Below are 70,990 nucleotides of genomic sequence, written 5' to 3'. Positions count from 1 at the left end.
GGGCCTCAAGAGAGTGGCAGCTATTCAGACACAGCTCGTCCCTGGGCTGCAGCCTGATTGTCACTGAAAGAAAAGGCTTTAGCCTCACAAAGTTAATAAGCCTGTAACTAGGTTAAAAGGTAAACAGTGGTGATGAGCATGGCTGGGAGTCCCGCCAGGACAGGTGACAAGTCCGTGACCGGATGGAAAGGTCCACCTGCACGATGGTTTCAGCAGAAACAGAGCAAGTTAGTTAGTGCAAAATAGAAAGAGTGCAGTTATTAGATGACAACTTTAACGTTAGTTAGGGAGTCCCTGGTCACTTCATATGACATTTCTTTTTAATTGCTTAACGTTACAAATGTACAAACTGTTGAACATTTGTTTAAGTATTTTTCTCTATTTAATGCTATCTCTATACATCAAGACAGCTGGAATTCTGAACTGGCTAGAACTCATCTCAGAAATACAAATAGTCTTGGGGCTTCCCTGGTGGCCCAGTGGTTGAGAGTCCGCCTGCCGATGCAGGGGACATGGGTTCGTGCCCCGGTTCGGGAAGATCCCACATGCCGCGGAGCGGCTGGGCCCGTGAGCCATGGCCGCTGAGCCTGCACGTCCGGAGTCTGTGCTCCACAACGGGAGAGGCCACAACGGTGAGAGGCCCGCGTACCACAAAAAACAAAAAAACAAAAAAAAACAAATAGTCTTGAAGTGAACTGAATTGAATTTCTAGTGCAACAAAATCTAAGCTTCTTGGTGGTGACTTTTAAAGGCCTACTTAAAAGTTACCACAGAACGCTAACGACAATTTTTTTAAGTGACAGTAAATGTCACTTGTGACCAGAAGTGGCCACAGTCCCAATATCAGAGAGTAAAGCCTGAATAGTGGACAATTTACCAAGTGACTAAGATGTGTGTGTTGAAGACTCGCACCATTAAAGTTCTACACATTGTTTCTAGTCCTGTTAAATCAGTCCATAACCATCGACAGTTGGTTCAAGAGGCAGATTTGCTTGAAAATAAAAGATTCTGAGGTAGAGATGTCAGAAACATCTCAGAATCTTATCCTAGGATTTAGGTCCACCTAAAGCTATGTGGATTTGCATCTTCCTTTTTTTTAATTAATTTTTATTGTGTATGTATAACTGATTTGCATCTTCTTTTGAAAAACAGGATCCAGGACCTGATGGAATTCAATGAGGCCCAGGGGCGTGAGGCCGGGAGAAGGTTCCGTCTCGCCGTATCACCCAAACAAACAAAGCGACGGCTCCCGGCACCCGCGTAGCACCTTGGGGATTCGACATGAGTCTCAAGCCATGACTAATATCTTCTGTAGATGACGGGACAGCCCTTTCCTTTAGCAGCGACCCTGGAATGTTACCATCTATGAAAGTGAGGCATGTTTTCCTAGACACAGACATTTCAGGTGGCTGGTACCTCCAAGGAGCCTTCAATTACCTGTGATCCCAGCCCCCAAGACCGTCACACCCAGAGTTTGTTCTCTAATTAGAGAATAAGTTGAGTAATCATACAATAAGGATGAAAATAATAATGAGGGGAAACAATATAATGAGGGGCATAATATTAAATTTTTAGCTGTCACGTCAAAATGGATACAGTTCCTCACTTGAAAAGCACAAAAAGATTGAGATTTTTAAAATTAATTTTTATTGGAGTATAGTTGCTTTACAATCTTGTGTTAGTTTCTGCTGTACAGCAAAGTGAGTCAGCTCTGCATATACATATATCCCCTCTTTTTTAGATTTCCTTCCCATTTAGGTCACCACAGAGCACTGCGTAGGGTTCCCTGCACTATATAGTAGGTTCTCATTAGTTATCTATTTTATACATAGAAATGTATATATGTCAGTCCCAAAGATTGAGATATTATTGGGATGTTGAATTATAGCTGGCAAGGCTATTTAAGCAGTATTAAGAAATTCCTGCGAAGGAGGAGACATTTGGCCAGGACTTAAGTTCTCCCTTGGAACGTGGTTCAAGGACAGTAAGAACAAATTCCCTTTATTTTCATAGCAAAAATGATGCAGAAAATTGGCCCCAGGTGGGTGAATGGGGTGAACGCACAGTTTGGCAGGGGGGGTCCAAAATCTACAATTGAGAAATATTCAAATTCAAGCATTCAGAGTGGCTTTTTATGGTAAGCCTGCAGGGTTGGCTCATTAGTGCTCGTCAAATGATAATATTTAATATTTATATGCTAGGGGCTGGCTATACACTTTATATGAATCTTACTCTATTCTCATAACAGCTCTGTGAGCTTGGGTTTTCTACCCTATTTTGCAGATGGAGGAACTAAGACTGGGGAGTTATCTTGTCCAAGGTCATATGAACATAGGTCTGAGCCAAGGTCCAGCAAACGAGTGAGGATGGGTGCTCTGATTCCAGCAAGTCCCAGGTCATTCAGAAGCAAAGACACACCTAGTAACCAGGTGTGCGATATTCACTTTGGCTTGTGAAGGGCTCTCACACATATTATCTTGTTTAATCAAGCAGCCCTGTGCCTTATGATTTGTATTCAGTAAATTTTTTTTGGTTTCAACAAAAACGTTTTCCAACAAACTGATGTACAAGAAGGTTGTTTGGAAAGAACATTGGTGCAGCTCGTGGAATCCAAGAACTGGAAACTCAAGCCTTGGGAAGAGAGAGAACCAGCTGCCCAAACCCTCCTAGTGGGAGATTAGGAAAATGGCTCCTAGCACAGCCCTGTTCCAGTGACCCTCCCTGGCTGAGTCACTGGTTTCAAATTCCTGGGAGAGACCATAGGGTGGGCGCAGCCTGTGCCAGAGATACTGCAGGTTAGTCGGCCATGGCCAGAGGGGCAGGACCACAGAACACAGATGGGACCACAGGGCCACCTCCAGGATCAGGACCTTCCAGAGCACAGATGGCCCGGGTATGCTTTACAACCCAAGCATCTTCACTCCCTGGACTTTTTAGGCAGAAAATAAAGGGACCTTCCGTCCCCAAAGCCTCCGCCTCCTAGCGGCTGCTTGCAGTTTGCTAATGTTTTTTCTCTCCCCAAGCTTACATCCATCTGAGTTTTAATAAATCCTTCAGCACTAAGTGCCGGGCTTTACAGATAAAGAAACAAAGCTCAGGGAGGCTGATTGCCCAAGGGACGCACCTCGTTAGTCCAGGGCTGGACCCGTATCCATGTCTCGAGACCACAGCCCTGGGCCGCCTGCACTGGAGGGTTGAGTGGTGTCCAGGACACTAACCTTCTGTCCATGAGTTGATCCATCCCATACGGGCAGTGCCATCAGAACAGAGAACAACAAACAAAGCTTTCAGCCTTAAGCCACAGAATGAGCCACGAATTGGAGCCCTTCTGGCAAGATGCCAGGCCTGCCGCAAATGCTCAGCAAATATTTGTGTAACGCGGGCATGACTTCATGAGTGACTGAGGGAATTTATCAAGGAAGCAACGAGGAGGAGGTTGTTTGGGGACAGGAGACATTCTTGGTGTGTGGTCACCTTCCTCCCCCACTTAGGTTTCTTGGTGGAGACTGGAAAGACTGGACATGACCCTTCCTCTGGGTCGCACTCACCAGGAATGTGAAACCAAAGACTTGGCCCAGACCACAGGCATTTTCAAGAAGGGTTTTCTCTCTGCCTGAAGCCTGCCTGTGGCCTGATGGGTTGACCGTGGTGCTGAAGCCTCAAGCCCCCGCCTCACACTGGCCCCTTCCAAGGCCCTGGGAAGGGCTCCAGCAGGGTGTTCAGAAACTCACATGTTCCTGTGAAATTTGCCAAGTACGGTATTTTATTTTGTTTATTTTTTTTCAAACTTATGATGCCTTTATTAGATATTAAGATGATAAAATTATAAACTCAACCTGAGACAAAACTTACAGTAAAAATAAACTGCTTAAGGTATGTCAAGCATATCAATAAGCAAAAAGAAAGAAAAGAAAAGAAATCTGTATGTTTAACTTCTCCAAGGACGTTATTGTAACTGCCGTCAGTTAAGGCCGCTGCCTCTTTCCATCCCAATTGCTCCCCCACCCGCTCCTGCGGGGCGGGCGGGATGCTGCGGCATTGGTGGGAGTCTCTGAGGGAAGCTAAGTTGGGATATGTTTAGTTCGGACTTAGCATAATACATTAGCAAGGCCGGCAGCCGCTTCTGTGTATGGTTAAGATGTTGCTAGCCGCCCAAACGCAGAGTAATGGCTTCCAGAAAGAAATACAGAGCATTCAATTTAGAGCAAGATCTTAAAAGATTTAAACACTAAAATATAAAGTTACCTTGAAAAGCCTACGTGATCATCTAGATGTTAGCAATGACCAATCATACTTTCTCAAGGCCTCTGTTCTCCCGCCTCACCCTGCCCTGGAGAGATCTTCTGAGTCACTTGCTCTGGCTTTCCCGGAAGGAACGTGCTTCTCTCCTCTCCTTCCTCCTTTATTGTTCTTTCCACCCCCCACGTGACCTCTTTGGGGTGGTGGGACTTTCTTTTTACAGCTTTATGTTTATTCTCTTTACAGTGTGCCTCTTATTACTTAGCCATACAAAACAATGAACTCATGCCATTTGCAGCAACACGGATGGACCTGGAGATGACCAGACTGACGGAAGTAAGTCAGACAGAGAAAGACAAGTATCATATGATGTCGCTTCTATGTGGAATCTAGAAAAAAGGGTACAAATGAACCTATTTGCAAAACAGAAATAGAGTCACAGACGTAGAAAACAAACTTATGGTTACCAAGGGGGAAAGCTGGGGGTTGGGAGGCATAAACTGGGAGACTGGGATTGACACACACACACTACTATATACAAAATAGATAACTAATAAGGACCCACTGTAGAGCACAGGGATCTCTAACCAGCACTCTGTAATGACCTACACGGGAAAAGAATCTTAAAAAGTCTGGATATAGGTATACGTATAACTGAGTCACTTTGCTGCACAGCAGAAAAGTAACACGACATTGTAAATCAACTATATGCTAATAAAAATTAATTTTAAAAATGTGCCTCTAAGTTTATGGGCTTAAAAAACTTGAATACTATATTTTTATTTTTGACCACATAAGAATGTTCATGTTCGATTATTGTACTAAAAGCTTCTGTTTTCGTTGGTAATAAAAGTATGACGGAGCTGAAGAGCGGGCTAACCTTAGCTGAGCAGATCACGTGAAGGCTGGAGGCCTTTGTCTGAATATGAAAAGGCCCTCAATTCTGTTCTGGAAAGAGGGTGCAGTAAACCGGGAGCCCATCTCCACAGCATGACGTCATCAGGCTCCACTGCACCGTTTGCTATTTTCATCAACAGACATCAATATGTTCCTTATATACTTATATATTTTCAGTGCAACTCCAAGTTTGGCTTGGCTGTCAGCAGGAGATGCTGGAAGCCCGTGACCTGAGCCTCCATCAGTCCTCCTTGGAGAACCTGCATCCCTCCCTGCAGTCTCTCCTCCCCCCTCCTCATGGCCAGTGACGCTCAGCAGGTGCCAGGCTCGACCTGCGACTCCCCACGTGGGGCCCCGGCACTTTCCCCCTTCCTCCTTCTCTACTTCTAATTTTCCTTCTTGTTTTTTTTGGGTTTTTTATTACCACTTCTCAGGCTGTGAAACATCAGAGAGACATATTCTCTACTTTTAATTTTCCTTCTTTTTTTAAATTTTATTACCACTTCTCAGGCTGTGAAACATGAGAGAGACATATCTTACCACCTTTTGTATTTTGGGCTCTTTTCCCCGACTTAGAGCTAAGTCACGCCCCTCACTGCAATGAAGCCTTGAGTCACCGGTCCCTCCCAGCCCTCCCCCCAACCAAGACTTCATAGGACCCTGTTGCAAAGGGGCTTCCGTGGAGCAGGACCCCTGGTGACTTTACAAACCTTCCTGGCGCTGTTTTCCCAGCGGTTACTGAAATGAAGTGTGAGAAAGGCTGGAAATATTTGGGCCACGGACCACAGGAGGCCTGCAATCTGGTCCCATAGTGTCTCATTCCCCACTGCTCACGTGCTTTGTAACCATCTAGCGAGCAGATCTGGGGGCCAGGCATCGACCTCGGGCTAAGGTTACGGATCTGAACAGGAACAACCAGATCCCTGCCTGCACAGAGCTTACCGTCTAATGGGAGGAACAAACAGGAAACACTGAATTGCATCAATAATCAATTTCAGTCATGGAAAGCGCTACAAAAGCAGTGATATAATGAAAACTATACTCAGTCTGTCCCAGGTTCCGACTGAGTTTTAAAACCCTTTCGAATTTCCTTTAGTGAGGGGAGGGGTTCTGTTATGCTAATGAGGTGGCCCTGGAGGGCCCCTAGAGAGCTTCAGGTTAGGATCTGGTCACCAAAAAGACCAACCATGTGGTTAGGGGGCTGGAACATTCCACAGCCCAAGCTGGCTGGGATGGCCCGCGCTCCTGGGGGATGCTGTCCCCACCCGAGCACCAGGCTCTCCCGGGAAGGGACGGAGCCCAGGGCCTGCTGTCCTGTCTTCAGGGACTGTCCTGCCAGGGGTCACAGCACGAGGGCAGTGAGGACTCCCAGGTCTGCCAGACGTAAACCCCGCGTGGAGTCAGATAAGCTCTTCCCATCCCGGTCCTCCAGCTGCAGTGAGAGCTCCCTCTAGCGCCAGGTCATTTTTCTGAATTACAAACAACAAAACCACAACAACAAAACACACACACACAGATGTCCAGGCGCTGAGCGTCTGTGTGAGTGTCCATGTCCGTCCGTGTGTGTTGGAAGAATGAGCAGGGACAGAAATCACCTACTTGGACACACTCCCCTCCAGCTGTCCCTGAAGTCCCCACCTCTGGAGACCCCAGGCACTAACACACCCGTGTTGGGGGTGACTTGACAACCGGGGCAAGCCCTGCAGCCTGGGGTTAATCCACCCTTCAGAGGGGGGGCTCTCCTTTCACCCATGTAGTTCTGGAAACTGACCCCCAAGTAACTTCCCCTTTGCTGCTCCCCTGTACCCCTGGAGGGCCAAAGCCCCGGGCAGCCAGCCGTTCAGATCAAGAGAAGTGAGTCTGGAAGCACTGGGTTAAAAACCTGATTTGATTCAGGTATAATAATCCACAGATACCCAGCAAAGAAAATTCTGCTCTACTGAGGGCTTTCAAGGCCAGAATGGACCCTGGTGCCCACTCCCACCCCCTGCCCTTGGCCTCGTGATGGACTCCTGCCGTGATTGAAGGGGGTGTCCACCCATTATGAGCCAGTTTGTGGACGCAGAGGCCTGGCTGGGGCTGAGCTCAAACCCTGACATCTGGTGGACCGGGGCTGGCAGCTGGTAGGTGGCAGTGGGGATGGAGGTGAGAGGTAATTTGGAGGTGGGATTTCACAATGGCACGAATGGGGGGGTACGAGGGGGTCAGGGGAGTGTCAAGAACGGTTCCTGAGTTTCTGGATGGAGATCGCTGGGAAAGAGTGGGTTTGGAGAAGGAGGGAGAAGGCTGCTTTGGGCACGCGAAGCCAGAGGAGGATATGTGGGGGGTAGGGGGGCAGCCTGGACAGGCACGGGGGCCGGGACGGGAGGCTCCGGCCATCCCAGTGGGGTGGCTCAGAAGATCCCCGCCACCTCGCCGGCCGAGGGGTCCACATTCATCTGGGGCCTGAGCTGTGTGGCTTTTCAGTCTCACGCCCTCCACGCTGGGACAAGGATTCGTGCCAAAGATCTGTTTCACGACTGCTCACGAAGACATTCCACAACGAATGATGGAGAACGCAGACACGTAAGAAGTCTTGGCAGAGCTACGGCCAACCTGAGATCAGATACAAGCCGGTGGCGGGAGCCAGGCCTAGGGACAGGGTCTAGCCACACTGCCACCCCCGGACCTGTCTGGGGGGTGCCTGTGGGGTCACTGATCTCTCCAGCAAGAGCCCTGAAGCCAGGGCAAGACACGGATGCCGTCAGCAGGGGCCGGCGGGGCCTGTCTCTCCTGCTCGACGCTGCTCAGGCCTCTTGTTTACTAGCAAACCTGCACCGCACTCGCCAGTCCATCGTCCTGAATAATTGATCCAGCACGCATGAATAATTCAGGCTCAGCTGGGACCTGCGGCGAAGAAATCCTATAGTCCTTCGACTTTCTCACCCTGTGTGACAAAGCAGGGACAGAGCAGGAACCACCCCCAGGGAGCCGGCCCTGCAGGGACCAGGTGAGGCTGTCCCTGCCCCTGCTGCCTGCCCCCGGCTGAAGGACAGCATTTCCCCCTTCTGTCAAAGGCCAGTCCTGGGGTGGGTGGCCCCTCCTGCTGTGCGGGGCTTCTGGCTTCCTGGATCCCTGTTGCTGCCAAAACTTCTAAGTTCCAGAACATTCCCTCTTTGTGAGGGGAGCAAGATTTTGTGGGGCTTTCATAAGATGGGCATCCTTGGCCTTGGCAAGGGGCGAACCTGCCCTGTGCCAGCATGGTGAGGTCTCACTGTCTCCTTTCCCTCATTGCTCTTGGACAATTTGGGGGAGAAGCTGGTCAACCGAAGTGCCCAGTCGCTCAAGGCCAATATCCTTCTGCTCAAGGTCTTTGCACTGCTGTTCCCTCTCCTGGGCTGCTGTTCCCTGCGCCCCCTCCCTCCAGACCCCCGGGCATGGTACTGGGTGGCTGACCCAACGCATGCAGCTCTGAGGATTTCAACCCACATCTGTCAGGCTCCAAAGCCCAAACACTTTCCTTCAAACTGCAGCAGAAGGAAAGGAGGGGAAGACGGAGGACTTTTGAGGTTGTGACCACAGCTAATACTGATGGCTTTATATAAAACCAAATCTTACTGTCCTAAAACTTCCCAGAGCTGTGAGCTGGGGATGAAGCAGAGTGAGGGCTCTCCTAGCCCACTTGCCCCCATCTCATGGGCCCTGAGGCAGAGCCTGGCGCCCCATCACAGCTTTGCTGAGAGCAGTCAGGGTCAGCACTCAACACTCCAATTCAGGGCAGCTTCTGGGTGTTATCCTGACACTAAGCCCCGTCCTTCTCCCGCCCACAGCTGAGCTCTGGAATTTGACCATTAGAGCCCCTTCCCTGGGGTTGAGATTTTGATCCCTGGTAACATTTCCAGTACCCAGGGAAGGGATGCCTCCTTATACTGTCATGAGGCTTCTGTACCTCGGGGTAAGGAAGCAGTCTGGTGGCAGGTTTCATGAGGCGAAGGGAAGCTGGGAAGGTTTGATGGGAGACTGACTCTGCCCGTGAGAATGTTTGGGGGGGCCTGGGTGTGGGGGGGTCACACAGCAGGTGCACCGCCAGATGGAGAGACGGCGCAACCAACGTTTACCTGCGTGCGGATTTGCAGTTCTGCACCACCCCAAAGGCCGTGCTTCTGTGGGTCTGAATAGTGACGAACAAAGTTGATTAAATCAAGGCAAAATGCCCTTCACCCTTTTCTCACCTTATTTCTCCCTGTCCTGTTCCTTGAGCGTATTCCTCACACGCGTGCTGGGCACCTTCACATGAATTATCCATGAAAACATAAGAAATGCCCACTGGTCAGGCCAGTGATCCGTCCAGCTCACGGCCACCAGCACGGAGCCCGGCGATGCCCTGCGCCTGCTGGTTAAGCTTCCCTCTGAGACCAGCCTCGGACGTGCCAACTGCAAATCGTCCCAACCCTCCTTGTCCCCTTTCAGAACAGAAACTTGTACCTGTGAATATGAACGTGCGCAGCCTGCTTCGTCTTTAAGGAAACAGATCAGTTGTTCGAGACCAAATTCTACGATAACTTGGATGTCCTGTACCAGAATCTATCGCCTATTGACCATATTATTTTCCAGACATTGCTAAGAGTTTCCCATCCCTTCTTTCATTTAATCCTCATAACAGACTGTGAAGGACTTATGATCTCTCCTGTTTCCAGCTGAGTAAACTGAGGGGCAGAGCGGTCCTGTGACTGGCTGAGAGCTACCCATTCCGTGGTGTAGCCGAGATCTGAACCTCCGTCCATCTGGCTCCAAAGACAGTACAGCTACTACAGTCTACACTGCCTAGCGATTTACCACAGCAGCGTTGACCCTCGTCACTAACACACAACTGGAAGAGGAGAATTACAGCCTGAACCATTTCACTCCTCGTGTGATAACGATTATGAACAGTGATTAACAACAGTAATAGCACTTGAACCTACTCCAGGTGGATAATCAGGACAGAGAGTGACAGAAAGAAACCATGAGTGGGCTTGGCTACTTTGTGTATGAGAAGGAAACAGCCAGGCCCCAGAAAGGACAGGTGATCCCCCAGCATCAGGCCGCTTGCAGACCTCCCAAGACCAGCATAATCCTGGCCCTGGTCAGAGTCAATTTTTAAAACTGACCACCGAGAAGATACTAAACTAAATGGTGACGTCTAATCAGGCTCCTTAGATGTTTGGAAAAGATTTGTGAAAAGAGAACTTTCTGGAATGTTCTGTCCAATTCACCCCCGAACTGGTTTTTATCTCCCTGTGCAGAGCCAGCCACGCAGGATGGATTATGTGGGCTCTGAGCCGAGTGTTTGGGGGCTGGGGAGATGCAGGTCTGTAAACAGAACCCAGAGGTAATGAGTCCGCTGGTAACCGGAAGCCCTTCACGGTGATGGTGGAGGACCGGCCGTGTGCCTGGGGCCGGGAGCGGCCGGGGCTCCAGCTGTAGGTGGACGACGGGAGCAGGGCCCTGCCAGAGGAAGGCTCCACACAGAACGGGCGGGATGGAGAAAGGCCTGCCTGCCAGGAGCCTGGGAGCTGCAGCAAGCCCGGACTCAACCCAGGCTCCCCTGTGAGCAAACGTGGCAGGGGCAAAGCCAGAAGCAACGTGGGCACCCCGACGGCAACCCACCTGCCGTGGGGAGGACTCCCCAAAACCCGGCTGCCCCCCACTGAAGAACTGTGATCTTCCGAATCCAAACGTCCCCCTTGCTGCTGGTGACCCAGGAAGCTGAAAGACCCATCCCCAGGGACCCCGACTGTCTTCCTTCGTGCCAAACACAAACCGTCAATTACACTTCCTCATTTTTTTCTTATTTTCTTTCCGGGGAGGGACCGGTACAAGCGTCCCCCGTGACCACACTGCACCTGACCATCCAATGGAGCCAGGTTCCTGGAGAGAGTGAATACTGCCCAGCCTGGGGGTGCTGGGGGAACGGTACTGACCCGTCCAGCCACTGGGGAGACAGAGGCCCCGTGCGGCGTCTTTGTGGGGCTGGGATGACGGGGGTGACCGCGCCATGCCAGGTCTCTGAGCTCATCCGACCAGACCCCAGGGGCCCTGGAGGAACTCCTGGTCCCCACAAACTGCTCAGCTCGTGTCTGGAGGCTGAGCCCAGGCCCGGGGAGTCCAGCTCTGAAGAAAGCAGCTCTAACTCAAGTCCGAGCTGGGACCAGACTGGATGGCAACCTGCCCTCAACACAGGAGTGGACTTAGACTGTCCTGTGAGCTGACTGCCGTGTGAAGCTCCCCAGAGACTGAAGCAGTCAGGCCTCCTGTCCACAGAGTCCCAGAGGACCTTCACACTCGTTTGTTTTGTGTGTTTCCACCGGCTGGCTGACGTCTGCTCAGAACCGAGACCGCCCCGCACACACGCCTGTACACGCATCGCCCCTCGCGGTACCTGGGGCGTCAGGGATGCTCAGCGAGTGTCACTTCTCTTCCTTCTCCCCCTCCTTCTTCCTGTGCCTGGTCTCCAGGCTTGGGCGCTGGTGACACCAGTTCCATCCCAGCAACACTCCTGCCTCAGGGCTGGGAGGTCACGGCAGCTCTGCCTAAATGCTCAGAAGACTAACGTCGTGGATCTTATTGCAGGCTCCTCTCCCCAAAACAGCAGGCTCCTGGGCTGACTCAGTCAAGTCAACTCCACTCATGAAATGAAAAAAAAGAAATACAGTGGGTGGATGATGTGTCGATCAGACTGTTGTCAATGAGTCAACATTTCAAGTCACTGGAGGACTTTTTAGCCCGTCATCCAGCTGTTACAGTTTCTCAAAGCTCAGTTTTGACGTCGTCTGTTTCCATTAAACACATTTGCAGCTGAAATAGGCAAAAATCAAACCCTTCCTGCTGGGTGGGGTGGAACACCAGAGGGATAGCTGGTCATTAAGCTCCCTTAAAGAGAAGGAAAGCAGACTGTTCAGAAAATAAAAATATATTTTCAAAACCACCCAAAGGAGGTGTGTCCTGCATACAGCAGCAGCCCTGTCCCTGGGTCTCAAGGGCCCCATCGCTCTAGCCAGACCTACTTCTCTTCAGAAAAAAATGAACTTTAGTGGAAAGAAGCTTGTATTCTAGACCTGAAACTGTGTGACCAGCTGCTCCAAACCCAACCAGGGGCCTGGAGACCGTAACTCACCTACCCCCAACCTACACTGCACCTGGCTTTACCACCAAGAGGGACTAGAGTGATAAGCCCAGATTCTTAAAGCAGAGACTCAAGATCAGGCCTTTATGGGATGAAGTGAATTGACTGCAATATGGCCCCAACTTGTCGATACCTCCCTGTACCCATTGACTTCCCACACTGACTCCGGGCTTAAGCCTCTGGGAAGGTAACAAATGGGATGGAAACAGACTTGAAAAGCACCTGCACTTTGGGGCGTGGCCTCTGCCCTGGAATGGTGAGTCGCAGTGTGAAAAACCCGAGCTAGCCAACTGGAGGATAGAGGGCAGGGGATGCAGAGATGACGGTCCAGCCCGCCAGGCCCTCCTACACCAGCTCTCCCTCAGTGAGCCCGGCCAGCATCACCAAGCCTGAGCCCCAGTGGCAGAACCACCTGGTTAAGCCCAGTGCACACAGCCGACCCTAGAACTGTTCAGTCACTACGTTTGGAGCTATGTTAGGCTGCAGAAGCTAAGTGACATAAAGGCCAATTTCCTTCATGAAAAGAACTACGTACCTTTCACATCTAAAAGAACTCCCACAAATCAACAGTCACCTTATTCTACAAATTCATTCTCATTCGTGAGGAGTTTTGTGTGTGTTCAGACACGCCCTTTGCTTCTTGTTTTGTGAAATAGTTGAAACGACCTCAACTTCTATCAACAGAAGCCACGGCACAGGCACTGGTGGTGGGTATGACTTCTCTGCAAGACAACTTGGCAATATCTTTCAAATGCAGGGACATAACAAATGGGTCTAGAAGATCATGTTTTTCCAGAAAAAAACATTAAAAAAAAAAAGAAGCCAGAGAACATTCCGATGTGTTTTCTAGGAAAACAAATATCCAAACATCTGAGATCTCGTGGTGCATTGACAGGAAACAGTGAAGCTTCTTGCATGAAAGCTGGGGGGCGGGTCTTGGGGAGCCAAGCTGGGCCGTGAGGGGGTAACACAGCCCCCGTGAGCAGATGAGCTCAGGGGGCTGCCATCACTGTGGCCCCAGAGCTGGGGAGAAGTCCCCTGCAGAATGTGGGTAACGAGGAAAACCCAGGAACCAATGACTGGAACTTGGAAGGCAGTTATAGCTGTGATTGATTCTAACCCCGCCAGGCAAGAGGCCCCACCCTGCACAGGCCTGAACTTTACCCCCAAGAGAAGAAGGCAACTGGTCGACCCCATTGGCCGCCTGACAGCCTGTTTGGAAGCAGGCTGCACTCAACTGAGCACAGCTGGAAGCAGAGGGAGACGCAAAAGCCACGGGAAGCCCATCTGCTGCGCAGCTGGGTTCCAGGAGGCTTCCCAGGGCTGCCAGCGAGGAGCATGGAGAAGGGGGAAACCCTAACTCAAAAGAACACTTTGCTTACTTTGCAGTTTGGATAGATCATTCCCCAGGGTGAGAACAGCACATTTCCTAAAGGACAATGAGACGGGAGTGCCGGGGGCAGCCCGGAGGCGCAGCGTGTGGGGCAGGGGTAACAAGAGCCACATCTTAAACCAATAAAAGTAGAGTAACGTGTTTTATTTAATTAAAATAGATTAAAAAACAGACTGTGTAAAAGAATTAGGATTCTCAATAATTTACTATTATTTACACGAGAAATTCTGGTCGTTAGTTTTCTCTGTGAGGAGATGAACACGCAGAGCCCAGACCCTCCCCGACGGCAGAGGGAGACTCGTTGGGGGCACTCGGTGACCCCCCGATTCCCATCCACTCAGGTTGATACGGCAAATATATCACTGAGATCCTGGTGACCGGCAGGAAGGGTGACCCTCAGCCGCCCAGGGGTCACTGCGCTGTCAGCCCTCGTAGGAGCCCAGGTGGGGACTCCTTCCTCTCGGGAGAATTGCCACCACTCAGAGTTCATCACACGGGCACCAGTCAGTGGTTCCCCTATGCCTGCGGCCAAAACTCCATTCACAACCAACCTTCCGCAAACACTCCCTTGGCTGACGTGAAGCCCACAGTTTCCGGATAGAAGATAAAAAACAGGAATGGAAGCTGCACGTCCTGGTTTCCAGGGAAATCCTGGATGACAGAACACACCTGCCTGTGTTGTCCAGAACTTGGTGACTCACCAAGATGCCACGCAAAATGTTCTGTGCGCTTGTGGAGGGAGGAGACGTGGGGGGAGGAGCTGGTGTCCAGACCCGGCCCGGGACGTCCTGCAGGCACTTGTGGCCCCTCCAGGCGTGGAGGGGGTGTGTCCCGGGGATGCATACACAGGCCAGGAAGACCCCTAGAAGCAGCAGGGGTGCCGGACCCCCGTAACCCGACTCCTGGTTGTCGGAGACTTACGGTCTCCGTGGGCGTGGGCAGCTGGGTAGGACCGGTCCCTGGCATCATGGACTTCAGCGGAGCCACGGTCACCAGCTGGGGAAGGAGGGGCCCCGTGGAGACTCAGTCCAGAATGTCCGTCTCGAAAGGCACCAGGTGGTAATAGGACAGGTTGGTGACATAAGCTGCTGGGTCATCTCCATCCTCCAGCTCGGAGGCAAACTCACCGCCGTTCTCAAACCTGAAACGGGAAAGCAGAGGTGAGGCCAGGGCTGGCTCACTGGCCCCCGGCCCCGCTGCACTGGACAAAGGGCAGACGGTCACTGGCAGGAGGATCTTTGGATCGAACAGCACGGAAGGGCTCTCCACGACACCGGCCCATCCACCACCAGGCTGTGTGTGGAGCGAGTGTGGAAGGAACCGTGATTGCAAATTGATCAGTCACGTGGGCCCGACTCCAAAGCCATCACGGCTTTGGTTTTCACGGCCTTAGAGACTGATTTACTCTCACTGATCGATATTGAGGCAGCCATCCATCCGTCCATCTGTCCATCCGTCCATCCATCCAGCCAGCCAGCCATCCATCCATCCATCCATCCATCCATCCATCCATCCGTCCAGCCATCCATCCATCCACCGATCCATTTATCCAACAATCCATCCAGCCAGCTATCCATCCAACCACCCATCCATCTATCCATCCACCCATCCATCCACCGATCCATTTATCCATCTATCCATCCATCCGTCCATCCATCCATCCGTCCATCCGTCCATCTACCCATCCATCCATCCACCTATCCATCCATCCATCCATCCACCCACTCACACAGTGAGTATTTCTCTCTCCATCTGGGGATTATTCTGGGCCAGACGCTGGGGACACAGAGTGGACCAGGCACAAGGACCTGCCACGTGCTGGGCCTGTGGACAATGGCAAAGACGGGTGAAGAAGGCCGTGTGGTCCCAGCTCCCAGCCTGACTGCTTCCTGGGCCACGTGCACACACGACCAAGGAGGCAGGAGTCAGGGAGGAGCTGGGTGAGGGCAGAGGTTAGCAGAGGGCGGGGTCCTGCATTTGGGTCCTGTATTCAATGTGGGGCATTACGTGGCGGGCACGGGAAGAGCTCAAGGAAGGATTTGTGCCCCAAATGTGAGGTGACCTAAATACCTGCTCAACATGGACTCCCCAGGAATGGAAACCCTTTCCGCGCCCTGCCTGACCCAGCCTCGGCGTAAGCACACTTGCTTAAGCTGGAAAAAAAGGACTGCAAATTTGAAAAGACGCTTCACAGAGAAAACAGTGCACGGAGGACCTTCTCCCCAGGAGGGGAAACAGATGCTGCCTGTACCTTTTCCACTGTTCCCCAGCTAAGAACCAGTCCAAACAAAGGGGAGTGGCAGAGGGGGGCGGATGCAGGCCCTGCTCAGGGCAGCGGAGAGGGCCTGGGGCCACCGAGCACACTGTCCACACTGTCCCTGCTCTGACTCCCGGTGACTGAGACCTCACAGGAGTTCAACTACAGCGGAAAGCCGGGCAGCAACGGGCAGGGCACGAGGCGTCCAAACCACATAGCCGCCAGCCTGGCTACACTGGCTGGGGAGCCAGCCGGGATGGGGGAGGGGGAGGGCGGAGAGGTGCCCGCCCCCCGCCCCGCCCGTATCCAGGGCACGTGGGGTGGACGGAGTCCCAGGGAGGCCTGCTGCCTCTAAGTTGCAAGGGAGAAGCGGAGGAGGTGGCGATGGCAGCTTCGAAATCAGACAGGAAAGGCATGGAGATGGGTTTCCCTCTAAGTCCATGCTGACGGGCGTGTGTGGAGATGCGTGGAGCCCTGCGTCCGTGCAGGCAGTGAGGCCGAGAGGGGGCCCTTAGGTGCAGGGAAAGGCTCCGGGCAGCTGAGGGACGGGCCCGGTGGTGGCCACGACACAGCCCCGCCCAGCAGCTTCCTGCCCCTGCTACCCCTCCTGCCCTCAGACCCCCTGAGAACCGGGGAAGGAAGGGGACCTGGGATGCTCAGCAGAGTCCGGGGTCCCCGTCAGCCCCCGTGCTCCTCGGCAGGCCTGGCGAATCCCCCTGCTTCTAACCAGTGAGGACAGGGTCAGGGCTCGCCCCAGGCCTGGGCAGAATCTCCCGGAGCCTGACAACCCCTGCAGCCAACCAGGGTGGTCACAAGGCAGAGGCCAGCCGTCCCGCTCTCACTCACGTCCCCGCCAGGCACACACACTTGGTCCCTGAGTGCAGGGGGGGTCTCCGGTCCGAGTACTGTAGCTGCTCTCCCCCAGGGACAGTGTGGGGACTGATAGGTCCTAACAGCAGGCCCGGCAGCGTGGATCCACAGCCTTGGGGCCACACAGCTGCTGTCGAGGACCGCTGAGGACAGCTGTGGCCAGGAGAGTGGACAGGAGTCCCCTGGAGTGTTCAGACAGACCCTCCCGAGAGACAGACGGCAGCAGACCATCGCTGCGGGGCTGCCCGAGGTCAGGCACCTGGAGAAATGCCCGGCAAGCCCAAGTTCCCTGGAGATGCTCCGGGGCCGCTCAGAGGCCGACATCTCCTCGTTAAGCTGTCCTGGGATTGCAGAGGTTTCCCCGCGATCTTTCTCTCCCACCAACCCGGCGCTGCAGATTGAGGATGGGTCGCCCTGTCCACGCAGAGCCCCGGGCTGGCTGGAAAAGTTACATTACAGCCCTTGCTCTCTCTCCATGCTTCTCCTCCAAAACGATTCATGGTGGAACTTCCTTCTCAGAGCTGGCCTCATGCCAGGGGCAGAGGGCCTCTCGGGGCCTCTCAGCCACAGAAAGGGTCCCTGGGATGCAGAGCCAGGACCCTGCAGCCCCTGGTGGTCCACCAACCACTCCACCAGGACAAGCCCGGCCAGAAGCTCCTCCCATGAAGCAGGACCTCCTTCCGTCGCCGTGTAATCCACGTCAGCCTCGGACCCACAATGCCAGCTCCAAGTTGGCTCGGGGGACCCTCGGGCTGGGAGCTGTCTGTGCACACACGGTGTGTACGATGTGTGCGGTCCCGGCCGAGCGCGAGGCACGGCAGCAGTTGGGTCGGTCCTGGTCCACTTTCACATGGGGCTGACGGGGTATGGAGGGATCCCCGGACTCTGAGAGGCCCCCTGGTTCCGGGCTTGTGCCGGTCAAGTGCCCGCAGGAGACCCTGAGCTTCCAGAGCTGCCCGGGGGTCCCAGTGTCAGGCATCCACGCTCGTCACCTGAGCCTTCAGGAGACCCTGCGAGAGCACAGCGGTCCCACCCAGAGAGCACAGGAGCCAGGAGACGGGAACGAACTCCCTGAGCTCACACCGCAGGGAGAGCCCCGGGCGTGGCCTTGACAGTCACCAGAGCCAGGTCCTGCCCGATAACGCCGAGACGGCTGGCAGCACCCGGGGTGGCTCTCCTAGAGCCCCCATCGTGGTCCCTGTTCTGTCACCGAGGAAGGAAGCACGGAGGGCAGGGGGCCTTTAGCTGCCTGCCTTCTCTAAGCCGACGCATCCGCCATCGCAGGGCAGGCCCGTGAGCCACAAAGAAGCCCCCTGGGAGGCGACGAGAGGGCAACACGCAGCTGACGCCCCCCCCCCCCCAGGAGACCAGGCCCCCACGAGGAGGCTGGTGGCCCCGGACCCTCCAGGGCCCAGCACAGCCCAGACGTGAAGCCAGGCAACTCCTCCTGAATGTCCCCCCTCCCCTCTGCCAGCCGCATGGTCACACTGTCCCCTTCCTAGAGCCCCGAGTGGGCAGGGAACCTGGCCCGGGCACTGGCTGACGGCTCGGGACCTCGTGTGTAAAATGACACTCGAATCAGTGCACTTACAGGTGCTCCGAGGGGTCCACAGCTGCGTGCTGGTCTTTTCCGTTTGGTATGCTGTGGTCAATAACGATTGTTTCGGTATTTGCTAAGCAAAATCCATTGGACCTCATGATTTCTGAAAGCGAAAGCAGTAAGGGAAATATTCAGAAGGGGACCTGATTTTGAAGTTTTGCAGTCTGGGCTCACACTGATCTCCCCACATCCCCCTTCTACTGCGCTCCCTCCTTCCCCACAGTTTAGAGAGTGCTCCGCCACCCAGACTCAGGGGCCACACCTGCCGACCCTACACCAGGCAAAAGGAGCATCTCTCCCCCGCAGAAAGGCGCTCTGGCAGTCCGAGCGCTCTCGCCATACGCCCGCCCTGTGGGTTTGAAGCTGGAGCAGAACGAGGCTGGGTTTCAGGCTAAGACGACCGCACACGACGTGGGCTCTGCCCAGGTCGCCTGACCTCTCTAAGCTCTCACCTGTCTTAGGTGAGGATAACACGGCCCAGGGTCGCCGTGAGGATCCAGCGCAATCCGTGTGCGTTTTCAACCAAACGGGTGACTCCACCTTTTACTTTATATAATCCTATACATAAACTGACTTCTCACCAACAAGCACAATTTGGACTAATTTTAAAAGGGCAACAAAGAGATCGTCTTTGTGTATCTACATTGGCTGTGCGGTTAGATTCCAAGTGCAAAGTCTGGTGCTCCCTCAGCTCTAGAAGGGGAGCGGGGGATGGGCAAGCCCAAGCATCGGTGGTGGCGGGGTGTGTGTGTGCGTGTGTGTGTGTGTGTATACGCGGAGGCGTGGGCAGCTGAAACAGCACCGGCCTGGGACCTGGGACTCCACGGCGCAGCCCAGCAGGGAACCCCGAGATACCGGACGCAGTGTCCTAACTGGAAATTTCAAAACTGTCCTGGATGCTCTCCAAGAACCCTTCCAACTCTAAGAGCCTATTAGCTCCCAGGCTCCATCACGTCATCTGGTCCATTTAAACATAAGTGCACTTGACTCCCTTCTCCAACCTGGGGAAGCTCTTACTGACGTTTCCCGGGGACTGTGTGTCCTTCCTTTCCCTCAGTGGATCACAGACTCTCCAAGGATAGACCTGGAGGGTCACCAGGGCTCCAGCTGTGTGCATCTCCAACCAACCTCAGCCCCTGGTCATCGAGCTCCACGCTCAGGGCCTCGTTTGTCCCATCAAATCAGGGCCTTCACTAACCTCACCTTAAAAGCGTGCTTCAAACAGACTCTAAACTCCTGCCGGGTCCTCAAATCCAATGATCATCATCTTCCCACTCAGAGCCTGATGCACGGAAACAGCTCAAGATAGCCCTTCCTCTGGCCCTGGCACAGGCCGCAAGGATGTCCAGTGTTACCCCGTCTCGTCGGGCATCTGATGCTATTGTTGTTTGCAGGACTGTTTTATTTCTCACATCTCACCATAATTAAGATTATTTTATCCCCATGTACAGATCTGCTTTTTTTTAATAAGTGAAATTGTAACTTCCTATTTACTTTTAATCTTTCTGGGTATTTGATTCTCAGTTCTATGAATTTATCTCCACATGAAGACACTTAGGGAAACTACACAAAAAAAAAAAAAAAGAAGAAAAAAAGTCGATTTTCTCCTTACCTCTGCCCCCCAGGATAAAATGACTATCCATCAATCGGATTTGCCAAGTAACTGCTAAAATTTCCGATTGACTTTCTGGAGAAGTGACAGCGCTCGTTTCGCTGGCCTTTCGAGGTCGGTCGCACTCCACGTGGCATCAGCACGTGGCTCTTTCCCGACCTCCTCTCCCCGGCTGAGCCCACCCAGAGCCCACCCGCCTCGGACAGCCTGTAAGTCATGAGAAGGAGCTGAAAACCAGCGAAAAGTCAGTGCTTGGAACCTCTGGGGTCAACTACACCACCAGGTGCAAAAAGAGCATGAAGACGTTGACCAAAGCCTGAGAGGACAGACACTGCAGGGGACGACACCCCGACAGGAGAGATTAAGATCCCCCTGCTTCCCAATTTAAAATGCACAACAGCACAGAACCCCTTGCTTTACTGCTTTTATTAACTGACTCAAACCTGTCCCAGGAAGCACGTAAAACCTCAGGGACCTCAGGACAGCCAGCTGACAGCCCCCAGATCCTCTCTCCCACCACCTCCCAAGGGAATTTGGAGGGGAGGACCCTACAAGTGAAAACAAACGTCAGTGCTGCAAAACATTTGTGAATGTCGCCAGGAGTCACCTTGTATAGGAACTTCCTCATCTATCTCAAATGTGAGATTTGGAGCTCTAGAAAGTGGAATCTAGAAAATGGAACCAGCCCCCAAAACAAATTTGTTACAAATCATTCCTTAGTTGTCTGTGCAGAGAAGCCAATTGTCTGCAGGGCCAGCTGGGCCCTCCAGGAAACTCCACTTCCGCCACTTAAGCGTGGGCAGCAGCTTACTCCTTGCTTAGCTTTTTCGTCTGTAAAAGGGGAATAACCGTATCCAGCTACCCTAAGGGGCACAGGTGTGGATTAAATGGGATGGTTTTTATAAAGAATCTAACAAACGCTGGGGCTCACGAATGGTCGTTATTGCTGTCGTTGTTCCAAGCGTCCTCACGTCTGTTGCGTCACCCAAATAAAAAGAACCAAAGGAAACGCGACGCTTACTGAAAAACTTCAGCATCTGAAGCCTGCCTTCAAATATACTGAAAATGGGAATTTCTTAGAAGTCAGCTTAGTACCTTTAATCACATACACGGCCAGTTCCATGAAATAGTTCATTTTCAAGCCAGGTTTTTGCATACAGAATTTTCTTCACATGAAGAAGAGTCCTGCTTTGCCACTTCTTACTTCTTAAAACTTTTTTGGAGCTCATTTTAGAATTACGGGAAAGTCGTAAAAACAGTACAGAGCTTTCACAGATTGCTCAGCAGCTCGTCCTTTGGTTAACATTTTACATAACCATGGTGTGACGAGCAAACCCAGGAAACGAACATCGGCGCAATACTCTAAACTAAAACCTCCTGCACCTGAGTTTCACCCACATGCCTCTGTCTGTTCTGGGCCCGGCCCGGATCCCTCGGGGCAGGAAGATGTGGTGGTTCAGCCTCCTGTGACCCCTGACGACCTCGAGGGCCTGGGTCTTGCCTCATCTCTCCTGTGGCTGCAACACTTGGGGCGTGGACTGGTGAGTCTTTCACTGACTGTGCCTCAACTTGCCTGGTGTTTCCGTGCTTGGACAGAGGTGGACGGTCCGGCAGGGACCTGCAGGGACGCTGCCTTCCCTTGGGCATCAGATCAGGAGTGCGATGCCCACAGGCCTCACTTATTCCTGGGATGTCGTCTGGATTTCTTGGGTCAGGAGGTTTTCTCCAAAATGAGGATACTCCCTCTCTCTTTGTAGTTGAGAACGATCCTGGTGGAGATGCAAGTGCAAATTCTGCTTCTCCTTCAACTTTCACCCGCTAATCTCAGCATCTTCCAGGGATCATTCCTGCAACAATGGCTAGTGTCTGGCTGGTGGTGATTTGCTTTTCTTACTCGCAGCCCTGTTTTCACACGCCCCATATGCCACCATAACTCACTTCATTAATTCATCTATTCTTTTTTTCCTGCGGACAGTCTCAGCCCTGAAAGCATTCACATGCTCTCCGATCCCCTTTCCTATTCTACTGTCAATGTCTCTAGCAACGGAACAAAACCCAAAGCCGTGTCGTTTCATTAGCTGGAGACCAGGACTCTCCCCGTGTGGTGAAAATTAAGTTGAGCCTGTACAGACGCCTGGTTACTAAAAAATGAAATTATATTCCCAGCCTTCCCAAACCTGAGTACCATGATTTTTGAGGCCGACATCAGTTAATCCAAGCAGCCAGAGCGAGGCTGGGGTTCATGCTTTCTTTTAAGCTGCACCAACACAGCCACAGTGCAGAAAACTAAATCTAAGTTTTCCTAGACTCGGTAATAAACTTCTGGATTAACACGGGATGAAGAGTGTTTAAGGCTGCACTGGTCCAAAGCATCACCTAAGAGGCCAGAGCTCTCGCCAGAATCGTGGCCCCGGTGGGGGTGGGGGGTGGGGGGGGGTGCTGGTTCTCACACCATGGGTGCCTGGCGCCACCTAGTGGAGCCTCTGATCCCTAGCCGGTCAACCTAGAGGTCACTGCAGGAGGCCTGAGAGTGGGCCAACGTCAGGGCTGTCCGCCAGGGCACCACCTCCCAGGATGCCACATCAGAGGCTTGAGAAGGTGCTGAGAAGTCTGGGGGAGGGGGTGACAGCGGGCACGGCCGTTTCCATGCACGAGTGGAATTTAGCTGGACAGGAGTGGACGGGGACGGGCAGGGCTTGTGGGGAGGGAGGAGACAGGGCCCAGCCAGCAGGAGGCCCAGGGCCTGGAGCAGAGGGGTCGACGGTGACATGGAAAGCCAGAGTGACCACTGCCTGACATGCCCAGGATGACAGGAAATCCATAAATGATGAGCCAGGAAGTCAGGTCCGGGTGGCCGATGTCGGTACTGAGGACACACCCCAGGGAGAGGCTGGGCTGCTGGAGACTCAGCCCTCAGGGCGCCTGGCTCTCCGGGTCCTGAGGCCCAGCGCCCAGGGACTCCCGAGTCCACGCGCAGCGCAAATACGGGCCCAGACTGAGGAGCAGGGCTTGCCCACACGGCTCTAGGCCCTCTGGGGCTGGCAGCGCTACTGTACCGAACAGTTTTCATTAGAAGTTTTTCTGAATTTGCCACATCCTTGTCTCAGTGGACAACGAAAGCACGTCTCACGTGCCATGGGAACTGCCCCAGCCACGCTCTCAGGCAGAGGAAGGGCCCAGCGAGGTTGGGGGCGAAGATCCCAGGGAGAACCCCTTTGACTGATGAGAGCGGACGAGGAGGACGGACCCCCAGGCATGGGAGACCCTCAGCTCTGGAAGGGGCGACCCCGCCAGCTTCCCGTGCAGGGCGGCCTTCAGGCCGTGGTCTTGGCACAAGGCTTTGGGCTCTCTGCAGCTGACTCGCCATAGCTGTTTACCAAGCCCACTGTCAGGCAGCCCTGTGTCACGAAGTGTTCTGTGCTGCACCGCGGTGGCTACAGTGACTCCCCCCTGTGATGCCCCAGCAGGGAGCACGATGTCCCCAGGACCCGGGCTCCCAGCCTGCACGGGGAGGCCAAGGCCCTGCCTTCCCAGACCTGCGTGCCAGGCCTCCTGAGCTCGTGGGCAGGAGGAACCCCAAACCTCTGTCCTCAGTTCTCGAAACAACACAAGAACGTAGTTAAAACCTCGACGTGGGATCCCAGCGCTACCCCTGTTCAGTCCTGTTTCCTTCGTTTCAGCGCTTTGGGGTAAACTTGGGTCGTGCGTTTATCCGAATCGGCAGTAAAGACAAGGCACTGAGACGGGGGCTGGGGACGCCAGGTTGTCGCCATCAGAAGCACCTGCATGCAGCGCCAACCCGTCCCTCTTACGCCCTGGGGCCTTTGGGTCAACCTGCGCCTGCCACCAACCCCAGACCCTGAAAGGATCCTGCGGCTCTCGGTTCTCCTGTTTGCTCAAAACAGAAAGAATTCAAGCAAAATGGAGATGCCAGGGCCGGGGCTCTTCCGTGCAAGACTGAAGGACAGAGATGCCCACGCTCCAGGTGACAGCACACAGAGCCTGACACACTCTGAAGCCTCTCTGAGCCTTGGACACTGGGGTCCCCGGACATCCGGTCAGGAGGGCTGACCGCCATTTTCACTCTCCTGTAGAGAAGGTTCTGGATGCTAGGCGTTAGCTAAGAAGAGGCCCCCAGCCCCCTGCTCATCTTCCTAAGGACACACACGAAGCTCTCCTGGGAAGACGACAAAAGTGACAGACACGCAAACCCAGGCTGAACCCTGTCCTGCGCACACACGGTCAGAGCGAAAAGTAACTTTTCCGTCCCGGGTTCCCAGAACCTGCCAGCCCTGCCCGCCGCGCCCCAGCACACAATTAAGGACTCTCATCCTTGCCCTGGTACATCACTCAGTAAGGACACTTTTATAACAGTGACGTCAGCCGTCACCCCAATGTGCCCCCTCCGTCTTTCCATCACTGGGACCCAGTTCCTTTTCAGGTGATGGCTCTGGGCTCAGGTCCCCTCACCTGCTGATTCTTCCCCATCACCTCCCTCTGAGCTCCCCTCCTCCGCTCCCTCCTCTTTCCTTCCTTCCACTCAGAACTCAAGTGCTGGACACAGGGACCCTGCCCCGCCCCCCCGCCTCCCCTCGCGTCAAGGTGACCTGTGGGATGTCACCGCTGGCCGAGCTGTATCCCCTCTGCGCCCGGCAAACGCCCACACAACCTCACTCAGGCCAGACAAGTTGCCTGGGGAAGCCTGGTACCTGAGACTTCCAGGACAGACCTCTTTTCCTACAAAATGCCCCTCACAGGCTTTGCCGACAGTACTGCAAAAACAGAGTCTACTGTTGTAGCAACACGCGCGGCCCAGATCTGAGGAAGCTGCCACCGGGCTGAACCCAGGCTTCCCTCGCTCCCCTCTGACCCGCAGGACGGCTGACCATCCCCTCTTAGCGCTGCTGACATTTGTCAGAGGCTCAACCCAGTGTCCACGCTAAGGAGACCTACACCATGTGTCCCCTTCTGTCCCCCCGCCCTAAAGCCAAGAACCAAGTCAGTGTTGCACTAGGTGAACTCTTGTTTTTGCAGGCTGGACGACGCATTCCAGTAATTCACTTCAAAATGCCTCACTGAGGGCTTCCCTGGTGGCGCAGCGGTTGAGGGTCCGCCTTCTGATGCAGGGGACACGGGTTCGTGCCCCGGTCCGGGAAGATCCCACATGCCGCGGAGAGGCTGGGCCCATGAGCCATGGCCGCTGAGCCTGCGCGTCCGGAGCCTGTGCTCCGCAACGGGAGAGGCCACAACAGTGAGAGGCCTGCGTACCACAAAAAAAAAGCCTCGCTGATGCTTTCATCATAGACTATTTAAGTACGTTCCAATTTATACGTCAGATAACTCGCTTTGGAAGTAGGAAGAGTGTAAACTGCAGGTCAGTAGGTAGAAACACAGTGTTTCATAAAAATCGGGAAACGGTCCCTCCCCTGCTGCTTCCACCCTTCTGTTGGGCTGTCTTTCTGGATCCCAAGGTGGGGGAGGTGTGTCCAGCACGTGGACAGTGGGCTGGGAAGGTTTCTGGTGGCCCTGTGGCTCTCACCTGATATTTTCACCGGACTTTGAAAGCTGGGTTGAATTTTATGGACATTGTCATTTTTCAACACCTGATCCAGGGGAGATCTTTCAAAGAAGGTGAGCACGACTTCTGACCTGGAATACTGGGAAGAAACACGTTCATTCCAACACAGTTTCCTCCTGCGAGGCAGCCCGTCTGACGCTGGTGGCCCCGCACTGCTCAGACTGCGGGACTGAGCGTGGACGGGGCCGCTTCCCCACTCACCTGTCAGGTGCTCAGGTAGCTCGAGGCCCAGGGACGGACAGGATGGGGACAGTGGGAACAGTTCGTGCCTGGTCTGCGCCAGCGTTCACGCACGTCCATCTCCCCTCACTTTCCAGTAAACCGCGAGCCCGTCACTTCCGCTGCCTCCCCAGGGAGAAAGCACTGGAGCCCCCAGAGCCCAAGGAGCCTTCCTTCCCTGGGCTTACACCTAACCCCACCTGACACTTCCAGGAAGTGCGCCCCGGCCCCGCCCGTCCGCCTGCACCCACCTTGCGCGCCCACCTTGCACGCCTACCTGCGCGCCCACCTTGCACGCCCACCTTGCGCGTCCACCTTGCGCACCCACCTTGCACGCCTACCTGCGCGCCCACCTTGCACGCCCACCTTGCGCACCCACCTTGCACGCCTACCTGCGCGCCCACCTTGCACGCCTACCTGCGCGCCCACCTTGCGCGTCCACCTTGCGCACCCACCTTGCACGCCTACCTGCGCGCCCACCTTGCGCGCCCACCTTGCACGCCCACCTTGCGCGCCCACCTTGCACGCCCACCTTGCGCGCCCACCTTGCACGCCCACCTTGTGCGCCCACCTTGCACGCCTACCTGCACGCCCACCTTGCACGCCCACCTTGCGCGCCCACCTTGCACGCCCACCTTGCACGCCCACCTTGCGCACCCACCTTGCGCGGCATGCTGATGACGGCCTTGAGCAGCTTCTCTACTTCGTTAAGCCTGGTCTCGATGTCGTGGGCATCCTTTATGGTGACCAGCCCTGGGATTGAGACAGAAATGCCTCCATCAGAAAAACACACCAAGAAGTGAGCTCCCGAATCAACTACAGAACAACACGACGCCTCCCTGGCGTCACCCTCCACGCAAGACACCTGGGAAGTTTACTCGGCCTCACGTGGGTGCAGCCCTGCCCTGAAAGCCTGGCTCTCAACCTCGTTTTAAGTTTCAACGACCCAACGAGTGATTAACGTGTGTGCTGCAGTGGACGCTGTCCGTCTGAAAGCCACAGAGACACCATCAAAGGCCTCTCCGAGTGGGACTCTCCAGCCGCACCCTGGACAAGGCCAGAGCTCAGCCCCCGCCAGACCCCAATGACACAGCTGAGATGACCACAGGTCCTGTGGAAACGGAGCCTGTGTTTAGACAAGTCATTTAGATACCGGCTTTGGAAGGGAAAACATCACATCTTCACCCAGAGAACACCAGCGCGGGCGTGACTCACAGCACTTTCCAGGAATCGGCTCCTACCCTCGTTCTGGTTACCGGAAGTCTCGACTGGCTACTAAAAAGCGCAGTATGCTGTCTCTAAAACACGAGAGCTAGTGGCACGGAGACTCAGGGTGCGTTTCTATCTTCCTTTGAGCAGTGCAGAGCATAGACCTTCCCAGCACAGCTCCTACACATCAGCTTCCCAGGGATGGAGCAGGTCAGATTCCCAAGGACATTTCACGTGACCCAGGATGTTGGTCCCGGTGAGCTACGACCAAACCACAGAGGCTGAAATCCCAGAACTACGTTCAGTCACTGAATCCCAGTTTTCAGAAGTTCTGGTTTTGCTTTACAGGTGAGAAAGGGTTGTTCATTTTGCAGGCAGCTCACCAAGTCCACGTAGTGTTAAATTAACCTCCTAAACTACGTGATTGAAATTACGAGGCCCCAGAACGCGTGGTCCATGGAAACCAGGGGCGCCCCAAACACAGGGCGAGGCGCTTCTGAAGGCCTGGGCTGAGCAGGGGCTCCCTCGCATTCGCTGAGGTCAGGAATGTCCAGTCAAGGCCAGGAATCGGTCCCTGGACCTCCTGGAGCACAGGCCAGGTGCACCTTCACCTGGCCACCCGGGGGTCTGCTTCTCAGTGGGCTATCTGGTCCTGCCCGCCCCACCTCAAGCCACACGGACCCAGGCAGCCAGCCAAAGACCCCAAGCCTCGGTCCACACAGCCCGCGCTGGCAACCTCAGCACGACTCCCCAGCCATCGCCGCAGAAAGGGGCCCGGGCCACCTCCTCCCCTCTCACCTAGGCTGCCTGGCCTACCCACCACCCTGCAGGCTGGGGGCAGCGAGAAGGGAGAAAGAAAACACCAGGGTGCCAGGGTCTCAGCCCTGAGCTTCTTGTTTAGAACTACACACACGCACAAGCACACACGCAGACACACACACACACCCCTCTGTGACCTCTTGCTTGCTACGGACAAGTCTACAGAGGAAAAGAGGGACGCTGAAAACTCCTCTGCAAAGTTGTTTTTAGAGACAGAACAATTCTGTAAATCGTCCCCAGAAAGAGCTTCTTTATTCTAAGACAAGCAAAACCACTGTCACGTTTCAACTTCTGTTACATCGAGCACACTGGTGTTAAATCGCTCGAGTTCATGACACAGTAGTTGTGTTCTGTAGGGACAGTTTATAGGATCAGCCTCTCGTCTGGTCAATGCATACAGCGTATTTATACCCACCTCCCAGGACGTAAAGCACGTGTAGCCCATGGTTGGGTTTACAACCACCCAGGGTACCATTCAGTCAAATAAACACACTCTGCTCTATGCTGATCTTCTTTTAGGGCTGCCAGAATTAGCAAGCAAAAAGCAGGACACCTAGTTCAAGGTGCGTTTCAGATAAACAATGAATAATGCAACAGTATGGATAGACACACTAAAAAATTATTCAGTGTTTATCTGAAACTCAAACTTACTTGGTGTCCTGTACTTTACCTGGCAACACTATCTTCTTGGCGACCTGCTTTCCAGACGAAGCAGAGAAAGGCAAGAAGTATGTGGTCAGGCCTCTGGGAACACGTAAGGGTTTAGGCTCAGTGCACACACCCTGGGGGTCCAAGCCTCGCCAACCTCACCAGCTCCGCTGCTCTGTGACTACCACATCCTCATCCCAACCCCGAGGAACGGGTCCAAGGCACCAGAACATGGCCCCCATGCCCACACAGCACTGCCTCTGGGGGACTCATGCCCACTGGCCTTCCCCCACCTCCAGGCTCGAGTGGGAAAATCCCACCATCCCTTAAAGGCCACGTGGGTTGGGACACGCCTTCTGCTCTGTGAAGCCCCCCACCCACCAGGCGGGACTCGGTCTGCTCTGAGCTCTGGGAGAGCTCCATCTACCCCACCTCTGCAGCACTCACCGCTCTGCAGCAGACCTGCTCCCTCCCCTGTGGCCTCCCCAAGCCCACCTGTGAAGTTGAGTGTAGGAGGTGCCCAGGGTCCCCTCCTGTTGTCAGCCGTCAGCACAGGGCCTGACACTGACACTGACACCCGCAGGGGATTCACTGGTCGTTGGCCGTTTGTTGATGGAATAAAGTTGCACAAGAGAACAGAGTCAAGGACGAGTTATCGCCTGTGTGTGTCCACCAGCCTACGGGTGCCAACCGCGTCTCTTGCTTCTCGGCGCCACTGACCCCAGCCGATCCCGGCCAGCAGGCTCAGGGTCACAGGCCTCGGACGACAGCTGCCCGAGACCGAGGTGGCAACACACCCACTGACTTGTCGGCCACTCTGGTTTGGTTCTATCTGTGGAAGCTGCAACCTTATCGCTGCCTTTCACCTGCCTTTAGGCTTCTGAGGAGAAGCCCAACGGTGCTCTCTGGAAGTGAAAACATGCTTCAGGACAAGAGGGGCTGAAAACATCTCAATGGCGAGAGAACACGCTGGACTCCCTCCTGCAGGAACAGTGACGGGGGTAGTTTCTTAAGCTCTGGCTTTTGGCTGGGGGCCATTCGTCATAATTTATCTCCCCATGGCGTAGTGGCTTCTGGGTGACAACCAAGGCAATTGGGCTCAGCGTTCCCACGGTACGTCCTCCCTTCCCCAAGGAAAGCCGTCCACGTGAATGACTAGGACGCTCACCTCTTCCCTGGGCAGGGAATCAAAGGTGGAGAGATTCATGAAGCTATGGCTTCGGCTGGGCTGACTGGCATCCACCTAGGGGCGGCCCCCAAGTCTACCTGGCCCCCACAGAGCCCCTCCCTCACCCCACATCAGGGCAGGAAGGGGTCACCACTGGCTACGGGGCTTCCAATGGCCTGGCCCCTCTTCCAACGCCAGCACCCACGTTTCCCTCCTCTCCTGGGCCTGGAAATCTCCCTCCTACAGTTGTTTTAAAGGTGTTTCCCATTCAACAGGGAGGTGTACTAAATGTGGAAGGAAAACATTCAAACAAACAAACAAACCCAAAACTGTGCTTTGAGGCCACAGTGCATAAATGAAATAAAGCTTCCTTTAAAATTTCATGTCTCAAACCCACTGAGGTCCGCCCCCACCAGCTTTCTCAAGTTCACAACTGTTGGAAACCGAAACACCAGCTGGAAACACCCAAGATCAGCATCAATTCCCAAAATGACACAGCACCCGGCGCGGGGTGTGAGCAGAGCCCACATCTGGGGCCTGTGTCATTGCCCAGGATGGACGGCAGATGGAGACGCTCAACTACGTACAGGCAGTCGGGGGGCTTTCTGTCCTACCTGCTGTATTCTTCCTTTGTGACCCAAGAGCTTTGGCTTTTGATGACCGGCAGAGCTTTTCCAAATGTCACTTGTTTACAGTAACTATTTTAAACTTCATTTTCAAAAATGTGCTTACGTCCAATAATTTAGGACCATCTAGAACTTTTAGCTTTTGTATTCCAAATATGGTTGATCGAACGAAAACTGTGGGGATCTTGTTTGACTTAGTTTTACTATCTGAGATCGTGATTCTAAAGAATGCAAGCGGATAAAATGGTTGTAAATTTGCAGTTGGACAGAAAAACTCAGAGCCGCCCCCCCCCTTGGTTATGAGGCTGCCGTTCCAGGGCCGGCCAGCAGGAGGCGCCAGCAGTCCACGGAAGGAGCGGGACGCAGTCCAGCGAGGACAGCGGGAAGGGATGCGGTCCACCCGCCACACCCAAGTTCTAAGGAAACTGACTCAGAAGACTTCACAGCCCCAGGAAATTTTCTAATTTCTGATAAAGCATCATCACTAATATAATCTCAATTTTTAGAAATTTCACTCTACACAATTTGTGATGTGAGAAATTTATCCGGATATAGCCCCAAACTTTGAAACTGTAAGATTGATAACACGACTATGTACATTTCAGTATGTCAATTTCACATCCCTTTGGGGGTTGAAATTCAGCCTTGAGCAGCCAGGGTACCCCTTCTGTCTAAACTAGTCTACCCTTGAAAATCGAGAGCTCCAAACGAGCTTCTGTCAGTTCCTGGGTTAGGTCTTTATACAAACACAAACACCTGACTCATTCTCGGAACCCAAACTGAACCCAAACTGTATCAGCACAAAGATCAGGCTGAGGGAGCAGACACAGACCAGTGTCCTAACCTCAGGCACCTGGTCCCACGTCCTACTTCCGTGGGTGGAGGCCTCGGACTGAACATCTCTGGTGACTGTCCCAGCCTCCAGGGACAGACTCAGGGCTGAATCTGCCTGAGCGCCTTCTGCCGCTGTAATTCTGCGAGTGAAGACACATGCTTCTCGGGTCAATTGGGAAGGAGTGTCCGTTACCCAGAGGATGCCAGTCCCTTAAGAGGAGACTCCCATGGCAGACCCCGGGGAAATCTTCTGTGATGTGGACTTTCCAACTGAGTCAAAGAAGGCATAGTTCAAAAGTCCATCCACGCAGAGCCCAGAGAAGCAGGCGGCTCGGGCGAGGTGCGGAGGGCACTGTCACGAGATATATATTCTTTAAAGGCTGAGGATCGTACAAATTTTGGAAATAAAATATTTTAAAATTTCCAGGAAAATTCTCAATGATTACTTCGTAAATACTTGTTCTCTAAATAGGTAGTCAACATAAAACCAGCAGGGACTCACTCAGCGATGAGCTTGAGCTCAACCAAAGTGGTTATTCTCTGCTAAACTCAAGCATCCCCACGCAGCCCTCGCTCCCTGGGAACCCGTGGCGACTCTGACCTCACAGGCTCCATCCATGGGGGTCCCACCCTTTGCCCCCATGCCCACCCTGCTGCACACAAGGCTCGGTCCCCCTCCCCCATCACCCTCCCCTGGCCCAGAGATGCCAAAAGCAACACTGATGGACAGGAACATCTCCTCCCCATCTTTGCAAGGACGAAAAGCAGGGCAGGGAAAGGAGGCGGAGGAGAGAGACGAGCAGAGACAAGAGGTCCGGAGGCCCCGGGAAGGGGCTGCGGGAAGACTTCTGTCCTCCGCTTCTTCCCAGGCCTGTGAGATGCCCGCCTCTCACCACATCCCTCCGCCAGCCCCTCCTTCTCCGGCCGCCTCGCTCTTCTCCCACCACAGGCAGAATTCCTTACTAAGCTTCGGGTTCAACACGGCTAAGGAGTTACTCACTCCACCTTAGTCCGTCTTAAAACTTGGAAGGAATTTAGGGAATCAACACCAGCCGTCTCAGGCTCTCAAAACAGGAAGCACTTGATCCCGAAGCGGGCACCAGGCGACAAGACCTGCCCCTACATGCTGGCCAGGATGACGGACACGAGGCCAAGACTGACCGCAGGGAGGTGTCACCAGGAAAACCCAGCAGGGAACCTGCAGCGCAGGGGTGAGGGCGAGAGCGGGCCGGAAGGGCTGAGACAAGCCTTACACACCCCTGGGGGCCAAGGCGGGCCCGGCTCTCCACCCAGGCTCTGCCCCCGTGGCAGCTCTATTTCTCATAGAAAACACACACTGAGAGCATCTGCCTCGGGAAACTGCCCCCGAGCCTGACCCACGCCAAGCACCAAATCCCAATTTCTGGACCAGCAAAGCCCCAGGCCTGGTCGGTAGGGGGCCCACTGAGGTATCGGGTGCCCCACTCCCCGGGCTCTCAGGCGCCATCGCCGTCCCCACTTCCCTAGGACGGGAGGCTGGTGCCACACCCCCGCCGGGAGGGCTCTGGGTGAGGGACGCTGCCTACCCAGAGCAAAGGGCAGAAGCTCCGCCTCACACGGTGCCTTCCCGTCCAGCATGGCTCTGTCGTGGCTTCAGCGCTCACAGCGGCGGCCATGCAGATGCCACCCCTGCCAGCTTATCAACCCTGCAGCGGTGGCTTGAGCTGAACCACCTGCCTCGAGTCACGTGGGGGGGAGCCAGAAACAGCGCGACACCGCATCCTCGCCCGACACCGCATCCTCACCCGCCTCAAGTCACGTGGGAGGGAGCCGGAAACAGCCCGACACCGCATCCTCACCCGCCTCGAGTCACGTGGCGGGGGAGCCAGAAACAGCCCGACACCGCATCCTCACCCGCCTCAAGTCACGTGGGGGGGAGCCGGAAACAGCCCGACACCGCATCCTCACCTGCCTGGTCCCAAAGCTGCTGCTTGGTGCTTTCGGCCGCTCAGCCCAACCTCCTCCCGCCGTGACCTCGTGTCCCCAGGCGGGTCCGCCAGTCTCGCAGGGCCTGGATTTTCCCCTGCGGCAGGCACCGTGGTAACAGCCTTAATCCCACGTCCGCTCCTTCCCTGACCCCACCTTCGGTCCAAGTGCCGCTCGTTGTGTTTCCTACTGACTGTAAGTCACACACCAGCAGAGGACGACGGAGGTGCCTGTTCTTAAACGTGCGGCACGACCTGCAGTGTAAGCCGGCAGCAGAGCAGCGCGGTCGTGTTCGCCAGCAGGACCCACGTCGGGGCGGAGGGAGCGGGGCCCTGCGGGGCCTGCCTGGAGGACAACGTCGCGGCGCGTGGTCTGTGCTTCTATGTGACACAGGACACGTCTTGTCTGTGCTGCCATGGTTCAAGGGAGCCCAGGCCCGACCAGAAAAGAAAGGCGTCCAGCCCTTCGCCTCAGCCCCCTCCCTGCCCCCGTCACGGGGAGGATTTGGATCCAGGGCCTGGCGGGGGCGGGGAAGCTTATCAGGCCCTTTCAGGGACATGGGGACCATCTTTTCAGTGGTGATGTCACCCGAGGAAGTGAAAGTGAACAAAAACACCAATAAAAACGATTTCAGTGGGACAACGTCAACCCCTGGTAGCGCCGCGCCCTCACTCCCTGTCCCCTATGTACTCTGCTGACGGCCGCTGCCCCTGCAGGACGCCCCGCACCAAGGGTCCGGGGCCTGGGGCGCCCGTGCTCGCCCGTGGGGTCATCGCTCCTGGCCCGCCTCTCCGCGGCCCCGCCCTGCAGCTCCGCACCGAGCCTCACGGAGCGGCCACACCGCCCCGACCCTGCTTCGTACCGCAGAGGCTTTGCTGCCGCCTTCCCCTGCACGCCCATCTTCCCTAGTTCTGACTGCTCCCAACCAGAAACACCTCCTGCCGTTTGGAAAAGTGTTTATAAAAACGCACAGTGGAGGCACACCAGGCCCAGACTTGTTAAAAGAGAGAAAAGGACGGCGGCGTCCCTGGGGGCCAGCCTGAGGGCACCCAGATGCTACCAGCCGGTCCCGGTGCTGAGATGCAGAGCCAAGTTTCCCCTTGGAAATCTGGTGGGAAGTAAGCGAGGCCTAGAAGCTCCAGAACCAACAAGCTCTGTGAGTTTCTGGCCGCTCCTTCTCTGACTGGGAGTTAGCCCGAGTCACCTGGGCCCACGGCACGGCCGGAGCTCTGACGGATGAGACCATGGGACCGCAGAGCACACCGTCACTCACGGAGGAAGGAGAGTCCGGACAGGGAACTCGGAACAAAGCCTGAGCGACAGCAGGGTGTGGGTCTGGGAAAGAAACATAAAACCTTAGGAAGAGAGGAGACAGCCGGCTCCCGGGAGGGATGCCGGCACCGGCCCCGGGGGGACGGCAGAGCCCGGCAGCCCTATATATGGAAGAGATTCGAAATAGGTCTGTGAATCAGAAAGATCACCCAAAATGCCCCAGAGAAGTGAAAACTGCCCCTCTCCCCATTAGAAGGGGCAGGACCCCCTCCAGGGAAGCCATGCATGGGGGCGGGGCTGGGCTGTGAGGCGGGAGGACAGAACCCCAGCCCACTGAAGGGCCCGTCAGGCCGGACAGAGGTGGCCTCTGTCCCCCCCGATCTTCTGCCCCGACCTGTGGGCGGCCTCTGCTCTTTTTTAGCCACTTTCACTAAGAAAGGAAACTCGGGGCTCTGCAGTTCACCCCCAGACCAGACAGCGATCTACCCCTGCTTGTTTCGGGGAAGCACAGAGCTTCTCCCCATCCACGTGAGAGCAGAGCCTGGGAGCAGAGCGCTGTCCCCTAGAGCCGTGGGGAGGCGGGGTGTCCTGGCTGGCGGACCTGCGCCCAGGCCTCTCTGGTCGGTGCCGGACGCCTTCGCTTCTGCCCCTCCATCTCACATCTAACAGAAGGTGTATGAAGACGCAGGCAGATCCACGTCCCCGGTGACAGGGGTGAACAGACGTTACCCCAGCACCACGCACAGGCTCTCAAGGAGGGGCCTTGTTTGGAGAAAACACTAAATACCGTGTTCAAAGCTGGGCCCTCCGTCAGCTCCCCCTGCGGGCTTCCTGCATCGCCCAAGGCTCCCCACACCCACATCTGGTCTCTCCATAGACCCTGCACTCGCTCCCAGACACGTCCGTGTTTGACCCCTTCTCACACCTTCCCCTGTCTCCCCGCTCGCCCCGGTCCTTCTCCAGCCATGCTCAGCACAGCAGCCAGCGTGCCCGTCACATCAGGTCGCTCCCGTTCCGAGCTCTGCATCTCCGACAAGAGCCCCACGCTGAGCGTCATCTGCCCACTCCCTACCTCGATCTCCCATTGCTTCCACCCCCTTCCCTCCCCTCCAACCACAGCGGCCCCCTCAGGACACAGGGCCGCCGGGCACATGCCGGCCTCAAGGCCTTTGCACTTGCTCTGGCCACTGGCTGGAAGCTCTTCCCCAGGCACCCACATCGCTTTCTCCCCACTTCCTCCCGGTCTCTCCTCACAGGTCACTTCCTCTGAGCCCTTCCGGACCAGCCCATCTGAAAGTGAACCCCTCCCTGCCCCTGCAAGTCATAGCTCCTCTCCTTCCTCTCTTTTCTTTTCCTCTGAAGGTGCAGAACCATCTAACATTTTTTTTAACTTATCTTCTTTATTATTGGATTTCCCCCACCCTGAATATAGAGTCATGAGGGCAGGGTTTGTGTGTTTTGGTCACTGCTGCATCCCCAGCGCCTAGAAGATGACGGTGCAGGGGACGCATCTGGTAGATACTTGCTGAGTGAATATAAAACCAAAGTGTTGATTTGACAGTAATCAGGAATCAAAGGTCACCTGACTACTTTGGAAATAGAATCTGTTTCTACAGTGATGACTTCATAAGGCCTGAAACAGGTGTTATTTTTTAAAAAGGATCAAAATAATCCAAGAGCCCCAAACAGTCACTGGGGAAATTCTGCATCCTTGTCTTTTAAAGTGTGAACCTTCCCAGACGAGAGATGGAACAGGCAAGAGACCTTGCCACATCTGGTCAGGAGCCCTGAACCATGTTAAGTATTACGTAAAGGGGATTTAAGTCAAAGACTCGGCCCTACCTGTGTCAGAGTGTGGAAAGAGCAGAAGGGGACACCTTGGTCACCCAGAGATGATATGCACAGAGAGCAGCTACCTCCCTCCCCCAGGCAGGGGCACAAGAAAGGAAGGACGGGTATATCAGATCCAGACGCAGAAGAGCTCACGGTGAGAGGCCAAGAGGCCAAGGAAGAGGACAGAAGAAGCAAGACTAGTCCTGAGGGCAGCCTCGCCCAAACAGAAGACCAGAGAGGTGGGCGAGTGAGCCCCGTGCCGCCACTCCACGCAGGGGTTTAAACATCTCTGCGCACATGTCACCAGGAAACATACACGTTCCACAGACAGCCAGCCAAGGCAGCACCAGTGTGTGTGCAGAATCAAGGAAAAGTACTCTCTGCACAGAAACACTCTCCCACTGCAGTACTCCAGGGACCAAGACAGAGAGCTCAGCATCCCCTTCACTGCACGCAGAATCAAAGATGCAAGTCGGACCCAAGGCGCTCCCACCCCCTGGAGGTGTTCAGTCCTGCATTTACAAGAGCTACCAGCCTGCTGCCAGCACGAGTTCTCAAACCTACGCTTGCAAAGCTTTTTAAAGAGATGAGCGGGCCAATGTAACCCAGCCCAGAAACATGCAATAAATTTAAACTGAGGGAATCTGATGGGGAATTGCACTGAGAAAACCTGGCATCTCTAAAACAGCACACACATCTGGATGCCTTTTGTGTGTACGGTTTGTATGTCCAGACGATCTGTTTATGCAAATAGTAAATCCACCTGGAAATAAGGTGAATGCTTCTTTTGCATTATGGCGATGTATTTTACTTAGCAAACAACTTCCCTGGACTTTCCTTCCTTCTAAGGAAGGAAAAGGCCTTCCCTTGGGTGTACAACAAACTCAGGTAGTGCTGGGGGAGGGGCCAGCTTGCCTCCAGGCAGAGAACCTGGAACCAGACAGAGGGTTCAGGTCGCCTGTCCTGCGACCCCGGGCCTCCACCTCCTCTCCTCCAGGGGTGCTGAGCTGGCCTTGCAGGAGGCCCTCTGGTCAGGACTCCAGCCGAGAAGACATTCCCACAGTCCACCGTGGGCTGTTCGAAAGGCCTTCACACACAACTGGTCCTCACCTGACTGCCGCCCCGCATGTCCCCCACTAAACCTAATACCCATTTCTTGCCGATTTTTCTCCCTTTAGACACTTGAAAGCAGCTATCATACCCCTTCTGCGCCTTGTTTTCTCCCTGGTGGTCACCCTCTTCCTGTCTCCTTGTGGATGGTGCGCTGACACCTCGCAAACCCAGAACCAACCAGACACAACCTGTGCGGAGGGACAGAGCCCAGGGCGTGCGAGTGCACAGCGCACCCTAACCCTTGTGCTCCGGGTAAGGTGGTTTCCTCACCAGATCCCAAGGCGACTGAAGCTCCGCCCTCCTCCCCACCTTCTATGACCCTCACCAGAAGCCGCTGGGGGTGACAACAAAAGCCACCTTTGTGGAGGGCTTACTACTGCTGGACACTGAGGGTGCACTCCAATCCGCACAAGAAAGTGAGTGTCAGGTCCTATGTTACAGGGGCGGAGCCAAGTGGGGAGCCTGGAGTCACAGCTGAGCAGGGTCCTCTGACAGAGTGAGACCTGGAGGGCAGGCGGAGGGCAGAAGGGAGGGCAGGGGGAGGGTATGGGGGAGGGCGGGGGGAGGGTATGGCGGGAGGGCGGGGGGGGGTATGGGGGGAGGGCAGGGGAGGGCGGGGGGAGGGTATGGGGGAGGGTGGGGGAGGGTGGGGGGAGGGCAGGCCCTCCACCAGCTCTCGGGGACTCCTGTTTGTTTATGGCCTGCCTTGTTCCAGCATCCATTTGATAAACAACAACACACACACACACACAGTAGATCAAGGTACACTGCTGCCATGCTTGAAATACCACTAAACTCCCTCCGGAGCAGCACAAAAGCGAGACTCAGGGGAGCAGGGCCTGCACACGTGCTGGCTTTGGGAGCCTTTCCAAGTGACGCGTCTGCCCAAGAATGTGTCATGAGAATGAGCTAATTACCCATATAATTCACACACTGGGGTGGGAGCTGTCCCGGGGAGGGGGGCGTGGGGCGGAGTGGAGATTATCCCAAGACCTCAGGCAGATGGGCAGCTTCAGTAAATGCCCCCTAAAGTGCCCCAGGGATCTGCTTAGAGGAAGGCGCTGGGAAGTGTCACCAGATTCTCAGCGCTGCAGGTGGTCACGCGTGTGTGTGGGAGGGGGCAGGGGGGACCCCAGTCCTCCTGCCTCGGCTTCAGCCTCTCGCTTCCTCTCCGCGGCCTCCAAAGGCCAGCCCGTGGGCCGAGGAGAGGAAACGGGAAGCCACCCAGTCCCTGCGAGCCAGGAAAGTCACAAGGCGCGGGAGGAGGCCTCTGGGCTCATCAAACTCGAATGCGGACCCACCCTGGTGGCGACGGAGGCCGCGTGGCACCGCGCACTCGGGCTGTCGGTCACCGGGGACAAGAGGCGCGGCCTTGCCGGGGGAGGCCTCGGAGGGGGCTGCCAGACACGACGCGACCCCAGCTGGACGCTGTCCTTAACTCCTCCCAAACGTCCCCCGCCTCTCCGGCCGCGGCCTAGGCGGGAGTCGCAGGGGCCGCCCGACACTGGCGCGGGCCGGTGGCTCGGCTTGGGGACGGTCAGGACGCCCGTCTGGCCGGCCTCGGGCCCCGTGCGCCGACTCCTGCGCACCAGCCACTGCACTTCACCGCCCGGGGACGGGCGGAGGTCTGAGGGTCCCTGTCCCGTGCCGGGGGCCGGGATGTCGCGATCCCCGCTTAATAACCGCCCCTGCGCCCCCTCCCTGCACTTCAAAGGAACCCCCCCGACCCCCTGCCCCAGGCCGGGCCCGCGCCCACCTTCGCGCAGAGGCGCGAGCGCCAGCTCGGGCCGGTCCTCGGGGAAGGCGTCGCGGAGGCGCTGCCACAGGCGGCCCAGGTCGGCCAGGCTGCGGTGCAGGTAGAGCACGCTGCGGTCCGACCACTCGGTGCGGATCTCGAAGAACTCCTCCTCGTCGCCGCGCCGGCTGACGATGAGCCGGCGGATGCCGTTCACCCAGCAGCCGCGCACGAACATGTTCACGAGCGACGTGCCCTCAAACACCGCCGAGGCCATGCCGCGGGCCGAGCATGCCCCGGCCGGCAGGGGGCGCGCCCGCCCGGGCCTGGGTCCGCGGGGAGTCCGTCCGGAGCCGGGATCGGTCTGGAGCCGGGGTGTCTGTCTGGGGCCGGGGTCCGTCCGAGGTCTGTCCAGAGTCGGACAGATCCAGGATCTGTCCGGAGCCGGCGCTGGTCGGGAGTCTGTCCGGAGTCGGGGTCTGTCTGGGGTCGGCCCGGCCTCCGCGAGCTCTCCGGGATGGCGCGGCGACGAGCCGCGGGTTCGGCCGAGCGGCGGCTTATAAGGCGCTTCCCTTCGCGGGCGGCGCGGCCGCCGACGTCGAGGCCGCGGTCGCGTCCGCCTTCCCCGCCTCCGGGTGAGAGGACGCGCCAAGCGGAGGAGGGGGGGGCCTGGCCTCAGCGCCCCGCGCCGCCTCCCGAGCCCGCGCTGCTGGGGCCGCGGGGACCCCCGGCTGCCTGGAGGGGCGGAAACCCGGGCGCCGGCCCCGCCTCTGTGCCCCCGCCCCGCCCCCTCCCTCCCTCCCCTCCGGGCCCCGAGCCGCCGGCCGGGATCGGACGAGACTGGGCAGGGAGGGCGGGCCGGCCTGCGCTCGGCGGGCTCCCGGGGAGACTTCTCTCTTTCCGTTTCTCGATCCTCGGAGACTGTCGGGTCGGGGGTCTGCGCGCCCCACCCGACCCGCGGGGGTGGAAGCTGCACGTGTGCCGGGAGGGGGGCGAGGGCGGGGCGCACCCGCTCCGGGGACCCGGCGCCGGTGCTGTCGGCCAGGTTCTCGTCCGCGCGCCGCCCGCCCATCTACCCTGGGCCGGGCCGGAGGCCGAAGCCGCCCGCCCCGCGTCCCCCGCGCATTCCAGTCGCGCCACCGCCCGGCCACGGCGCGGACGCGGCTGGGGAGAGATGGGGACACGGTGGGACAGACGACGCGGCAGGCCCGGGCCAGCCAGCCACAGGGTCCCCCCAAAAGGAGAGTGGACGCCCTGCTAAGAAGTGGGACGGGCCGGCGGTGGGAAAGGGTCCCCTCGGAAAGAGCGTCCCCGCGTGAGCTGGGGCCCTTGGTGAGCCGGAGAGATTTCGAAGTGGACCCGGGGAAGCTGCCCCCGTGGAGAACCGGGATTCACGGCCGCCTGCCCCTCAGGCTGCTCCTAATTGGGAGGTAATTTCGAGCGATAGTTAAGGAATCCGGTTAGTTCAAGTATTGGAAGTTGTTTCTAGAGGGTCTCGGGTGACCTCACATCGCCCCAGGCTGGGGAGGCAGAGCCAGGGCGAGGCCCGTAAGCGCTCTGCGCTCCTGGAAAGTATCGAAAGCCCAGCTAGGGCGCAGAAACGATGGGGACCGAGGGCAGGTTGTCGGTCACGTGACTCGATCCAGACCCGGGGGTCGTCGGTCACGTGACTCGGTCCGGCTTGAGGGCAGGTTGTCGGTCACGTGACTCGATCCAGCCCGAGAGGTGTGTCTCACTGCTACACGCGCGCACACGCACACGCACACGCACACGCATCACCGCCTCCAGGCTTTACTCAGACTGCTCCAGTGACTTGCCCATATCAGACCTTCCAAGTTCATCCAAGTTTATCTTTACCTCCCGTTTGCCTTGTGAACTGGGAAGAGAAGGTGTTTTCCACAACCTGGAGACTCCCCAACCTGGCGACAGTCAGTAAATGCTGGTAACTGATGGACTCACCACCTAGTCCGCAGGAGGGACCTGAGGGTAGAGGCTGAGGAAGCGGGCAGAGCTGCGTTCTGCCGTCCCCCACGAAGCCCCACTGAGGTCTCCCCCCATCGTATCCTCCCTGGGTACACACCCCCTCTCCCACTGCCGCTGGGCTGAGCAGAACCCCTCCGACCACAGTGAAGGTGTTTTTATGCATCCAAAAAATCTATCCTAGGAGCAATCAGGTCTCCTTTTCCCTGTTGCCTAGGAGACCTAACTTCGTGAGGCTGCTCTTCAGTTGTGCCAGGCACTCTGGTCACTAAAGAGAAGGAAGCTATTTCCTGTCCGCAATATTTGTTTGTTAAAGAGACCTGGAACTAGAGAGTAAAAATAACAACGGCCCAAAATCACTAATCATTACAGACATTCCGAGCAAAACACAATGAACTGCCACTTTTTAATCCATTGCACTGATACAGATTTTTAAAAATCTATTAAGAGAAATTATCCAAAATCTGAAAATAAGACCAAAAGGATGGCGCTCCTTTCAACCTCGTTTTGAAACGTTGTTTAAAAGCTCAAGGATTACTTACTTTTCTAGGAGAAGTTTCTGTTGTTTGATGTTGCTGTTTACTATTAATGAAAAGCTGAGTCTCTATAAGGTTATGTACCAACTTGTAGATTTGTGCCTGGTAGAGATGCAAATAATCTTTGCCCCAAAGAAAAGGTAACTTCAAAGGTTATAATTATTTCCCTGTAGGACATTAACCATGTTTATATCTAGCCTAGCAATCTTATTTTAATATAGGTTAAGGACTCTGTAAACCCATTTCCCCAAATGGTCTTTGAATCAGCTTTTTCATCTTACAAACGTCCTCATTAGTTAATGAGGTGAGTAAACTTTTGGCCCATGTGCATGCCATATTTGTAGAAAGATGTGAGAGTCATATTTAACTTTGGAAAATTATACTCGGGGAAGTCTGACACGAACAGGAATTTTTGCCGGCTTATGGAGAGACACGTACCCTCGCGCGCTGATTCGGGGCGTCCGGGTTGGAAAAAGCTCTTTGGAAGGCAATTTGGCCGTTGTTGTTGAAACTGAAAGTGCACAGCAATTCGTCTTGTGACCCAACAATTCCTCTTGTAGGAGTTAAGTCCCGAGAAACATTTCCACACAGGCACTTAGAGAAATGCGCAGTGTTTGCCACGGTGAGAAAGTGGAAAGGACTTCAGTGGTCATCAAAAGTGGAATGGAATATAGACTGGATGAACAACAAGGTCCTAGTGTGTAGCACGGGGAACTATCTTCAATATCCTGGGATAAACCATAATGGAAAAGAATAGAAAAAAGAATGTATATGTGTGTGTATAACTGAGTCACTTTGCTGTACTGCAGAAATTAACATTGTAAATCAACTATACTTCAATTAAAAAATACTTTTAAAAAGTGGAATGAATAAATTAGTGGCACATACGTGTGATAGAATACTCTACAGCCACAGAAGATGAATCAGTCCTAAAAGTGTGGATAGATCTCAAAAACAAAATGTCAGTGGGAAAAAACTGTCAATGAAAATGACTATGGGTACAGCACAGTTATATGGACGTATATGACAAAACAATACTAAATGGAAAGGTACCTTCCAAATCCATCAAGGTGCCTATGGGGTAGTGAACAAAGTCAAGATGGGAAGACGTCAGCAGGGACTTTTGCTGTATCTGTAGTGTCCTTGTGTACATTTCCGAATCAAATGGATGCACGTATTACTTGTGTAACGTTTTAAAGGGGTATCTCGGCACTGTGGGAGTTTGGAAGTAAAGAGCCAGAGTGTGCCCAGTGCTTGACTCTGGGAAGTGGGATTAGGTCCTAGTGAGCTTTTCCTCTCAGGCTTTTTCTGTTACTTAAATATTAGATGATGACGATGATGAGAGAATCTCTGACGTAAGTACTAGAACTTCTAGTCCAGCCCAGCCACCAAGTCCAGTGTATCATCTCACACGGCGCACCTGAACTCTCTTTGCCTGGATTTGCCTCTCCATGTATCAGGAATGGAACACAAAAAATATAAGAATTCCATGTCTGCTGTGAGGACAAGTAAAATGATAGAGGGCAGGCAGTGTGCTGGTACACCTCTGAGAACCTGTGTTGCGTAAACGTCAGGGACACAGAAAAGACGAGTGGTTTCAGGTGGTAAATCGGGCTGACTGGGTAGCCTGGTGCCTGAGGCTACATAATACAATGTGAAACCGGGGAACAAAGCTCTCTGGGTCACCTGCCTGTCTGCCAAGGTGGGTAGAATTACAAAGGTGTGTCCGAGGAGGAGCCCTGGTTGTAGGCAAGCGCTTGGGAAACCAGATACTTTAATCGGATTCTTGAGAGTAACAAATGGGAATAAAAGAAAGACTTCATGAAATTCAAGGCCTTTACTTGGAAGGGATGATCATTTTTCTGTTTACTTTTCTCCTGTGGCTGTTTTGTTTGGGCTTAGGTTGTTTTGTAAGTTCTGTCCTTGCTCCCTAACACTCACAGTTAAGAAAAGAAAGAGCAAAGGTTGGTGGTCACTCCAGGTCACCCTCCGTGTCCCCCTCGTTCTGCATCAGAAAACATGGTAGGGAGCTGGGGGCTGAAGCCAGGAGGTTAGACGGGGCTGGGGAGGCGTTCCTGGCCGCAGCGGGGCCCTAACCACCCCTGTTCCACAATTCGTAACCACCCCACCCCCATGCTACCGCCGCCATATGCAAAGTTGGAGCTAGAGTGTCTTTTGCATCACTGCCTGTGCTTGTGATGAGTTGGGTAAACTAGTTACCGGGGCACCGTGATTTTTAAAAAAGTTTTATTGGAATATAGTTGATTTACAGTGTTGTGTTCGTTTCTGCCGTACAGCAAAGTCACTCAGTTATACATATACACACATCCACTCTTGTTTAGATTCTTTTCCCATATAGGTCATTACACGGTGTTGGGTAGAGTTTCCTGTGCTCTTCAATAGGTCCTTATTAGTTATCTGTTTCATATATAGCAGTGTGTATATGTCAACCCCAGTCTCCCAGTTTATCTCCCCCGGCACCGTAACCATAAGTTTGTCTTCTACATCTGTGACTCTGTTTCTCTTTTGCAAATAAGTTCATTTGTACCATTTTTTAAGATTCCACATATAAGCAATATCATACATTTGTCTTTCTCTGTCTGACTTACACCACTCAGTAGGACAATCTCTAGGTCCATCCATGTCGCTACAAAAGGCATCAGTTCGTTCCTTTTAATGGCTGAGGAATAATTCACTTTGAGTTCCGCCCACGGGAGGCGGGGCAGTGAAGGCCCTGCAAACATAGCTCTCCTTCCTCCCTCATCAAATGAAAAGCAGTGGTGAGGCCTCAGCGCTGTGAATGCTTTCGGCACAGTGACTGGTCTGACGCTCATGTCAGCCCTCAGGGGTAGGGAGGAGAGCTGCCCCTGCAAGTGAGGAAACTGGGGCTCCGAAAGGGGCTGAAGTGCTCCTGGACCCACGGCTGGCCGCGACCGAGGCCTCCCGGCTGGCCCCACAGCCTCCTCCGGCTGTGGTCCAGCCGCACTGGCTTCCTCCGCTGCGGACAGGGGGTGTCAGGCTCGCGGGCCTGGTGGGCCTTACCTGCCCCCATGCCCCCCTGGACTGAGGAGTCCCACATCCTTTAGAACAGTGATTCTCAAGCCCTAATAGGCCTGCGAATCCCCTGGGAGCTTGTGAAAAAGCAGATCCTGATTCAGTGGGTGGGGCCTGAGAGTCTGCATTTCTGACAAGTTCCCAGGAGGCCCCGGAGCTCATTTTCTGCAGAGACCGCTCTGAGTAGCAAGGTTGATTCTAGCTTCAACCAGACAAAGCAAGTCTGGTGTCGGGCAACCCGTTGTACCATCTCACGGTGTCCTCACCGTTCATGATTGTAACTAAGCGTTAATTATGTTTTCCTGGCTGGAATGTCATCCCCACGAGGACAGGGACAATGACCGTCTCCTTCATACTGGTACATACTGGTACATACTGGTACACCCAGTGCCTAACACAGTGCCTGGCATGTGATAAATGCTCACTAAATATCTGCTGAATAAATAAAGTGAGTGAGGGACACGAATGACTGAGCCACCAAAACGACGCCGTCCCCCGATTCCCAGCAATGAGACGTTTGGGAGGGTTTCATAGTCTTATCATCAAATCCGTATTTTCCTGGAGACCCAAATCCCATGCATCAGGCCATCTAAAAGGGGTTCATGGTGATCATCTCTTCAGAATGGGATCACAGACTTTTTATTTTCCTTTGTGCACTTTCCATGTTTTCCAAATTTAATGCAATAGGCGAGCATTACTGCAGTAATTCAAAGGAAATTTAAAAGTTCATCGAAGCAGATTCTCTCTTGGTCACTTCTGCTTTATCACCACAGACGCTGAGCTGGCTGTACTGTAATCAGTCACTGTGTTCAGTGTCTCCGTTTCCAGACTATAAAGTAAGGTTGGGCTGGAGATGACCACTGAGCCTCACTGGGACGTGAATTCTCTCTGAATTTGTCTTTTCGTCCATGTATTCCTTCTCATCCCTGTTACTTGCAAGGAATCCTAATCTCATATCCGCTGACCTCACCTCTGTGGGTTCTTGCCACCCGGAATACCGTTCCACTATACTCCTTTTCTGAGGATGGAATTTGTTGCTTAAGTCCTGAGTAACAGACTTCCCCGCTGCAGCTGAGGTGTTTACATAAACTTAAGTCACCATTTTTTTAACGTGATGCTGAAAAAACTCAATGAAAACCCAAGACTGTTTAAGACTATCTGTCTTAGTCACAGCATGAAATAATCCTGTTGGGAAGGGCTGCTGGAGTTTTACACTTCTCAGTGTAAAATTTTTTTTACATTAAAGCATTACGTTACAGTAAATAATGATCAATTAACTGTAGTGAATGTTGGTTGTAAAGTTATTCGTGCTCCTGGGGGTAGAGATGTTGTCCTGGATATATCTGCATTGGTTGCATCACACAACCCAGAGTCTAGACTGGTACCCTGGGCACATTTCATTCTATGAGTGAGTGAAAAGGAGACGGACCAGCTTGTTCAAGAAATCAAGGGGGAGGTTTGGGTCGATGTTCACATCCTTTGACATCCGATCATATCTATATGCCCCAGCCTCCCGTCAGTTTTGTGCAGCGTCCATATCCACTCACACCATCGGCCACTTAGCACGAGGTGAGAGAGAATCCCTAGGTAAGAAGACCAGGGCTGAATCCCACTGCCCCTCACTTTATGCAGATGTTTCTGAAAAGATGTGGACTAAGTACGTGTCTATAAATTTGATTGAAAGGAGCAGAAATTTGTAAAGGGAGGATGTATTTGGCCGCTCAGTCTCACCCACATCGAGGGGCTTGATTTGTCCCCAACGGCATTACTGAGTAGCAAGGACCTACTTTGGGGGGAAATTATATGATTTGGGCCATTTAAGAAAGGAAATATGGGGCAGTTCTGGGGCTCAGCAGGTGTTTGGAGAGGCGGGCATCCTGTCCACAGCAGAGGGCAGGCAGGGGTCCATGAGGCTCCTGAGCCGGTGAGGACAGAAGGAGCAGCTCCTGGCCACCTGCAATCCCATGGGCGTGGCTTCCACGGGGCGGGGTGTGCCGGCAGCCATTTGTCCTACGGATTCCCACTTCACTTTGCACCCACCTTCCAGAGCATCCCTACTGCCACGCTCCCGGCCACACCCCGAGGTGACAGCCTCTTCCTTTCCCCTCTTTCCAAGGCATAAACTCTTTCTCCTGCCCCACTGTGTCCTTCCTTTTGGAATCCCAAGAGCATCCTTCTGGGATGGGAGACCCTTGTTTCTCTTCGCCTTTTTGACACGACAATTCGAGTTCTTCCTGAGTGTGAGTCTAAGGAAATGAGAGGAAATGTCCATCAAGATCATGTTTGAAGTTATCATACACAGGAGTCACAGGTGACCCTCCTTTCTTTTTCTTTTTTTCTTCCTTTGCGGTACGCGGGTCTCTCACTGTTGTGGCCTCTCCCGTTGCGGAGCACAGGCTCCGGACGCGCAGGCTCAGCGGCCATGGCTCACGGGCCCAGCCGCTCCGCGGCATGCGGGATCTTCCCAGACCGGGGCACGAACCCGTGTCCCCTGCATCGGCAGGCGGACTCTCGACCACTGCGCCACCAGGGAAGCCCAACCCTCCTTTCTAAGGCTGATACCCACATCCTGATTTCCTCTTTGGCTTTTGTGGACATTTGTATTTTCATTCCCAGATGGGCGCAGTGCAGGCAAGGCCATGTTCATAGAGCCTCTGAGTTTAGTCTCTTCTCTCTGACTCTCTGATCAGCCTGGATGTTGACTTCCACGTGGCAGCCCGAGTGACTTCACTCGGTTGTCTGCACATCCCAAGTATTTCAGCTAATTGTCAACTTTCTGCTATCCGTTATCTCGGGACTGTGAGTACCTCACTGATGGGGCTTAAATAGGCACAAAGCATTCAGTGAACTGAAACCAGAATAAAGGCTCAGGGCAACGGCACAGATGCCCATGTCGTGGTTCAAGGAGTTGACTTCTATAGAAGTGAGTACATTTGTGTTAGTTGTTATGGTGAATTGTTCTGACACTCACCCAGACAGGAAAATAATGGAAGTTTCTTTTCCCAAGTGCTCCTGAACTCAAACATTCCAGATGACCTGGCCTCAGCTGGCCCAGAGCAGAAGTCATAAGATTGAAGAAATAAGTAAATAAATTTTTAAAGAGATGGAGGGACCACTGCTTTCCGAAAACATCCGATTCGGGCCAGTGATTGAAGATGAGCTCAGGACGTGTGGAACGTTTGCTTCCTCCTTACTTAAGATTGTTTAAGTTGCTTCTATTGACCCTCTAAGCGAGAAGAGAGAGTGTGTGTGGAACGTTCATGCTTGAGGGACTTTCTCTCCTCCATCACCTCCCCAGATATATATATATATATATACACATATATTCTAGAAAACCAGTGCTAGTCTGATGTCCAACTCTGGGCAGAGCGCAGTTTAGAAGGTAAGCAATTGCAGACACTCTGTCAAGCTTTGCTCTTTGTTAATAATCTATTTACAGGTCAGCACACCGGCACCTCCTTTGAGTCTGATTATACTCCTAACCCTCCAAGTTCAATGTCAGCAGATCCCGGTTTGACAGTAAGTGAGACTGCTTTCTGGGTTTGCTAGTGTACCGCGTTTGAAAGACAGACTCCGCCCAAAGCAGCTGTCATGGTGGAGCCCACACTGTCCCTTGCAGGATGGTTTTATTAAAGGCCATCTCCCTGGGAGAACTGGTCTACCTGGGTGGCGGTGTGGCCCTGTTCCAGGCAAATGGCCAAGGTCTGCGTGATCTCCACGTACTTCACCCCTGTAACCGTGACCTCCTGGATATTAGGCACTGTCTAGTCTTCAATGATAATAGCTCTTGGTGATTAATTTTGCTGCTTTTGGTCACTTCCGGGGAAACGGGTTTTGACATGTAGTCAGTATCTTTCAAACTGAGAGAAAATGGAATTGAGGAGACTGTTTTCCAATTTATCCCAACAATTTAAAGTCCCATGTTAGAAAAATGCAATTATTCCTGGAATACAAACACATACCAAGGGTTCAATTACTTATTATAACAACTTCCTTCCAAAAAGTGTTTGAAGTGGCTTCCAAAACAACGAATAAAAGAATGAAATTGACAGCTAAGGATTTGGGGCAGAAACCGAGCATTACCTAAATCACCTCATTTTCCCATTTCTCTGGCTGCTCATTTCACCCCAAGAGGCATAAGAAATGAGGAAGGATGACCATCGGGGAAAATGACATGGAATCTGGGAATACCCTGTTTAAGTCATAGGCTCACAGGAAAACATTATTTAGACCATTTTTTACACCATTTAACTGTTATATACAAATCTAGAATTAAAAGCATTTTAATAAGGTGGGTAAAAATATTTACACATATTCCAAACGATCACACATTAGATGCTGCATCGTACAGGAAGCTTGCACCGTCCACCTCCTTCTGCGTGCAAGGTTTGTTCCTTAATAGCTGAACTTTTCCTCTGAATTGGCTCCCAGCTGGGAGAACAGTCAGTGTTTTCAAACAAAAGGCACTTCCAGGAACTCTTAAGTCAAAGAACTGGTCCAGAATTCTTTCAGTTGTGGGGAGTGGGCAGGAGGGAACTTTTCTGTCTCCTCTGAATCCCGTACTTGTGGTCCCCTGCTTCTTTAGTGAAACAACAAAATGGCCGGAAAACACTTAAAAAAATGTTTCTATGACAACGTGGTATGAATGAGCACACTTCCTAAGGAAATGAAACTCCTAAAAGCTTCTGTGACTTTACTGGTGATCTCAAGAGAAGGCTTTTTCTGTTTGGATGGTTTTTTGTTTTTTTCTTTTCAGTTCACTGATTATAAATCCAGGTTCAAAACTTAGGACTCTTTACCAAATAAGCAGTTACTTTTTTTACGTGTCATTTTTTTCACCCCTCTAATTTAATTTTTTTAAATATTCATCAACACAATCTCCCTTTCCTTGTAAAAATCCCTCCTTGTCACATGTCCATCTATTTTCACCACTCACTCCTTCACTGATTCAACAGATTTTTTATTGTCAGGTCATAAATCTAGTGAGAACAGCACCAAAATGAGCAGGAATTTGTCTGAACTTTTGGTGCTTCTTCAGAAAAGATAAACAATCCCTCTGGATCTTGAGAAGTAACCAGGTGGTCTGGGTTTTCCTTTATGTTTTTTATTTTTATTTATTTAAAAATTTTCTCGAAGTGTAGTTGATTTACAATGTTGTGTTAATTCCTGCTGTACAGCAAAGTGACTCAGTTATACATATATATGTATATTCTTTTTCCTATTCTTTTCCATTATGGTTTATCACAGGATATTGAATATAGTTCCCTGTGCTCTACAGTAGGACCTTGTTGTTTATCCATCTTATATATACTAGTTTGCATGTGCTAATCACAAACTCCCAGTCCAGCCCTCCCCCAGCCCCACCCCCTTGGCAACCACAAGTCTGTTCTCTATGTCTGTGAGTCTTCCTTTATGTTTTTTTAAATTTAGATTTGTTAGCCTGAGAGATCAGGAATTCCTGGCTCTTGAGGACTGGGAGAGAGGGAAGATGATATTCTAGAAGCTGGTCAGGTACCTCTGATGAGTTCATCTATCAATTTTTAATGCCACCAGGGTTTAATTTCAAAGTGGAAGAAATTTGTGGCAGACTGGAAGCAGTAGCTGCCACATCCCTGACTGTAATCGGTGTGAGCTCTTTAGAGCCCTGTTTCATTTTTAGTAGATGGCCATGCTGTCCATTGCTTTTCTAGAATGCACCCTGGAGATAAGGCTTGGGGTATTTGCTGCACAGCCAGACGTCAGACCATTCATTTCTGCACCAATTTTTCTCCCCCATTTTAAGGGACCTTTCTCTGTGGTAATGAGCTCACTTACAGATTGATATCTCTAGGGGCCCCCGTGTGGGACCTGTGTAGTAAATTTAGAGCAGCACATTCAATTTGTCATAGCAAATACCTCCTGTTCTCTTTATAAAATTCACATACACATGTCTTGTCCTGGATTTAGTTAGCTTGTTGACTAGTGGAAACACTCATCAAGGAGAGAAGCTACGGGTATGTCACTTTATGAACAGGAATTTCCCAAACTTCCAATTTCATTCTTCAGATGAAAAGAATGAACACCACATGGTAAACTTTTGCCGTAAGAGTTTTGCTGAAATGCACTACTAATTTTCAGCAGTCAAGAGCATTGTGTCTGAAAGAAAGGAAGAGATAGGGAAACACAGTCAGCTCTCACAATAGATTGAGAGTGACCGTGCGAACGACGAGGATAAAGATGAAAATAACCGTGTCCTTCTTTCCCCCCTTTTCACCCTAGTGTGCCGTTTGTTTGCGTCTTCAGTGCCGGGCGGGGGTCTTTCCCAGGTGCCTCCCCAGAGCCAGCCGTCCACGTTCTGCACAGCCCGGCATCCTCTCAGGGGACAGCTCTGGAGCAGCCGCGTCTTTTCTTTTCTTTAAGGAGCACAGAGACCTCGAGGTTGCTTTCTTTCTGTTTTGCATCACTTCCCTGACCAATACAGACACACTGTATTTGCATAACATAGTTTTGGCCCGCATGGGACCCCACCTCCAGCTTCCTGAATATGCATTTTATTCTGTGCGATGTCTGAACGTTGCAGCTCTAATCTCATCACCAGCCTGTGTACTTCCACTGAGTTATTCTCCAGGCTTTAGAACCGCACCTCCAATTTGTAAGCTGAGCTAACGATTACATTTTCATCTCTGAAAGATGTCAAATGAAAGCATGCCTTGTGGGGAGAATAAATGAAAGATCTCAGCATGAGTGGCCCCCGACCCCCAGCCCAACGTCTCTGCTTGTTCAGTGGAGGCTGGAGAATAAACTCCCGTTTCTCTCGAATATTCATCTTCACCCAGAGAACCTTGCAGGAACTACGCTCTTAATACAGCACTGTTTAGCCCCCTTCACTGAGACGCTTTCATTTGATCAGCGCAGAGAATAACCATTTTGCAGCCTTGGAGACAGAGTTCAGTGATTGACGCGTCAGCCGACAGAAACGGCGTGGGACCCCAGATAGCTGGGATCAATGAAGAAACTGTCCATCCCTAAAAGAACAGGACAACAGACAGGTTGCAGTTGCAAAAACTACAACCAGAATTTCGCTGAGGTAGGTCAAAGGCAGAGTCGGAATCACTCTTCCAAGTCATTTCCATTTCTTTGCATTCTCACTTAGGGTTAGCTGCTTTGGGGCCAAATGTTTTGCCCAAAAGATTTCATTTAACCCTTAGCACAATCCTTGGAGGTTGATTTTTTTTGTTGTTTTAATCCTCATTATACAGTTGAGGAGCCGGAGGCAAGTGACTTGCTCTAGGTTCCACGGTAAGGGAGGGATCAGAGTCAAGTCACTGGGTCTGTGGGTTTGCAGTAATGTGCAGGTTCAACTGTCACCCAATCCTGGGTCTATCCCTTCAGTGTCTTCAGGCCGGTTTTCTAAGACCTTCCAGGGCAAGACCACACTCACACCAAACCTCCTTCTGCCAACTCTGTGCTTTGCCAGCTGACACTTCCTCTTATGGCTTTTTTTTTTTTTACCTCGGGACCTGCTTTCTGACAAGATGGGCGTTTTCTACACCAGGCTCATCACCAGAATCATCTGGGGTGCTTATTAAAAATAGAAGGGCCCCCACAAAAAATAAAGGTGCCCCAGCATCTCTTGGAGACTCCGATTCATGGAGCTGGGGGTGGGCAGGGGCCCACAAGTTTCTTTGTGTAATTCTGATAAATAATCAAGTTGGGGAAGAGATGTCATTTCCCCAAAGTTTTTGACCCATGCACCCCTTTCATGTAATATATAATCTGAAAACTCCTTCAAAAGTAAAAAAACTCCTTCAATATTAAAAAAAAATTTATATCATGTTCGCCAAAAGTCATTTTAATTTTAGTATCTTATTTCAGATCAATATGATATCAAAGGATGTCAGAAAGTATTTCTAATGTAATATTAATGATGATCATAATTTGTAAGATGCATTTTTACTTTTTCTCCCTTCACGAGTGACTTGTAATATGTAACATACTTTAATTTTATACAAAAACAAACACACAGTTTTTTGGCAAACCAATTTTTAAATGATTTTTATATTGTGTTTGGTTTGGGCAAACAACAAATATTACAATGCAGCTTGAAATTTAACCATGTTAAGGGCATCAAAAGTGGACCATGGGGCTTCCCTGGTGGTGCAGTGGTTGAGAGTCCGCCTACCGATGCAGGGGACGCGGGTCCGTGCCCCGGGCCGGGAAGATCCCACATGCGGTGGAGCGGCTGGGCCCGTAAGCCATGGCCGCTGAGCCTGCGCGTCCAGAGCCTGTGCTCCGCAACGGGAGAGGCCACAGCAGTGAGAGGCCCGAGTACCACAAAAAAAAAAAAAAAAAAAGTGGACCATGGACTTAATTTTTAAAGAATTTTCATATTTTGTTTCAAAATGATAAGATAAGGGAGAGGGTGTTTCTTTTGTTAGATTTTAATTTCAATAAATGGAAAAGCAATTGGATACAATGATTACTGTTTTTTCTCTTTTAGACAATGGTCTGGGTATCCTGAACTGACATCCTGTAAGAATTTCAATGTATTGAACGTAACTGGTAAAATTTTGGAAGCTTATGTGAGGAATGATTGTTATTTTCTTCATAAACTTGGATTTAAATGTCCGTATTCCAAATGCTTTGTTGATTTAACCAATGGCCCATTGCGGGCATGAATTACACAGTGTAAAACTAAGATGAAAAATCACGTAAATGCTGTCAGGAGAGGCAGCGCGGCCTGCTGTTCTCAGCGAACCGGGTGACAAAGTCCCATCCCTCCTCCACGGCTGCCACGGGGCCTCCCTCCTGAGTTCTCAGAGCTGCAAGCTGTCCAGTAGTAAAGGGGAAATCTCTGAATAGCTATTTTGTTCATTTATGATTTTAAAATGAAAGTAGCAGCAGGTGCTGTCAGCACCTTCATGACTTGACCCTCTGGAACAGGTTCAGAGACGCTCCTGGGGACCCGGGAAGGGGTCGGGAGGCTCTGCGGTTCCTGGTACCTCAGCGAGGTTCTCAGTCCCAACCGCCCATCAGAGTCATCGGGGCAACTTTTAAAAGATGGGTGCCCAGGCCCAGCGCAGCCCATTAACCAGACTCTTTGGTGGAAGCTTCCAGTGTCAGGACCAATCTCTGCAGGTGATTCCAACGTGTGGCTGTGAGCCAGCAGCCCAAGGGGATGAATCGGACACTGTGACAGGCTTAGCGGTGGAAGGAGTTTGGGGGCAATTAGGCCTAAGGCCTGAAACCCCATCAGGATCCTGGCCTTCTCCCCGATGCTCCGTGTCTTCAAGGAGTCCACAGCGGCTTGAGGAAAGCACACACACCCAAAAAAGCATTCTGCCTGAAGGACTTTGAAACTTGCCTGCAAGTCACTGTTAAAGATGACACCTTTGCACATGCAGGTTTTGGAGGCCACGCCCACATCACTGAACACGCTGTCACCACCACCCCCGCCAGTACAGGGTGCTCCCCAGGTCCCGCCTGAGGACAGTGTCTTGTAGGAGATGCCAGCTCCACCCACACACATTCCTGAGCGCTGGCTCTGTGCCCGGCCTCACACTGACCCCTGACAACATGCAGATGAAGCTGTGGCCCTGCCCCAAGAACCTCCATCCAGTCGGGGACAGATGAGCAGATCAGGGGTTACAGCCACTGTGCTGAGAGCCGAGACGGGGGTGCCGACAGCATCCTCACCGCTGCCACCATCCCAAAGGTGACATGGGTGGGGAGCCAGCATTTGAGCAATTTCACCTTCTTTGCACATTCAGATATATTATATAGAAACCTATAGAATACATTAAAATATCTAGTTCGCACGTGTCTGTGTGTATGTACCTGTGTGGGTGTGTATATATACAGCTTTTGTTGTTCTTTACAGAACAGACGAGCAACCGCAAAGTATTCCATGGGAAACTTCCTTCCACTGCAAGTAATGGGCTCATTTCAAATAGTGCCTAAACGTGTCATCTTTGGATCGGGGGCTTGTGGGAGAAGAGGCTGGGTAAGTGGGTTGGAGCTGACGTGGGAGCTCTGCATGCCAGGCTGGGCATTGTCTAGAGGTGTTATTCTGAACGTTATGAAGAGCTGTGTGTGCGCGCATGTGTGTACACGTGCGTTGGGGGAGGGTTGTTGTGTATGTGTGTGTTGGGTGTATGTCGTGTGGGTGAGTGGCGTGTGGTGTGTGTGTGTGCATGCCCAGGCACGTGTGTTGGAGAGCATGTGTGACATGAGCAGACCTATCCTGGGGGACCCCTGGTAGCAGCTGTGCTCTACATTATTGGGGGACAGTCTCTGGTGGGGCAGGGTGGGCAGGTAGGAGTCCGTTGAGTCAGAAAGTTCCCTTGGAAACAGAAGGAAAGGGGCAGGAGAGGGACCGTGGAAAAGGGACTGATGTCAGGTTTGGTACCAACCAGATGCGGGGCCTGGGGGAGGGTAGCAGGGCTGTGAGCTGTGCTCCTGCCTGATGGTACCTCTGATGGGGGAGGGGCACCCGAGGGGATGGGAGAGCCCCTGAGCTCAGCTGGGGCTTGGTTGAGTCTGAGATGCCGAACTCAAGGGAAATAGGAGCTCCAGACACTAGTTAAGACATCGTCTAAGAGAGAGGACAGGATGGGGAGGAAAATGCGAGGGACAGGAGGGGCCTGAGGGGTGGCTGCCCAGGGCAATGGGCCTGGCTCTGGGGCCCCGTCGGGCCAGCTCACTGTCCTTTGGATGTGATGGAGGGAGCGGTCAGGACCCTGAACCGGTGGAGAAAGTCAGGGAAGATGCAGAGCTGCCGAGCTGCCCTGAAGACCCCAGCACAGCAGGGGCTGCGGGTCAGCGCCTGCGGGGCCTGCTGGGGTTTCTCCGGCTCTGTGCCTCCGGGGGACCCACATCCGGGCCCTCGAGGTGCGCCCATCCCCCCAGCAGCAGCTTCCCTCAAGGGCCTGGGGGTGATGGTCCTGATGCCCTGAGGGCCGCCCCTCTTCTCCGGAGGGGTGCGCTCTGCTGATTTATTCAACACAGAATTCGGGAGACAGTCTCTTTTGTCAGCTCTTTTCTCCACCAAGTAAAGAGATCAGTAAGTGGTGATAGCCAGCAGGGCAGGAAGAAGCCTTCCCCAGCCTCCCAGCCTCCCGTAGGACCCCCGCCCCCCAACCACGGAAAGCCGGTCGGGAAAGCGGCTTTGGGGGTTTGCTCCGTTTTCCCGTCATCAACATGGAATTTTCATGCAGCAGCTTGAAGTTCCTTCTAAGAGAACAGAACGAGGTGGAGTCAGCAAGACGTGTGAGTACACGCAGCTCGTCGCTGCCAGACGTGGGGGCGGGAGCCGTAGGGGGAGCCGCCAAAGCCTCAGGAAGCTCGTCCTGCCCAGGCCGCCCGCTTGGCACGAAAATAGAGCCTTTCTTTACCAGAAAGGCTGTCTGAGTCGGAGTTAACCCAGTTCAGCCGACTTTCATCCCTTACTCAGAACTGGAATCGGTGTCTATGCTGGAAACCACACTCACGTTAACTCATTATTTCTATAGCCATCCAGGCATGAGCCTCTCGTGGCCTCACAGTCAGTGTGTGTATGCAAGTGTGTATGTGAGTGTGTGTGTGTCTAGGTGTGTGTATGAGTGTGTGTGAGACACTTTATCTCTCACACTGCCCACACCTCTGGACCCCAGCAGCCCCGTCCTGCTGGACAAGCTGAGCTTTGGGTACCAGCACGAGGCCCAGGACTGCGTCCCCCGGTGGGTGTGGAGTGGATCCTCGGTACGACGTTCCCCTCACCCCATTGGCCTTGGTTTCCAGCCCCTAATGGCCTCTGCCCTGGAAAACATGCTGCCCTGGAAAACATGACAGACTGCACTAATTTGTGTCTGAATTCATCCTGTAAACCAGCTTTACGGTTCCTGCCTCCCATCCTGCATGTCCAGACCAGCCTGAGGTTACCCCGGGAGTCTGCATTTGACGGTAAACGGCGATGGCTCTCCTCCTTAAAACGCGGAGTAGGCATCATTTTGTGCTCACCGCTCTGGTATGACCCGAAGTGCACTGCGGCGACGCAGCTGCCGCTCTGCAGGGTCCGCTCAGGTGGGACAAGCCTGCCCTTGGCCGAGCGGTGAGCTCCCTCCAACGCTTGGCTGTTCCGGTTCCAGCCGGCACTTGTCACGAACCGTCCGTCCCAGGTGCGTGTTCGCCAGGAAGCTTTCCAAAGTCCTGTGTGATTCACCCCACTGGCACGGAGCCAAGAGCACTTTCGTGCCAGGAGGCTGCCGCCCCCCGTTTGCTTATTGCCAGGGTGGTCTCACCTCTGCACGGCGCATGAGCATCTGAACCTCGTCTGCCGGGGCCCAGGGCTCCGCCGGGTCATGGTGGAAGGGCCCTGAGAGGCTCAGGCCAGCATACGCTGCACGTGTGGATCTCCTAGCTGTCATCATTTTCTCTGCTGTCTGTTCTTACCTGAAACCATCAACACAAATGGAACTTTTACTTCAAAATACACCACAACATGCAAGGCAGGGGCGCCCAAGAGTCAGCTTGGGCGTTGGCTGAGGGGTTCCAGAGGCTCTCAGCTGTGCCGGGTGACCCTTTAGATGCAGCTCATGGAGAGATATGGGGGTGCTAGGGGAGGGACCAGGGAGGCCAGGGCACCAAGGGGGCCCACGGCTAATTACCCGCCAGTCTGGAAGCTTTGCAATGCATAACAGTCTCTGCGGCCTTCCTGGAACGCGGTGGGGAACTTCAGCCCTGATGTTAACCCAGCTTCTGTCCCCTTCACTCCCTGACCCCTTCCCATCTATGATGTCTTCCAAGCAACTGAATTGATCCAGGAGCTCTGCACAGACATAGAAGGTGCAAATATGAATGAACACGCCCTCACCTGCACGCACAGGTAAGTGGAGGGGCAGCCCTCACTCACACAGCACGACCTGACCAGGGGCCAAGGTCGTTGGGTCGTGTTTTGTAGCTGTTGAGAATGACGCTGCTGTGAACACTGGTGCACAAATACCTACTCAAGATCCTGCTTCCACTTCTTTGGGACATATGCCTGGAAGTGGAATTGCTGGATCATATGGGAATTCTTTGCTTATTTTTTAAGGAACTTCCATATACCGTTATCCTCCATGTAACCTCCATATACCATTATCCATATACCGTTATCCCAAGTGGCTGCACCCTTTTGTGTCCCAGCCAGCAGTGCACAAGGGTCACGATTTCTCCAAATCCTCACCAACACAAGCTATTTTCTGGTTTGTGATTGTGGACATCCTAACAGGTATGAGGTGGTATCTCGTTGCGGCTTTGATTTGCATTTTCCTGGTAACTAGTACGGAGACTTTGAAACTCCGCCCATTTTCTTTATTAATTTACTAGCACACAGAAGAAAGAGTAGCTGCAGCACCGACTCAGTTACTGAGCACAGGTCGCAGCCCCTGTGACACCTGGCCCCTGAACACCTCAGCAGGCGTCGTTCTGAGACTTTGAACCTTGGCCTGTGGGTTCGTTCCAAACAGGAATCGGTCTCAGGTCCCGTGGACCAGGCTGGAGCATCACTGCCGGGTAGCACTGCTGTTCTTGACCCGGTTGGAGTTTCTGCACAAGCAGCTTCCAATTTTCTAATAAACTGTAAACTCCCACTGGTACCTTGCCTTGGGTGGCCCCCAACAGATCTGAGCGGTGCAACTCATGCTATCACGTCCCCCCTCCCCACCCCCCAAGAAACTTCCGAAGGACTGCATCTGGCATTCAGCATCTTTACGTTTGTTCTTCTTGTAAATATGTTCTGCAGTGAAATGAAGGTTAGGCTTTCTGATCACGTGATCCTTCCCTACTCCCGCGGGCATCCGTCCTTTCTGGATTAGTGACAGGTAGGCATTTCCATGTTCTCCTGGAGCTGAATCATGGCGGCTGGATTCTTGCTGTGTGTGGCTGGCCCAGCTCCCAGGGCCCGGCATACTCCGTGGCCAAGTCTGTGAAAGCCACGCAGGAACCTGCTAAAGATAACGAGAACCAGCAGTGGCAGTTCCGCCTTTCGGTGGAAGGGTCCTCACAGGGCTCATCCTCAGGGTTAGGGGCAAACAAGGCACATTTCGTTCTCAGTAGCTGAGCCAGGGGTGCTGAACGTTCTGTCTTTCTCATGGGCGGTGTCCTCTGGGTTTGAGTCACGATTAGGGATCTGCTCAGATGACCAGGTCTATAGGTCTGCAGTGGTGGCTGCACATTAGAATCACCTGGGAGCCTCTAACGGTTCCCCATGCCTGGGCTCTAGCCCCCACCAAAGAAATCCGAATCTCTGGGCATCGGTGCTTTTTACAGAAACTCCCCAGGTGACACCAGCGAGCAGACATGCTTGAGAATCAGCTTCTAAACTTGAATGAACATGCAAATCACCAGGGCATCCTACTAAAGATGCAAATTCTGAAGAGCAGGTCTGTGAGGGGCCTGAGATCCTGCATTTCTGACCTGCTCTCCAGTGACGCAATTCTGCTGGTCCACACTTTGAATAGCGAGTCTGAAACAGGGCTTGGCAAAGCGTGGCTCAGAGGCCAGATGCTTTATTATTTTTTTTTTTTTTTTGGCGGTACGCGGGCCTCTCACTGCTGTGGCCTCTCCCGTCGCAGAGCACAGGCTCCGGACGCGCAGGCTCAGCGGCCATGGCTCACGGGTCCAGCCGCTCCGCGGCATGTGGGATCTTCCCAGACCGGGGCACGAACCCGTGTCCCCTGCATCGGCAGGCGGACTCTCAACCACTGCGCCACCAGGGAAGCCCCAGATGCTTTTAAAAAAAATTTTTTTTGGCTGCATCAGGTCTTTGTTGTGGCACGTGGGATCTTCCTTGCGGTCCACGGGATTTTTTGTAATGGCGCGCGGGCTTCTCTCTAGCTGTGGCGTGCAGGTTTTTTCTCTCTAGTTGTGGCGCGCAGGCTCCAGGGCACGTGGGCTCTGTGATTTGCAGCACCCGGGCTCTCTTGTTGAGGCTCACGGGCTTAGTTGCCCCACCGCATGTGGGATCTTAGTTCCCTGACGAGGGATCGAACCCACGCGTCCCCTGCATTGTGAGGCAGGTTCTTTACCACTTTACCATCTGAGGGACCACCAGGGAAGTCCCTCAGATGCCTAATTTTGTAAATAGTTTTACTGGGGCACAGCCATGCCCAGCTGGGTAGTTATAACAGACTGTATTACCTGAAAGCCTAAAATATTACTGTCTGGCTCTCTACAGAAAAAACATGCCAACCCTTGGTTTAAAGCATGCTAATTAATGCTGGTATATCTGTTACGAACTCAATGACCCAGGCTGTAGGTCATGATCGTTATAAGATGATGGTGACTCAGAGGGTCTCCCTCCCTCAGAGGGGCAAGGTACATTTTTAAGTCGCAGTAATTATTAGATCGTCTGACCTCCTTTTGAACCTTTCAGATTTGGTTTACAATTGTGGAAGTGAAAATTGTTTTTTGTGCAGAGAATGTACTTAAAAAAAATAAATAAAGAGCGAGAGGAAGGATAATTTATACTCCTCTGAAAGTTCTTTGGCTAACGTCTTAGCTGTGCCGTCTATCGTCCATAAAATTCTAATGAATTATTGTCACTTAAAAGTTTTCTACCATTTAAAAATTATACAAGTAATATATGTTTGTTGAGAAAATATGAACATATGGTACTTACAATCTGAACATCCAGAAATAACCACTAAAATGTTTGAATATACTCTTCAGGCCATTTCTGTACATACATATACCACATGCCACAGTGTAAACAGTCTCTGGTGTCAGTTTTCTCATCTCTAAAGTGTGGAGAATAATAATACTTCTCCAGGGGGGTGTTGATAGGATTAAATGAGATCATGTGTGTGAAGTGCTGAGCTCTCGTTAATAGCTCAGTAAACGTTAAGTTTAGAAATGGGGTTCTGTTGTTTCATAAACTACCCCCAGGGTTTGGGGGCCAGTCATAAAATTGGTACATGCCACATTCATCATTCTCTTCTGGAGAGAACCTGGTCTCAAGACCACACACCTTCCTCCAAGGGATGCCGGGACATGCAGTGCAGCTGGGCAGGCACCCAGACTGAAACCAGGACCTCGGGGTGTGGGTGAGGGATTTAGGTGGAAAGCTAATCTCTGCCACAATAGACTTTACCCCATTTTTCTATGAGAGTGTTCATCTTTTGCTATTCGGTGCATGTGAGTTCTTTATAAATTAATGATAGGAATTTTATGGCACATATATTGCAAAATTTTTCTTTGGTACCCTTTCACTTCTAATTGTGTTTATGGGGTTTCTATTTTAAAAATTAATTTAGTAATATATGCACATATGGATGTTGTAGAAAATTTTGAAAATAACCAAAAGAATGAATTAAAAGTTGCTCAGAATTCCACAACTATAGATAACAACTCTGTTAACACCTTGATTTAGTTGATGTGTGTGTGTATTTGTTTGTGTACATGTGTATGTGTGTTTCTTCACACACAATTAGATTTATGCTTTATATTCTATATATAGTTTTAAATCCTGCTTTTTTGCTTAAAATTCTACTGTGAGAATTCTCCCATCCCACTGGAATTTAAGAGATAACTTTTTTTTTTAACATCTTTATTGGAGTATAATTGCTTTACAATGGTGTGTTAGTTTCTGCTTTATAACAAAGTGAATCAGTTATACGTATACATATGTTCCCATATCTCTTCCCTCTTGCGTCTCTCTCTCTCCCACCCTCCCTATCCCACCCCTCTAGGTGGTCACAAACCACCGAGCTGATCTCCCTGTGCTATGCGGCTGCTTCCCACTAGCTATCTATTTTACGTTTGGTAGCGTATATATGTCCATGCCACTCTCTCACTTTGTCACAGCTTACCCTTTCCCCTCCCCGTGTCCTCAAGTCCATTCTCTAGTAGGTCTGTGTCTTTATTCCCGTCTTACCCCTAGGTTCTTCATGACCTTTTTTTTTTTCTTAGATTCCACATATATGTGTTAGCATACGGTATTTGTTTTTTCTTTTTCTGACTTGCTTCACTCTGTATGACAGACTCTAGGTCCATCCACCTCACTACGAATAACTCAATTTCGTTTCTTTTTATGGCTGAGTAATATTCCATTGTATATATGTGCCACATCTTCTTTATCCATTCATCTGTTGATGGACACTTAGGTTGCTTCCATGTCCTGGCTGTTGTAAATAGAGCTGCAATGAACATATTGGTACATGACTAAGAGATAACTTTTAATGACTGCTCAACAATCCATCATTTAGAGTTCAATATTTCATTTCCTCATATTTCTAATTTTGGGTATTAGATTGTTTCCATATTTTCACTGTTACAAATAATGTCTCAGTAAGTGTCTTTCTTCCCAGACCCTTGGCCACCCCTTCACACATTCGGTAACCGTGCACTGTGCACCCATGACGCACCAGGCACCCTCCTGGGGTTAGGAAGACATCACTGCCCTGGGCTTGGGGCTCACAGTCTCATCCTGCTTGTTTCCGTAGCATACGTTTCTAGAAGGGGAATGGCTGTGTCAGAGACACAGAGAGAGAAGCTGGGGCGGGAGGAGCTGAGCCTCGCTAAGGGAGTAGCTCTGGAGCTGGGGCCCCCGACTCCCCTTCTGGGGGCAGAGATGGCCATTCCCCGAGGACTGCGGCCTGTTCGTGCTATTGTTTCTTCAGCGATTGGTTCAAGCTTCCCTTAAAGCATACATGCAATAATGAAGCCCTACACGTGTGCTTCCAGGACATACTGGACTCTTCCGTGCGCGGCAGGGGAGCATCAGGGCCCTTTGGTACAGTGGCTGGTGATGGAAACGCAACGGATTGTGGGAGTCATTCTGCCCTGACACTCGTGGGTCCCAAGGCCCAGCACGAGCAGAGGTCCTCACCCTGTCGGCCTAAATATTTAAAAGTTACTCATCAGATGGTCGAACAGAATAAGCTCTTGTCCTCCTGCCTTTGCAAGTACACCTTCATCATGACCTGAGGAGCAGGTTCAGATTTAGGACTTCTGGCACTTCGAGGTTAATAACACGCAGGGATGCAGGACCAGCCTGCCGTCAGCCTGCGACCTGCCTCGTCTCCTCCCCAACGCCCGAGAGGCCTCCCAGCCCCATCCACAGCCCGCCAGCAGCTGCCCTGCTTCACCCCTAGGGCCTGGGGTGTGGTACCCCGGGAGGAGAGACCCGGGGAACGGGTCCATGTCGGCCCTGAAGGTGGGAACAGGCAGTTTGGGCAGGAAATTCGGGCTCCCAAGGACCTGGAACGTAGTCCAGAGAGAGTCGTGGGCTCCAGGTGGACACATCCTCACCCCAACGGGCGTGGGGCTAGATCAGGGACCCATGAAGCCTGGGGCCAAGGCAGGGCCCCTCTTGCTTGGGTCTAAGCCGTGCTGTGAACAGCTGCTATTGCATTGTTGCTTCCAGATCACATGGCTCAAGGTTCTCGGTCGACTCCCAGGTGGTGACGGCCCAGCCAAGATGTGACTCCGGCAGCCTGAGTCCAGAGTCCACCCTCTTCACTGCGGTGCTTTGCTGCTCCTCATAGAAGGATGGGAAGCCCTGGACTGGATTATCTCGAGACCCACTTCCTCCCAGGGATGGGGGTCAGCTGTGTGGGCAGGGCTGCTCCGGTCTGGCCAGCTCTGCAGTGAGGAGAGGTCCAGAGACCTCCACGGCACTGGGTCTGTCCCCTGACCATGACCTCACATCCGTTCGCTCTCAGACGTAGGTTCTATTACTAAATATTCCAAATCGGGATGTTGCTGAGCATTTAGGAACAGAGGTTCTGGTTTCTTCGTCTGAGTTCTCCCCGGATTATCTCCCTAAGTAGGATTGATCAAATGGCCCCTCCCAGCGGGACCCTTCTCTTGTCACTGTGGAAATTATGCGGTTCTCTCCTCTCCTGGCAAATCAGTGTGAAGTGAACGCTTTCCCTTGGAAATGCTCCTAAGTCTCGGTTTTTCCAAAATACAAGTATTTTATCAAAACAATACTTCGATGATGGGAGCTTTTTTCTGGGCTGCCCCATCTTAGCTCCACGGATGGAGTTTGGGGTGGGACCAGGGCCGGCAGTGTGGCTCCATTCCTGCGTCACCAGGTGCAGAAGCAGGATTTGGGGACCGTTGGGGTCTTTCCCTCCCCTCTGTGCAGGCCAGCCTGGGGGCTTTGATAAGGAACCTTGGGAAGAGGCAGCCCGCATGCCCCGTGGTCCCCCCGCAGTGGTGGCAGTGTCCCCTGACAGTGCCTTCCTCTGCAAAGGTGCGTGGAATGAACAGTCTCCCTAAATTAAGTCTATAAAACGTTTCCTATCTCCCCTATTACCCACGCCTCAGACTGAGTTCATGGGCAAAGGAGAGAGAGTAATCCATGTAGAATTTTGGTCAGTTGGGTAACCCCCCGGCACAGTTCTGGAAAATGTGGTATGAGAGGGAAGCTCTGTGTAATCGCCCAAGTGGGGGTGGTCTCAGTGTGCCTGTCGCCCCCCCGGGCGGTGGCAGGGTGGTTCTGTGTCTTCTTTTTGTTCTCACTTACCCAGGGGTGAGTTTGTTGCCCCCTTTTTGCTTGTTAACACCCTTGTTAACATTCACCCAGAGTGGCCATGATGGGTGAAATAAACATTTGAAGAACTAGCCCTGGCTCCCGGGCCTAACACAGTCGATCTCCCCCAGCCAGTATTGGTGGCTGCCAGCCTTTAGGATGCGTCCCAGTCATTTCATCCGGAAAGGCATGACAAGCGAAGGAATAGCCTGGCTCTCAGGAGGGCAGCGATGCCGTTGGATGGCTGAGATGGCATAGGAGCGCCGGGCCCACGGCCGCCCCGCTGGAACTAACCGCGGTGCGCCGAGCTCTCCAAAAGCAGGATGAGCAGCGTTGCAAGGACGTGAAGGGAGTCCCCGGGACAGGCCGGCCTCTCTCCAGATCGGATGTGGCACATGGTGGCTCGTGCACCCACGCTTCCTCGGTTCTCCCGACAGCAGGCAGGCGGCACTGAGGTGACATCACTCCTTCCCGCTGAGCCCGGGAGAGCTTCACCGCCCTTCCCAGCAAAGCCCATCAGGCATGTGCTGCTGAAAGATGGAGTTTTCATGCAGGGTGAAGCCCAGTGGAAATCCCACTCTAACATCAGCCCGGGAGCCACCCAGCATCTCTCAGGAGGGTGGCGATGGCAGACCCCGTCGGTGGCCTAACTGCTCTTCTGGCTTTCTCTTTCTCGTCAGGATCCACAGCCCATTTCGGAGGCTGAAGGTATCAGGTACTTGGTTTCGCAGCCTCCTCTGCAGCAAGGACATAGGTATGTGTCCTAACCCTGGCCAAGGGTTTGTATTCTGCCTGTAAAAGCTCTGGTGGACGTTTTCCTTCCTGGTAAGAAGAGATCCGCAGAGAGAAACCCCACTCTTTGTGCTTGGAACTTGCTTACCTGAAGATGTAACTTCCAGAGCTGTGACCATCGTCTTGTAACCACGAGGCGCCAAGCCCGGAAGTGAAGACCACTGCTCTGTGGACAGTGGGACAGAGAGACGGACACACCCGGGTCTGTAATAACATGCGTGGTGGCTGAATTTAACATATTTGGAACCACTCACTTCTGGACTCCTCCTTACGAGACAGTAAGTCCTTGTGTAAGCCGCTTACAGTTGGATGAGCTAGTGCTATAGCCAAAAGCATTCTTCCTGATCTGAACCCTTCCCCTGGGTTTGCGGCATCTCCTGCCTTAAATGGCAGAGCACAGCCCCCGGTACAGAAGCTGACTGTGCTGACTGGTCACTTTCTCAGCTTCCTGTGCAGTTCAGAACGGACACACTGCCTGGGCCCCACCGACCATGTACCCAGGCCAGACCTTGTGTCAGAATCCAGTGTGTGAAGGAACAGGGGTGGTGCAGAGTTCATGCAGTGGAGGGGACAAAGGCTGCATCCAGTGCCCCCGGTGGCCAGGGCCGTGGCTCTGGCCACAGCAGGAACTAGGCCCGTGACATCCGTGTCAAGAGTACTTGTGGTGCAGCAGAGGCCTTTTTTTTTTTCCTGTACGCGGCTCTCTCACTGCTGTGGCCTCTCCCGTTGCGGAGCACAGGCTCCAGACGCGCAGGCTCAGCGGCCATGGCTCACGGGCCCAGCCGCTTCGCGGCACGTGGGATCTTCCCAGACCGGGGCACGAACCCGTGTCCCCTGCATCGGCAGGAGGACTCTCAACCATTGCGCCACCAGGGAAGCCCGCAGTGGCCTTTTTTGATTGGAGTGTAATTAATTTACAATGCTGTGTTAGTTTCAAGTGTACAGCAAAGTGATTCAGTTATGTGTGTGTGTATATATATATATATATATATATATATATATATATATATATATATATATGTAAATTCTTTTCAGATTCTTTTCCATTATAGGTTATTACAAGACATTGAGTAGAGTTCCCTGTGCTCTACAGTAGGTCCTTTTTGTTTGCTTACTTTATATATAGTTGTGTGTATATCTCAATCCCAAACTCCTAATTTATCCTCCCCACCCTATCCCAGCGGTGGCCTTTTTTGTTGTGGGTGGAGAAGGCCATTCCTGTCTGCATAGCGTCGGAGCTGCCTCTCCATCCTTCCCAGAGAGTTTTGAGCTTCTCAATACCTTTTTAATCAATTCCCATTTTGCTTAAAATAGCAAAATCGGCTTCTGTCGCTTACATCTAAGGACACTGACCAACACAATAACCCACAGGCAGTGGTAGCTATGGACGATACTGCCCGCGAGAGGCCCTCTGTTAGCAAATTGCCCACGTGGCACCTCTTTTGAGCATATAACGTAGACGCATCTCTGAGTCCTAGTGCACACAAAATCAAAACATTTTCCATTTATATGTTTGGATTTCCAAGGTGAGGGAGGTGTAAAATTCAAGTAAATCGTTAAGAGAATCCTCCTAAAAAACACATGAAATATTATTTTCTACTTCCTGGAAGGAAACACAAGATCGGTTCTTCTTGCCTTTGTGGTTGCTCAGAGGGTCCAGGGTGACCCAGTTACCATGGCAAGAGCTTCCTTTTCAAAGCACAGCAGAGACGCAGCCATTCAGAACGTGTCCCGATGGGCATGTGATTCCTTCTGCTCCCGTGGACATCAGCTTCGCTGTGAGCTCTGTGTGTCGTTGCTGAGGTTCCTGAGACCTTGGTGTAGGGCCAGCTGAGTAGGTTTGGGTAACAGCTGTTTCTCTCTTGGTCCTGTTTTGAGTTCTGTGATCGATGAGGCTCTGAGAGAAGCCTGAAGCCACCAGCAGAATCGGTGTGAGAGCCAAGAGCTTCTCCCTTTTCAGGTCCTAACGCTACGTGGGCCTCGACGGTAGACCAGATACCTGACACGGACCTTTTAACTGTTGAGTGGTCTGTAGAGGGAAACTAATAATAATAATGATAATAATAATAATGGCCACTTTTTGTTTGTTGTTTTTTGTGGTACGCGGGCCTCCTACTGCTGTGGCCTCTCCCGTTGTGGAGCACAGGCTCCGGACGCGCAGGCTCAGCGGCCATGGCTCACGGGCCCAGCCGCTCCGCGGCACGTGGGATCTTCCCGGACCGGGGCACGAACCCGCGTCCCCTGCATCGGCAGGCGGACTCCCAACCACTGCGCCACCTGGGAAGCCCGGCCACTTTTAATTAAGCACACACTATCAGCCATGCTACATGCTAGATGCTTTATATATATTATCTAATCTAACCTCCTATGTTTCCTGCGAGATATTTTACAGATATTTCACAGATGGGAAAACAGAGATGCAGGGTGGTTAAGAAACTCACAGAGGTCGTTTTGAGAGGTTGACATTATTAGTCATCTTTTCATACGTCCATGTTTTATCTCCCAGACAGACCCCTTGAAGGCAGGAACCAAATAATATCAATCTTTCTAAAACTCATGGTTTTAGAAATAATGTGTTGGGCTGGTCAGTTGCTCTGTCTTTAAATACATCCCAGTGTGGGAGGATGAGAAGGCTTGACTTGACACGGGATCGAGTGGTGCACTGGACCTGATTCGCCGTGTTTGCCTATTTCCATCATATGGGTGCTTCCCGCCACCACCACCACCCCCCCCCGGGCTGCTTTCAAGTGGCCAGTGTGAAGGCATAGCGGGGAGGTGGGTGCTGCTGGCTCTCAAGGGCTGTGGAAGGGACTGCAGCACCTCCCTGGCGCCTGGGCAGGTCACAGGGTGTCTATAGCCCCAAAGCTGCTTTGTTTGGGGGGTATTTTGGCTGTTCTGTGATCCTCTGATAGTTTCTCAAAAGCACAATGCCTTGGAGGAGATTGGTGATGGGTTTGGTGGTTAATCTACCCAAATCTCATTGTGACACAGGGTTTCCTTCTGGTGGTGACTGCGCCTGCCTAGCACAGGACACATGGCTTCGTGCCTACCCAGGGGCACGCCCACACCCAGCATGGAGCTGTGTTTGGGCAGAGAGAGGCTGTGTGACCCCTGGCAACCCCTCCTCCTAAGAGCAAACACTTAGAGCAAAGCTTTTTTGCTGTGACTTAGAGGAACACGGTGAGGAATTTCTTCCAAGAATGATTAACCCTAAAGATAAGCAAAACACACCTGAGCTAACAAGGAGTTTAAGGATCCGACATTCTTCCTGGCAGCGAGCAGATCTCATCATTCACCTGTGTCTGAGATGCTCTTGTTTAAACAAACAACAAAACGCCTCTTGTCTAAGCCTTGGTCAAACTTACCACCAAGAGGAATGCGTTTTAAAAGGCTTATAATTAGAGGTGCTGGATGCCATGTTGCTGAAACAACTGTTCATAAAACAATAAACATGTAATTCTGTTGTTAGAAGGGGAATGGGTTTCTAATTTTTAGTAAATTTAAAAAGAGCTCCAAGTCCTTTAAGTTACTGAAACTGAAGTAATATCTAACAGCTCAGTAACAGACCGACATCCTCGACGTGTATGCTTGGGCTGGGGCACTCAGCACTCTCCCTACAAACTTTTATTGCATGTCTCTTAGGTACCAGACACCCTGTAAGAACCTGGAGATATAAAGACGAAAAACACACAGGCCCCTGACGTCGGAATGAAGTGGCTGGAGAATGCTTTCCGGGGCTTGGCAAACTACAGCCTGAGGGCCACACGCAGCCCGCAGCCTGGGGTTTACTGGACCAGGGCCACCTCCATTCACAGACACGCTGTCTATGGCCGTTTCTACCGCGACAGAACTAAGAAGCTGGGACGGAAACTGTACACCCACAAGGCCTACGTGTCTATCATCTGGCTCTTTACAGAAAAAGGTTGCCAATCCCTGGCCTCGGAGGAGAGAATGCAGACCTAGACCATGGCACTCATATCAGGATAAAGACAAGGACACGGAGCCTGGTGAAGTTGAGGGGGTGGGATTTGCAGGGCAGAATGGGGACAGAGAAAGGGAGAAGGACAGGGCATAAGACCCAAGGTATCTCTCCGGAGAGGGAGGGAGGGACATCGTTCCCACCTCGAGCTCCCTTATGTACACACCAGGCCTAGCATTCCCTGGACCTAATAGGCAAACTATATGTTTTTCCAAAACACCCCTGTATGAATGTGAGTGGCCTTTTGTCCTGGAGAGCCTGGAACAATATGTCTAAAATGAACACCTCTTTTTTGAGTTACTAGTTTATTGGAATATTAACTACTTTATCTAATGCTGCCATAGGGCTCAAAAGGGGGCCAGCCACTTATATAAAACATAGCAATATTGAACTTGGCAAGTTAAAATCTATGAAAGTGTTTTTCTTAATCCTTATCATGACTGAACTAACCCAGAATAAATCCCTATCAGACAATGCGATCTTTAACAGATAATAATTTCACAAAGTAGCCGCTCGACAGTGGAACTTTGCTTTATTTTTTTAATCTTAATTAGAGAATTAAGGACAAGTTCTGGGCCAGTATATAAGTGTGCTCTGGGGGAAAGATGACCTTGAGGAACTGTTCATTCAGCCTCCTCCTTGACCCCCATGGTTCAATGAAAATATGCAGAAATCCTAAATCTTACAAACTTCATGAATCCTGTTACATTAAGTCCATCCCTGCAAAATAACCTTATTAATGTCTATTCAACTCCGCAGACATTATTGGGGCCTCCTCAGTGTAAGGCATGGCACTGTGCTGCTCTCAGGGGACAGAAGGATCAGGAAGAGATCAGGTGTTTTCCCTCAAAGAGCTCTCAGACCAGAGTGAAAGCACAGAGGTTCCCTGTGTGTCCAGATGTATCTGATGCGATCTATTCTTTTTTTTTTTTTAACCAAAGTATAGTTGATTTACAATGTTGTGTTAATGTCTGCTGTACAGCAAAGTGACTCAGTTATACATACATAGATTCTTTTTCATATTCTTCTCCATGATGGTTTATCACAGGATATTGCTACAGTTCCCTGTGCTCTACAGTAGGACCTTGTTGTTTAGTTGTCCTGTATAGACTAGTTTGCATCTGCTCATCCCAAACTCCCCCTCCAGCCCTCCCCCACCACCCCCTTGGCAACCACCCATCTGTTCTCTATGTCTGTGAGACCGTTTCAGATGCGAGCTGCTCTTAATAGAAGCAGAACCGTCCTGTTACCGGTGGCTACTGTTCCGTCTTCCATCACTTTCCCGGTTCTTCTGCCAATACTGTGAGCATCCTGCCCCCGCCAACCCTGTCAGTGGTTTGAGTGGACTCTGACACCCCCGACCTGCCCTGGCCCCATCCGGATGCCTCCTGCCCCCAGCCCCAGTGAGGATCCCAGGGTCCTCCCCGGGACTTGCTGAGCTGCTGCTGAGAAGACAAAGCCTTTCCTTCCTGGGTGTGAGGCTGTGGGCTTGGGTCGGAACACGGCCGCCATGGGGTCTCCCGTGGACGGGGTCTGGGACACTCAGAGAGAGGCCAGGAGAGCTTCGACCTCGGCCCAGGCTCTGCTTCCTGGCACCCCTGTCCTTCCCGCAGTTTGGCTTCAAGGTCGGTAAATTGCCTCCTTTTGCATAAGTCAGTCGGGGTTGGGTTTCCGGGCCTAGCAGGACAATTCAGACTGATAAAAATGTGGCCAAGGAAGCAGGGGAGAGAGGGGGCTGGTTCTCCCTGGGGCATCAGGGAGGCCTTCCCGGTTGGGCGTCCAGCTGAGGTTGAAGATGTAGCAGGGTGTCTCCAGGCAGAGGTGGGGGCTAGGCCAGGCAGCAGCCTGGCCCGTGCAGAGGTACGGCCGGCCGGGGCTGGCCCGGGGGAGGCCCAGGTCTGATGTGATGGGAGGTGTGGGGAGGGCCGGAGAGGACCAGGAAAAGAGAAACACTCGAAGGCAGGGTGAGGCCAGAACATCTGTGACGAGCTTGGAATGCTCGCAGGAGAGGTGTTCCTAAAACCCGGGTCAGGAGTGCTATCCTTTTAGCCTGCCCTTGAGTAGAAGTTACTCCCAAGCAAGTGGCAATCTGTAGGGCAGCGGGGGCTGCGCGTGGCTGGACTCTGGCTCTCATCGCGACGGCT

The 70,990-nt window shown here is 52.8% G+C and overlaps 1 protein-coding gene across 1 annotated transcript; it reads right to left on the bottom strand.

Moving 5' to 3' along the window:
- Positions 1 to 13,801: 13,801 nt before the first annotated feature.
- On the bottom strand, positions 13,802 to 39,692 carry PXDC1 (PX domain containing 1). Its single transcript, XM_082847413.1, has 5 exons — positions 39,053 to 39,692; positions 26,471 to 26,562; positions 25,552 to 25,669; positions 18,392 to 18,503; positions 13,802 to 14,814 (listed from the first exon to the last, which is right to left on the bottom strand). The coding sequence occupies exons 1-5, from the start codon at positions 39,306 to 39,308 to the stop codon at positions 14,697 to 14,699; spliced, it is 696 nt and encodes a 231-aa protein (XP_082703539.1). The 5' UTR covers positions 39,309 to 39,692; the 3' UTR covers positions 13,802 to 14,696.
- Between the last annotated feature and the right edge of the window lie 31,298 nt (positions 39,693 to 70,990).

The sequence above is a fragment of the Leucopleurus acutus genome (assembly GCF_964270905.1).
Source record: "Leucopleurus acutus genome assembly, chromosome: 10".
In the NCBI taxonomy this organism is placed as follows: Eukaryota; Metazoa; Chordata; class Mammalia; order Artiodactyla; family Delphinidae; genus Leucopleurus; species Leucopleurus acutus.
The sequence above is the reverse complement of the archived record's forward strand: the minus strand, read 5'-3'. Positions and strand labels throughout refer to the sequence as shown.

What these genes read in the sequence shown, in the direction of transcription:
- PXDC1 (XM_082847413.1), bottom strand. Translation starts at nt 39,308, where the DNA reads ATGGCCTCGGCGGTGTTTGAGGGCACGTCGCTCGTGAACATGTTCGTG. An exon ending in TCATCAGCATGCCGCGCAAG is followed by an intron (nt 25,670 to 26,470) that starts GTGGGTGCGCAA and finishes GTTTCTTCCCAG; the next exon opens with TATTCCAGGTCAGAAGTCGT. An exon ending in GTGGACCCCTCGGAGCACCT is followed by an intron (nt 14,815 to 18,391) that starts GTAAGTGCACTG and finishes TTCCCGTTTCAG; the next exon opens with GTTTGAGAACGGCGGTGAGT.